The sequence below is a fragment of the Microtus oregoni genome, unplaced genomic scaffold (genome assembly GCF_018167655.1).
Source record: "Microtus oregoni isolate MIOR12 unplaced genomic scaffold, Mior012 000015F_ref0000493, whole genome shotgun sequence".
NCBI lineage: Eukaryota > Metazoa > Chordata > Mammalia > Rodentia > Cricetidae > Microtus > Microtus oregoni.
The window spans coordinates 44,084,518-44,156,606 of NW_024543074.1; the positions used below are offsets into that span (position 1 = coordinate 44,084,518).

General features: G+C 46.5%; 1 protein-coding gene across 6 annotated transcripts; it reads right to left on the bottom strand.

Annotated features, from left to right (window-relative positions):
• Nucleotides 1–11,857: 11,857 nt before the first annotated feature.
• Nucleotides 11,858–42,051, bottom strand: P4ha2 (prolyl 4-hydroxylase subunit alpha 2). 6 transcript variants are annotated; one of them, XM_041665559.1, is made up of 17 exons: nt 41,956–42,051; nt 41,388–41,500; nt 33,209–33,308; nt 32,469–32,565; nt 31,933–32,084; nt 29,279–29,416; nt 25,438–25,677; nt 23,661–23,854; nt 22,739–22,915; nt 18,274–18,344; nt 17,956–18,055; nt 17,170–17,223; nt 16,788–16,847; nt 16,674–16,739; nt 14,544–14,612; nt 14,141–14,237; nt 11,858–12,340 (listed from the first exon to the last, which is right to left on the bottom strand). In XM_041665559.1, exons 3-17 carry the CDS (start codon nt 33,288–33,290, stop codon nt 12,270–12,272), a joined length of 1,668 nt encoding a protein of 555 aa, XP_041521493.1. In that variant the 5' UTR covers nt 33,291–33,308; nt 41,388–41,500; nt 41,956–42,051; the 3' UTR covers nt 11,858–12,269. The 6 variants fall into 6 exon arrangements, with proteins under 6 accessions (XP_041521493.1, XP_041521491.1, XP_041521492.1 ...); XM_041665557.1 differs by lacking the exon at nt 16,788–16,847; XM_041665558.1 differs by lacking the exon at nt 16,674–16,739.
• Between the last annotated feature and the right edge of the window lie 30,038 nt (nt 42,052–72,089).

Consider the following 72,089-nt stretch of genomic DNA (forward strand, 5'->3'; position numbering starts at 1 on the left):
GCTCGGCTAACTTTGTCTACTCTTACAAGTCCATGGCCCTCTGACTAGGGAATAGCCACCCACCTACCACATCTTAACAATCACTGTCCCGCAGACATGTCCACAAGCCACACTGATCTAGGAAATCCATACTCTTCCCCTGGTGAGTCTAGGTGGTGTCAAATGGATGATTGAAACTAATCATCATACTACATTAGGCCTTATTTGTGAGCATTTATAGAATTACTCGTGAGACCCATGTTGGTCCTATAGGCGTGTCCATTAGAAAGCTGGGTAACAAGGTCTACAGAGCGTTCACGACAACTTAGTACATCACAAGCATATATGTGGTTGCTATAGCAATGGAACTGAAAAGGAAGCAGGAAGTGGACATCATGGCACATATGTGAGGTCAGAGGAACCCACAAGGGATGCTGGTAAAGAAAGGAAGAATAGTGAAGCTGAAGGCCGAAGGAAAAATTGCTGCCGAAAGTGTCTACCTGGCTCTGTCACGAGGAGGACACAGAGCATTTTATCAGTTTCAGGGAATGAGTTAAAGGGAGACACTGTGTGGCATTTGAAAAATGGGAAGTGAGAGGCCATCAACAGGCCACAAGGTTTCAAGTAGTTCACCAATGAAATAAAAATCAACATCTCTTTGCCTGGGCGTGATGACACAGACCTTTTAACCCCAGCACCAAAGGCAGACGGATCTCCATGCATTCCAGACAGTCTGGTCTACACAGCAAGATAGTGAGTTCCCGGCTAGCCAGGGATATACAGTAAGATAGTAAGTTCCAGATCAGTCTAGTCTACACAGCAAGGCAGTGAGTGTTAGACCAGTCTGGTACACTGCAAGATAGTGAGTTCCAGGCTAGCCAGGGATACATAGCAAGACTGTAAGTTCCAGACTAGCCAGAGCAACATAGAGAGACCCTGTATAAAAGAAGAAAGGACAAGAGCAGTTGTGAATTCTTTGAGACCAGGAGGGGTGGGTTGGGAGGTAGCTCCATGGATAAAGCACTTGCCATGATGGCATGGGTGGGGAAAGATGTCATGTGTCCTTGTGTTATGTGTTGCCCCCGACTCCCATCCATCAATGCCTGAGGTAGGTGGGAGAGTTAGTCCTGCGGTAATAATAGTCGGGGAGCTGTCCCTGACTCCCATGGGCTGCAATACTAGCACCTAACCTGGGCAGCACAAAAGAGTCAACCCTGTCTGCGCAGGGGTGAGGCAGTGTCACTGTGGGTGAGGTAGCCCCAGAGTAGTGAGGATGGGAGAGCTGTCACTATTCGTCATCTATTTTGTGGTGGCATAAATGGGGGGATGTCCCCCCATCCATTAATGCCTGAGGCAGGTGGGAGAACTGGCCCTGAGGTTACAAGAGCAGGAAAGCTGCCCCTGCCCCATCCCCCACCAGCAGCAACACTTGGGAAAGCAGGCCCTGCCCCTCACCTGGGCAACACAATAGAGCCAACTCTATTGGCTGAGGTGTAGGTGAGCCAGTCCCCAATTGGTGAGAACAGGAGTCCTAGTCCCATCCCTCATCTGCCATATAGTGGCAAAGGCTGGGGAGAGATGCTTCCCTGTTGGGGGCTGCAGACCCCTGGCCCCTTGACTTTCTTTGCCTGCCTCAGACCCTTTGCCTGCTGGAGTGAACTGAGCAAAACAACTTGTTTACCTGTGCCTGCAGCTGCTCTGAGCACGAGACCCTCATGAGTTCCTGATGGCAGGGGAGTGAATTCTGGTGGGTTTTACAGCTGGAAATCCCTAGAGCTGGGGCGTGGCTATTAGTTAAGGATCCCTATGTAAGCTTCCCTGGAGCACAATAAAGTTGGCATTCTTGTATCAAGGATGACCCGTGTCCCCGTCTGTGTGCATGTGTTTTTAAGTCTCCAGCCTAGTTCCTAGCTTGCGTACCATCCTGTAGTGCAGGCGCTCCCCTGCCCCCAACACACACACACATCCATCAATGCCCGAGGCAGGTGGAGAAGCTGGTCCTGGGGTCATGAGAGCAGGAGGGCTGTCCCTGCTCCCCACCAGTGGCAGGACTCAGGAGAGGGGCCCCTGCACCTTGCCTTGCCCTGATGGCATTGGTGGGAAAGAATCGACCCTGAGGGCATGAAAGCAGACCTGGTCCCACTCCTTGCTCATTGCTGCAAGGGTAAATTAGCTGGAACAATGCTGGAGAGCTCAACCTGGAGGTGAGGAAAGGGGAGAATTGGTGGGCTGATCAACTGTGCAGCTGCCCAAGGCCAGACCAGGCTATGACTTGACCTGCCCCAACATTCACCCCATCTGTGATCTGTTGGAGCACGTGAAGGGACTGGTCCTGCAGACCCAAAGCTGCAGGATTTCCACAAAACAGGACAACAACAGGAGATTCAAGAAGGGTCTCAGTGAGGGCCCAACATCGACGGTGTAGTAGAAACCAGAGGCCTCAAACCAGACCAAAGACTCTGCAACGAACACTTGCAAGTAAAGATTATACAGACAAACAGGTTTACTGCATGACTCACGGTGTCACGCTGCAGTTACATGATGAGAGTTTAATTTCTTTCCATTTTTTTCTTTTTTCTCTTTATTTTTGGAGGGGTTGCAGAGGCAGCGGGTGGGTGTGAAGGGATGGAGAAATGAATGGATCAAGATTCACGGCACATCAAATAAATAAAAAGAGCCACAGAGCCCGAGGACCCAAATTCGGTTTCCTATGGAATCCCCAGAGCATGCTGGGTAGTGAGAATGGTCGCATCAAGGAACTCTGGGACAGACTGAGAGACTATGAATAAGATGGAAAAACAATTGGGGGTGATTCCCGACATCACCCTCTTGCTCCTCCATGCACAAATAGGAGATATTTTAAAAGGTGTGTGTGTGGGGGGCGTGTAAGCTGGTACTTCTGTGCAGTTCTGGAGGCTGCACATAAGTGATGAGAAAGAGGCTGGCTAATTGGGGAAGAGGAAATGGGGAAGACAGACGTCCTGAGGGCACGGACCATCCACGCTGCAAGTGCACTTTTAGAAAGAGCATGGAAAATGCTTTAAAGCATCAGGCTGGGGATTTGTTAGACACCCTCTGCTCTCCCCTAGTACTGGCCTCTTAATCCCAGTGTTTTACAATAATAACTCCACCACAAATCAGGTCTCCCTAGAGTTCAGAGGAACAAAGAATCTTTTAAAAAGTTAAGAAAAACTCTTCAACACACATCAGCCTTGTGAAGGACATCCGAGACATCCTTGGGTCAACAGTCAGCGGGCTAAGGGTCTTTTGCTCTGCCTGTTTAGAAATCACAGGAAGGCAAGAAGCTCTGTAAACTGGGGCGGCAGGGATGGGGGGTGGGAGAATGGGGTCTCTGGCAGCTTCCATTCCCCTCAGCATTTTGCAGCAGAGAGTAGGAGCAGTACAGGCAGGCAGAGGCGGCAAGTGGTGCCCTCTAGTGTTACAATGATGGGCATGCCTCAAGTTATCTAGATCTTTGGCTTTTAGTTCTAACACTTGAGTTCTCCGCCCAGGACCTCAGACCCTTGTCCCTGAGACTTGACAGTTATCACTGCCTCTACCACTCTTTTTTGTGTATTATCAGTTCCGCTTGCACTAATAAAATAAGGTAATAAAAGACCACACCAGAGAAGCCAATTATTGGGTCTGATGTTGCCATTCAAGTAGCAGCAGAAGAGAGTGTAGGACTTAGCCTGAGTGGCCTGCTCAGATAGCCCAAGAGGGGTGTTTGGACTGATCACAGACATTTAGTAGGACTAATACAACTTCCTCTTAGCACCAATCACAGTCATTGAAGCTTGTGGTTTGGACCAATCACAACCTCATAGTATGGTCCCTCTGCCAGACCACAAAAGGAAGTATTTTCCCTCTGGCCAACATGGAAATGCCACAGGGTCATATAGAGTTCATCAAAGTTTTTGATAGAAAGTCTGGTATTTTGAACAGCTCTACGCTTTCAGAACAGAGACAACCAGCTGCGATTGTCACGGAGCTTCCTAAGGTGTCCTTGGAGTGTTTGAGGTCGCTGGCACAGGAACCAGTCATCTGGCAGAGGTTAGAGCGACAGTCCCTTTTGTATAATGCAGCCAAGTCAGAAACAGAGTTCCAAACCTGCTAATTTGAGTCAAACTGTCCCAGCCCTGTCTTTAGTTCCATAAAAATAAACATCAGAAGGAACACTTCCCGTCTACAGTTTAAAGATTCCCCGTTAAGTCTTTAACACTTTGCGGTGCCCCAGGGAGGGGCAGGTCACCCTCTCAGCTTTCTCCCTTGAATAATTCCAGGCTGAAGACTCCTCCTCTATCCAGCTGCCTCAGACTAAAGACTATGAAACAGTACCAGGGCAGCACCTCACCACACTCCAGCCATCCCAGTGCTCATCAGTCTTTTGGAGCTAACAAAACTTCCTGGAACATTCTTGTTCATTCTGCCAAACTCACACACGGAAGTCCTCACCAAATTTGTGACTATATATTTGGAACCAGAGCCCTCAGGAAAAGACAAGGTTAAATGAAGTCACATGAATATACCTTACTCCAGTAAAACTGGTGACCTCAGGAAGTAGATTAGAACACAGACAACAGACAAGGGGGTGTCCATATGTAGCCCAAGGTGGGAGGTCTCAGAAGAAATTCAACCTACAACATCTTGGACTTTGAGTCTTTAGAGCTGTCAAAAAGAGATTATCATTATCCTCAATTAGCCGGGAAGCAGCATTTTATTTTGGTGATCCTAGAATGCTAAAACACATTATAATTTTATTAGATAAGCACTGAGAAGATTCTGCTTTATAATTAACTTCAACATTGCAAAAACAGAGTTCAACTAGATGAATAAACATGGCACTTGATTTCATTTCCATTCCAGTTCTGTTGCTAGGATAGACTATCTTGACGAAAAGGAAGTTAGGGGCCTGGCATGGTGGGCACACTCGAGGAGGCAGAGGCAGGTGGGTTTCTGAGTTTGAGGCCAATCTGGTCTACAGAATAAGTTCCAGGACAGACAGGTCTATACAGAGAAACCCTATCTTGAAACAAAACAAAAACAAAAAGGAACTTAGGGGGGAAATTAAGAGTTTATTTTAGCTCACAACACAGACTATAGCCCATGACTGCAGGGATGTCATAGAGGCAAGAGTTTAAGACAGCTGGCCTACAATAAAGAATTAATTACAGATGCTTGCTTGATGGCTCCAAGTCTCCACTCTTCTATAGTTCATGGCCCCCTGCCTAGGGAATGGTGCCAACTACAGTGGGCTGTGCTTCTCCACAACTGTTAACTAAAATAATCCCCCCAAAACATGTCCACAACGCAACACAATGTAGAGTCTCTTTGCAGGTGATTCTAGGTGTGTCGACAGTTTTCAGCTCCACAGGGCAGTTCATCACGGACATTAAGACAAAGGAAAAACGGGGCGGGTGAAAGGGCAATTTCCAGTTAACTTATGTGTCAACCTGACTAAACCGTGATGAACAACTGTTTGATCGATGCCAACCCAGCTTGTCACCTCACATAATAGAATGCCAGAGATACCATCTTAGTTTTGTCAAACAAAAGCAAGATTTGTGTTGCCAGGCAATCAAGAGGGCTGAAATACCAGACTCCTAAAAAGTGACAGGGGAAAGAGAAATGCAGTGTAAGGTAGTGAAAAATATTTCTCAAGCTTAGAAAGCAGGACAAAAAAAAAAAAAAAAAAAAAAAAAAAAACAGCACACACTAGACATAAGATTTATAGTCCACGGAATGAAAAAGACTATAGCTTCTAGTAGGAAATGGGACAAAGTATAATGAGAAGTGGGAAGGCACAAATTAAAATCAATTAATTTTATTTTTATATGGGTATGTCTGTCTGTATGTGTTCATGTATGCACGCAGATGTCTGTGCAGGCCAAAAGACAGCATTAGAGCCCTTGAAACTGTAGTTACAGGCAGTTGTAAGCTACATGACAGATGTGGGCACTGAGAGCCAAACTCGGGCCTTCTATGAGAGCAGAAAAGCAGCAAGTGCTCTCAACTGCTAAGCCGTCTCTCCTCCCCAATACACCACCTTTGAGACGGGTTTACTATGCAGCCTTAGCTTGCCTAGAACTCATGCTATAGACTAAGCTGGTCTTGAACGTCCTGAGCCTCTTTCTAAGTGCTCAGATTACAGACATACACCACACACCTACCTGTCCTTTATTATTATTTTCTAAAGCCATTTGTATATGTTTGAAAGTTGTCTAACAGAGAAGGCAAAGGTATTTGTCCTCCAAGATTCAGCTCTAATGCTGTCCTGTCCACTCTAGAGCCGATGTTCTGGTAAAAGACACCCACCCCTCACTCTGACCCCTACTCTTCCTCTTCTCTCTCTCTCTCTCTCTCTCTCTTCTCTCTTCTCTCTCCTCTCTCTCTCTCTCTCTCTCTCTCTTCTCTCTCTTCTCTTCTCTCTCTCTTCTCTCTCCTCTCTCTCTCTTCTCTCTCCTCTCTCTCTTCTCTCTCCTCTCTCCTCTCTCTCTCTTCTCTCTCCTCTCTCTCTCTCTCTCTTGCTCTCTCTCTCGCTCTCGCTCTCTCTCTCTTCTCTCTCTCTCTCTCGCTCTCTCTCGCGCTCTTCTCTCTCCTCTCTCTCTCTTCTCTCTCCTCTCTCTCTCTTCTCTCTCCTCTCTCTCTTCTCTCTCTCTCTCTCTCTCTCTCTCGCTCTCGCTCTCTCTCTCTCTGACACTCCTGCACCATTAGTCTCAGTCTCATGCCTCCTACCGCCCACATCTATGTATGAGCTTCTCCCAGTACTCTCTATTATCTAAAGAAAAAGACAGTATTCTCTTCATCTTTGCTTTCCCAATAGACCTTTACCAACCATTAGAGGAAAATGTAGTGTTTTTTAGAGTAAGGCTGTGAGAAACTTCCAGTCCAGGGTTTGAATCACACGCCTTCTACTTACTAGTCAGGAGCCCTCACATGACCTCGGGGACCTTACCTAGTTGTTCTAGCTCAGGTTCGTTATCTGTTCTGAATAAAACGACAGACCGTGGCACCCAAGAACAGTGGCCAGCACACGCCGAAAGGCTCACCAGCTGGGCTGGTTAGCAAGGGCTGCTGAACAAGACGCCATCTTCATGGCAGCAGCGCCCCCCCCCCCCAGGATTATCCCAGACTGCGGTTGGTACTCTTGAGCAGACACCAGCACACGACAGATTCCTTAATATGAGACACTCGACACATTATAAGTAAGCAGGGTATCTGTATTTGAGTTATATTTCACATGGAAGGAAATTTTTAAAAAATGGTAGACTTCTAGCCAAGATGAGGAATATTATGGTAGACTAACTTTTAGGCTTCTATGCTCTGAAAAAAAAAAGAAAGAGAGAGAGAGGAAATGACTCAGAATGAATGGATGCTCTTCCAGAGGGCCCAGGTTTTGATAGGCAACACCCATGTAGCATCTGCAACGCTAGTCTTGGGATCCAGTGCCCTCTCTGGCTTCCAAAGGCACTTCACACACATGGTACAGACATGTTTGCAGGCAACACATCTGTACTCATAAAACAAAAATAATAAGAGGGGAAAAATTGAAAAAGACAAAAGACGGAAACCAAGAAAAATCATAAAATCTGAATAAAACTGTACAAAAACCTCCTGGGCAGCATGGAATTACTAAATCATAAAGGGCTTGGGTATCAAGGTCATGAAGGATGGATCTTAAGAAACCAGAAGTCTACATCTTAAAGTTGTTTTCAGATTGTTGATCTGTGGGAGAGTGAGGATCAGAGCAAAATGGAAGAGCATGCAAAGACAGGACAGGACGTTGAGGGGAGGGGAACCTTGCTCAAACGTTCACCCTGGTTACCTATTGAGACAGTTTCTGAACTCTCAAGCTGCACAGGCTGGAAGGTTAGGATGCTAAGCAGAAAAAAATCTCTGGCTCAGATTCAAATTTTCTTTGAATTTGAATCTTCATTTCTTTGAAAAGAGGAATGACATTTGGGGACTGTCTAGATACAAAATACGCGAGGATCGGATCTGAGGAACTGCTGACGGGGACAGAGCAGAGAAGGCTGCAAGCATCACAATGGGAACCCCTTTGATTTCTCCTCCTACTTAATCTCTCTGCCCACCAGCCCTGCCTATTCTCTCTCTGCCTAGCTATTGTCTGTTCAGCTCTTTATTAGATCAGTCAGGTGCCTTAGCCAGGCAAGGTGAAACAGATGCACAGACCTTTACATAATTAAGCACACATTGTTACATCATTAAATAAACAGCAGAAACAAATGTAACACACCTTTACACAGTTAAAGTAATATTCCACAGCATAAAGAAATGTAACACATCTTTGCCTAGTTAAAATAATATTCCACAACACTCCTCTGCTTAGTAAAGTGTGAGCCCCTGTGCAGGAAGCCATCACCATCCAGGGCTTTTATAATCTGTCAATGCAGTATTCAGAATTCAATAAAATGCCAAGAGTGGACCAAACAACCAGAAAAACAAAGGTGTTAAAAAAAAAAAAAACAACAACAAAGCCACAGAAAACGAAAACCATGGCATTATCCAACAAGAACTTTCAAGTAAATGTTTTCATTGATCCAAGAAAAACATGGAGGAAACAAAAGAAGAATTCCCCAGAGAACTAGACCCAGAACTAAAGAAAAGGGAAGGTAGAGCTGGAGACACAACACAGTGGTTAAGCGACCGAGTTGGGCTCCCAGCACCCCCATCAGGTGGTTCCCAACTGCCTGTAACTCCAGCTCCATATCTGACCCTCTCTTCTGGCCACAAAGACACATAAATAAAAATAAAAATAAATCTTTAAAAACCGAACTAAGTTGGGATAAACTCGGGGTAGAAGTGCTTGCCTGGCTCCTGTGCGGCTCTGGGTCCAATCCCAGCGCTGAGGAAGGAGGTCGGAGGAGAGCAAAGGAGGTAAACAGGAAACAAATGAACTACAAAGTAGACAAACGAAATAGCTAATCTTGAGCATCTGGGGTGGGAGGCCAGGAGACACAAAAGGGAGGCTAGGACAGATGTGTCAAAGCAGATGCTTTTACCAACCAGATTTACCGGAGTCTCAGGAAGACAGAGGGAACGGAAAAATCAGGACAGAAACATTACTCAAAAGATGCAAGGTCTGAGAAATTTCTAGAACCCATCAAAGACCTCAACTGGCAAATTCAGGAAGCTCTGCCAATGTCCAGAAGGAAAACAGGGAAAGGAATCCTGTACGTACATCACAGAAAAGCCACACAAAGTGAAAACGAAGATAAAAATGTCAGTTAAAAGACAGACAAAGGGGTGAGGGGTTACCTTCAGAGCAGCAACAACACAGGGTAGCCTTCCTTTTCATCAGAACTAAAAATGAAAAAGGCACACCACAAAATAAGCATTTGGAAAAGATAATGAGCAAAACTGAAATGTCTATGAATTAGTAAGAAAGGCTTGAAGCAGAAACCTGATGACTAATAAATATGAAAGGTGTGCAGCATCACCAGCAGGCAGCAATCGGCACCATCTTACTTAGGGAGGTCTGCTGGAATAAAAATGCTGTAGACTGAGCAAAATGATCTATTTTTTTTCTTTTAAGTGAAGTATCAAAACTGTGGTGTAAGTAGATTGTCTGGTGAGTGTGTGCTTCCTGGTTCGTGGTCAACCATCTTCTTGCTATCTTTTTATATGACAAGAAAACAGAGAGCTTCTGGGATATCGTTCATAAAAATGCATGTGCTGGCTAGTTTTATGTCAACTCAACACAAGCTATGGCCTCCTGAGAGGAGGGAATCTCCACTGAGAAAATGCCTCCATAGATTGAGCTGTAAGCAAACTCATTTTCTTAATTAGTGACTGCCATGAGGGGGCCCAGCCCATTGTGGGTGGTGCCAACCCTGGGATGATAGTCCTGGATTCCATAGAAAGCACACTGAGCAAGCCACGAGGAGCAAACCAGTAAGCTGCACCCCTCCATACCACTGCATCAGCTTCTACCTCCAGGATGCTGCTCTGCTTGAGTTCCAGCCTGACTTCCTTCGATGATAAGACACAGAAGTGTAAACTGTGCCAGGCTTTTTCTTTTGGGACATCAACCTGCTCCCAAATCATAGTAAATAGAAAGGACAGTGCAAGCCACTTCCAAGCCTATAGAAACAACAGACATCTGGCTGCCTGGACAGTTAACCCAAGGTTCCTCTGCAATATTGGGGCATCCAATCTTCAGCCTACAGGCTTAAAATATCCAGTTGACTCTTCTATGGAGCAGGAATTTTGAAGGACTGTCCCACCTTGTTTTGGTAAAGTTCAGCAGTTGCTTTCCAGACACTGGAGGGAGGGCAGGTAGAACTTTCACTCACTCCTCCTTATACCCTCAAGAAATGTGAGTCAGAAGTCATGTGTAAAATTACTTATTGCATCCTTTTATCATACTATACAAAGACTGAAACCATCTCAAATGCCCAAAGGGTAGAGTGTTGACCATATTATGATTTATCTTGTGTCAGTATCATAGACTCTGAAGTCAACTAAAAGACACTTCTGGGCAGCTTTGTGAGGGACTTACAGGAGGAATTAGTGGAGGGGGAGGACCCTCTTCTACAGTACACAACACCTTCCTGTGGCAGCCCAGATGCAAAGTCCAAAACAGCAGTGTTCTCACTCTTCCTTGCCTACCTTTCCGTCTTGCTGGTGAGTGTGTCTATCCAGTTGTGGCCACCGCTGCTGCTGTCCCCCACTCCTATCACAATGAAGCTTCTTCCGTCTTCCAATGTGGACTGAGGACAACCTCAGGCCTTCAGCACCAGACTGAGACAACTGAGGCACAAACCTCATAGACTGAACCACTTACTGCTGGTTCTCAGCTTCTCTGGAGTGTAGCTCACCACTGTTGAACTACCCAGCCTGCATGCTGTAAGTCAATCTAATAAATTCCCTTTGTAACATATATTTATCCTGTCTGTTCTGTTTCTCTAGAGGATCCATAAAAACAGACTCCATGTCAATATGGACAAATCTTTAACACAATACCAAATGAAAGATGCTGAACAGACAGAAATAGTTATAGTCTGCCTCAGCTGGTTAAAAAGTCAGTGAAAATGAAGTTACTGTAGTCAGTGACTTGGCCACAGGAGGGAAGCTTCAGTGGTGACCACCAATCACCATCCCATGGTTACCCACAGCTTCTTAGACAGGGAAGATGTCAGGCAGCAGGGTCTCCCATATGGCTCCTGAGTGCTAATCAGAAAAACTCCAGCCAGAAAGTAACATGTATGTAGGTACACACACACACACACCTTTATATTCTTTGCATCTGTAAGCCAGGGACAACTCAGTGCACACATCCCAAATCAAACCCTAACAACATCCCAATTGTGAACCACATGTTCTTCCTATGTCCTCAGGGAGGGCAGGTGGGATGATTTACCTCCAGTTACCAGAAAAGTACATAAGCCTGGAGGACACATGGGCATGAAAACCATTTTTAGAACCCAAGACTAGGGCTTTACTCTTGAGAATGTCTGCACGGTGGAGATGCATACAAAATGGTGAAACTTATAAGGGCTCCTGGATTGTGTGCATACACATTCATATGTGTGTATGCTCATGTGTGCACATGTGTGTAGAGACCAGCCATCCACTTCAGGCATTTTCCTCTGAAACAAGGTCTCTCTTTGAACCTGGACCTCACCCGTTTTGGCTAGGCTGGCTGTCCACCAGCCCCAGGGATCTTCCTATCTCCACCTTCCCAGTACTGGTATCATAGGCATGCACTGCCAAGCCCAGCTTTTTATATAAATGCTGGGAATCAGAATTCAGGTCCATGTCTGTGTGGCAGGCATTTTAAACAGAGTCAGCCCCAGTTCTTGGACTAAAAAACAAAACACAACAGCAATGAGCTCAAAACACTGCAAAATAGGCTATTTAAGGCTTCTGGCAGGGGACATTTTATTTTTTGGTTAAAGCCACAACAAATAGAAATGTCATAAAAACAAACTTGTAAACACAGTATCAGAACTTTGGTTTCACTAAAACCTCTCCCACCTGAAACATCTGAGGTACAAAGGCACCGAGCTAGGTGCCACACAGTTTGGTTCTGCAGCAGCCACACCGATGCTACTCTTGGAGTCAGAGCAGGCATAGGCTGGCCAGAGTCTGGGGCCCAGGTCACCCAGGACTCAGCCCAGGACACACTCTCTCAAATTCAGACAAACGCTGGCTCCTCCGCTGACCTGCCTGACAGGAGCTGGAACCCACAAAGGAATCTGTCACGCTGAACTTGAAGATGACTTGGGCTGTGGGACCAGAAAGGAGCAGAGCAGCAGACGAGGATGTCAATCAACTTCTGTTGTCCCACAAGGCCTCAGGAACTCTTGTCCTCGTTCATGGAACCACTTATTGGAGACTGTGAACAGAAAGCAGAGATGTGATGATTCAACCTAACAGTTCAGCGGTCCAATCATGCTTCCCATGACGACCACTGCCCTGTGGTGGGCTGGGGGAGACTCCAGAGCAACACAGCTCAGACCTCAAGCCAATCACGCACTGTTGAAAACACACGGGCACGCAGGTAATGGTACAAAAGTCTACCAGTGATTCGATGCATGTATGCAAGTTGCCATAGGAACAGAGCCAAAGGGCATCTCATGATGTTAGGAAAGCAGGACTGACTCAGAGCAAGAAGCTGAACTGAAGTTATCGGGCATATCATGTGACTGCCACTCACTCCAAGTGGGCTGGATGCAGAAGGCAGAATGAGAAAGTCCTCAAAGGCAGAGGCCACCCGGGGAAGTGTGAAGGACCTCAAGAGGCTGGGATAGTGACAAGCAGAAACTGAGGAGAGGGATGGCGAACCTATCAGCACTGGCAGGGCTTGGCCATGAGCCGCAGGCCCCGTGATCTATAGAGCAGAATCTTAGTGCAGTGGGTACCCTAGCTGGAGCACTGCTACTGGCACCACCAGGTCACAGGCATGTAACACGACTCTGCTCTCAAACATGGACTCTCTTATGAGGGATACAAAAGTAGTGCAGGGCAGATGACAGCTCATGTCATAAAGCTGACAACCAAAGCTTAATCCCCAGAACCCACAACGGGGAAAGAGAGAACCCATTCTTTCAAATTGTCCTCTGACCTTCACACGTGTGACATGGCACATGTGCACACACACACACACGCACACACACACGCACACACACACACGCACACACACACGCACACACGCACACGCACACACACACGCACACACACGCACACGCACACACACACGCACACACACACGCACACACACGCACACACACACACGCACACACACGCACACACTCACACACACGCACGCACACACACGCACACACACGCACACACACGCACACGCACGCACACACGCACACACACGCGCACACACACGCACACACACATGCACACACACGCACGCACACACACGAGTTTTTAAAGTAATGTGCTACTCAAGTCAGAGATTTTAAAATACAATTTAATACCCGAACTTACCTAAACAAACTGTCCAGAAGACTTGATTAACAGCATACACAGTAGAACGGGAAACTTTAATTAAGCATGTAGTGCTTACACGTGTCGTGTTTGTGCAACACGCTTGCCATCTAGTACACTGACTTTCCCTATACTCTTTCCTCCCAAACTGTGCGAGCCCGTCACAGTTTACCTCCCAAACTCCACGGGTTACAAACGCAAGAGATCCCTTCCTGTCACAGTCTAGTCCACGCTTTTCCCAGCTCTCCACAGCTGCTTCCAGGGTGAAGCTCAAGCTCATCCTCTGCGCTGTGCCCCAGGTCCAGTCCCATCTCAGGACTCCCCTTCATCAAGTGACAAGGACAGCTAGCCTCACCACCACCACCCTGTTACCTACAGTGCTGGCTGTAGCCGCATGTGTCTTTCTTGTCTCACACAGACACCCTCTCTCCTCTCTGTTCCCAGCTCTCTCGATGCGCCACTAAAACCCTTGCCACAGCCCACGTCTCTGAAAATCCATCCTGGACCTAGGGTGCTTATGCAGCCCCGGCCTCTGTGGCTCTCTGAGCATTGACAACCAGCTGTGGAAGCTCTGGCTGGGTGGTGTAAGCAGCCAAGACAACCCTTTGTGATGCGGAGCTGACAGCAGCTAGCAGTGGTTTCCACCTCTGCATCTAAGGCCGAGGGCCGCCTCAACACTGCCCCTCGCGTCACTCACCCCACTTGCAGCCCACAAGCACGGGACAGGCTGCGTGTCTCGTCCGGTAATCGCCTTCCCCACTCCGCAGAAGGTTGTACCAGAAGACAGCTGTGCCCTGGGAGAGAATAAGCTGTCAGAGTGCATCCTAAACATCAGGTACAAGGACCTGCGCTAGGAATTCAGCTAGAGCCATCCCCCCCTAGGCAGAAATGCCCCTCCTTTTCTGTGCTGGGGGGCAGGGCTCAAACGGAAGAAAGTTCGGTAATGCACCTGCCTTGCCTCCCTTCTCCATGGGTACAAGTGGGGACCACAGTCCAGAGCGTGGGTGGGAAGACAGTCAAGTAGACAGCCCGTGGTACTGGGGGACATTGACAAGGTCTGAGCCCTGCTTCAACACGTGACCCTGAAGAATCACACTCACCTTCTTGGGCCAAATTGCAGCTCCCAAGTCAGGAAAGACGGTGGCACCTCCAGCTTCTACATCACTCATCTGGGGACATAAGGCAAAGAGCTTGGTCCCTCTCCCCAAAGACAACAGAGCAGCAAAATCGTAAGGACACGACAAGATGCACAGGTCACCCTCACACCAAGAATGAGCAGCACTGGCTGGAAGTTCTGGCTATGACTGGCTAAGGCCAGGAAAGGCTTCCCACATGCGGCTTAATCTGTGCTGTTCATCAAGACAGACTCCACGCCTGGAGGTTCAAGAGCTAAAGCCCCCAGAAGAGCCACATTCAGGACACCCTTGAATAGACACAACCTGTGTCCATTTAGAAAATGACTTTCTTAGGCTGAAGAGATGGCAGTTAAGAGCGCGCTGTTACACACAACCCAGGCTCAGTTCCCGACACTCACATGACAGCTCAACCACCCGTGACTCTAGTTCCAGGGGATCCAACATCCTCTTCTGGCCTCGGTGGGCATCATGCATGCATGTAGCACATATAACATATATGCACACACACAGGCATGCAAACACTGATATAGATAAATACATATCAGAGAGAGCGAGAGAGAAGGGAAAAAGAAAATGCCTATCTTTACCCTGTCCCCATCTTGAATTCTGACCCACTGCCGGGGCCTTGCCTAAGCTAGTGTTCTCAGCAGTGTGTACAGAGCTCTGGACAGGAGTTCCCTATGGCTTCTAACCTCAGGAGTACCCCCTTCCCTGCATGGCCGTTCTTCTGGCTCTAGCTGCTCCAATCAGCCCTCCACCTTCCCAGAATGCTACTCTTCCCCGCTTTCTCCTGTAAACTGCATTTTTACTTGAAGCATTTTGTCTATGCTGTAATAAGAATTGGAGCTAAGATGTTTCCCAGTGTGACACACACAGCCTGCCTGGAGGGGTGGGCACTCGGCAGGCTCATGATAAGGAAGACAAAAAGCCCAATGGCTTCCCCAGCGCTGGGGTTGAAACCCAGCGACTCTCCAAGTCAGCCTTGCTCGCCTCTCTCTCCAGATACACCAGCCTGCCTGTTTCGTGACATCCCAAACCTATTCCTTTCCAGGCCCCCACACATCTTCTTCTTTGCCAAAATATGTTCCACAAATTTCCATTTAATTTTCAAGTCTCAACTGACATGCTATTTCCTAAATGAGGCCTTTACCGAGCCCCGTGCCTGGGCAAATTCTTCAGTGTTTGTCTCCATGGTAACTAAATAACCATCTTTCCCATGTTTCAAGTGAGTCTCCCATGTCAGACGTCAGATGTCACAATGGAGACCACATAGGACCTTCTCAAAAGTGTATGTGCATAGCAATCTCCAGGACAATTAAAACTTAAAGCCAAAAGGCAAGCTTTGTTTCTAAGTTCATTGACTATGCATCCTTAGAGTGGGCTATTATAATAGGGAAAGGTGAACTGAGAGCCCACAGGTGGGGGTGGGGCAGCAGGAGGGGAGTTGGCTACGCAGCCTCTGAGGAAACAGAGGCAGTTTCCATCTGAAAGCACCCCCTGGCCACCTCTGCTCTCTGCCACCGAGACAGAGCTCACCATGGCTCTCATTCCCACAGCTCAGAGTAGACCTGAAGCAGAACACACCACGGCAGACACATGTTAAAGACAGGGGCTAAGGGCATCAGCCAGCAAGAAGTCGACATTCCAGGGCTCCACTTGGATGAGGTTATGTGGTCTCAGAGAGCGGGGTGGTGGTGAGGAAGGGACTCTGGAATTAGTGTTTAATAGAAATAGAGTTTCCATTTTATGAGGTGAGAAGAGCTATGGTAACAGATGGGATATGGTTCACATTAGGGATGGACTTAATAAAATCACTAAAGCACACAGAAAATTGTTATGATGGAAAATTTTATATTATCTATATTTTACCACAGCTGAGAAAGATATGAGGGGCGGGTAGGAAAGAGACAGGGAGTAGAAGAAGGGCAAGCTCACAGATGGGAACAAAAGCCAACTCTCTATCCTCTAGCCAAGAAGGGCACTGAGGAAGCCTATGCTACAGCTGACCCTATGAGCCCAGATGGGGTGGGATGTGCAGGAGCTCTCTGGCCCCAGGGGCTCCACCGGGCCCATCAGCGCACGCATCATACTCACGTAGTTTAGAAACGTGGCCACACGATTCCCAGTCCCTAAACGCTTGAAAGCATCTTGCTCATCGCTCTATAAAATTAAGTGAGAGTGGACAAATGGGCCCAGCCCAGTACTTACATAGTTAAGAAACGTCGCTAACCTATTCCCCTCCGTTTTGAGGCCGCTGTCAAAAGGTCGCTGCAATAGACAACAACTTTTATCTAAGTTTGCAACTAACTTACTCGCCAACCCAAAGGACTGGGACCCGAAGGGGCAGGGGGATGGTAAGTGTGTCTTCCATAGAACAGCAGGGACATGGGACAAGGCTACCAAACATTCCCTACATCGACAGAAAACAGCCAGGCTTCACCCTGCAGGTGCTTCACCAACATAGTCTTCCCCTGGTGAGGTGGAAGGCAGAGGAGGGATGGCGTGAAAGCTGAAACGCTTCTAGAAGCTCTAACCTTGTCAAACCAGGCAGGGCAGAGCCCTTCAGAACTACTAGCGATTGAGGGCTTACCCTAGAGAAGTCAAAGTGTGGTTCGTACTGTCCTCCCATTCCGTAGTTTGCGACCTGATGAGAGATTACAGCACTGACTTTGTCAGCAGTAAGACCAGCCCCACAGCCGCCCAACTCTCTGTGGAAACCATCTCCCTAGGCCTGAAAACAACCCCTAACTTGTGTGTGTATGTACTATGCGTGTGTGGTATATGTATATGGTGGTGTGTGCACACGTGTGTGTGCACGCAGAGGTCAGAGGAGAAGGCTGTGTGTGTCCTGCTCCATCACGCTCTACCTTATTCCCTTGAGACAATGAACCTGGAGCTAGGCTGCCACCCTGCAAGCCTGTGGGTGACAGTAAAATGCTTAACCACGCTCAGCTTTTAGTATGGACGCTGGGAATGTGAACTCAAGGCACAGGTGAGTACATATTTGCTCCGGAGATGGTGGTCCTGTCTTTGGAGGGTGGAATCTTTGGGACCTAGCTGGCATAATTAGATCACGGGCTGTGGGCCATGAAGGTTTTATCTGCTGTTGGCTCTGGCCAGCCCAAGCCCTCTGGTTTCTGATTCAGCAAGATGTGAACAAGCTGTATTACAAGTTTCGGCTGTGGAGCCTCCCCACTGTGATGGACTACAATGTGAGCCACAGCAGACCTCTCCTTCATCAGTTTGCTTCTGTTGGGTCCTCTGATTAGAAGAGTAACTAACAGTGTAGGTGCCTGCTCAGACAGCCTGGGAACCTGGGGGACCACCCAGCCCAGCAGAACCCCTCCCAACTTCTCTGGCCCTAGGACCAGCCTACCTGCAATAGTTCCGCAGTCTTCACGGTCAACCCTGTGATATGCTGCATCCGACGGTTGACGCGGGCCACAACAGGGTCATCATCCTCCTCTAACCAGGAGCTGCACAAAGAAAACAGCAAAGACAGAAGGCATGGGTAGGCTTACGTGAGTCCTTCCCAGGCAAGGCCAGCTAGTGGGCAACACAAGGTGACTGCCCCGGAGAGAGAAGATGCAGCAAGCAGGACAAGCTGGCATCAGCCCTCTTCTACCTCCTTGTCGGGAAGCTCTGGAGTTGGGCTTGAGTGGCTGCCCTCCACCCCACGGCTACCTCTGCTCACCTTTTGGAAACTCTGTAGCTGGCAACAGTGAGGACACCTGTCTTGGGGTCACGAACAGTAGCTCGTGCGAGCTAAAAGAAAGAGGATGGAGTTATCCTTTTTGGTTTTGGGTGTTTTCCCATAGAAACTGAGACCAGATGGGCCAGCCACATCAGTGGGAAAACAGCTGCAGAAAATAGCTCTAGCTGAGGTCCCATGATACTCCAGTCCAGTCTCCACTTCCCTGGCCACACCCTCCTTGCTCATTACCCACCCCTCTGCTACCCAGGTCTATGCTGCCAGCTCTGTTATGCCTATGAATTCTGCTTGGTCTGTACATGATTTCTCCAAGCATGGCCTCTCTTGACAGGCCCACAGCACACTGCCTGAGCATGGCTTGAGCTTTGATTCCACCACACTCAGACCGGGCCATCTCTGAGTTGCAACCCAAGGCTTCTGTTGACATGGTCAAGTTTTCCCATCCTTCTGCCAAGAAGCTACCCAAATGTGTCTGCTGTGCCTCCTGCCCTGCTTGGCTCCTACTGTGCAGCAAGAAAAATAGTTTGCAGTCTGTCTTGGTCCTCCCAGAGTCAACAGAGAAAATGGTAGGAATCTGATGTACATGAACTGCTGTACACAAGCCACCTACCATGGGCAACCACGCACGAATACACACACACACACGAATACACACACACACGCACAAAGACATAACATACACACAAACACACACACATACAAACACACACATACACACACAAACACACACACACACAAACACACACACACACAAACACACAAACCCTTCCTCTACCTCATCTCCCCAGTCACCATATAAAGGCTCAATGGAACTTCCGGGTGGGGACAGGCATGTTCAGGCAGAAGTATAGATGAACCAAACAGAACAGTGCTGACTCTTACTTCCAATAACTATCTGATTGGTGTTGGCTGTGTGCCAGGTGCTATGCTGAGAGACCGAGCCATGACCCCTGCCTTCACAGAACTTGGTCAAGTGGAGACGGTAGAAAATGGGCCACGTAAGTAAGCATGGGTGAGCTTACTGTCCTGTGGGAACGCAGCCAAAGGTTGCAGCAGCTTGGGTACTTCTGAGAGCTGGGCTTTCTCTGAGACCCTCATGTGTGGAGAAGGAATGTAGCTCCTTGTCTGATCCTTAGCAGATACAGTAATGACCCGGGACAAAGGTCCAAAGGGAGCTGTAGCTTTGGGTCCTCAGAGCCAAACGCTGTGGGTATCAGTGCCAAGGCTGTGAACTCCTCTCTGATGCCCTTGCCCTTGAGATACCCTGTGTTCCCCTCATGTGACACTGCTTGGTTAGCTACCTAATGATGTCATCCCCTTGTATGATAGTTCTTCAGTGGCACTGTCTCATGTCTCCCCTGGAAACAGTATATAAGACACTGAACTTCTTAATAAGCTTGCTTGGTGTGAGACATAGCTTGTTCAAGACCTCCTGAGCCCACCTGTTCTACCTTCTTTACCTCTGATCCTTCTTCCTCGGGACCCTGCCCTTGAAGAACAACCTGCTGGCCCAGGCTAGGGTACCGCGTACATTATAGTGGCAGGGAAAGGGCACTGGTGCAGAGGCCCCGGATGAAAGGGCACTGGCTACAGGCTGAGGCTACTGATGCAGTGAGATGAGAAAAGGCCCGAGACAGAGACTGGGGTCTGCTGCCATCTTATGGTCAACCTGAAACAGGGACGGCCTTCTGCAAAGGAGGGGCGGTCACAATGGAATATAAGGACTATTGTGCCACCTGATGGACAGACCAGATGGGAAGACGACTAAAAGAAACCTGGAACAAGGATCAGGGCAAGAGATGGCAGAGGCCTGGGACAGGAGGTGAAAGGGATGGAGAAGAGGAACCACACCAGAAGTCTGGTCAGGAAGTAAACTGAACCCATCTGATCACTCTGGCTCAATATGGCCGCCAGCACACCCAAGAAAGATGGTTTCCCAGGTTCCTATCTATGGTCCTTTTATTAGCCTAGTGGATGGCCATTCCCGCCTGATGACAATCATTGCCACTAGACTGTGCAAACATCTGAGCCTTGGCATTGGCCTGGTGCCCAAAAAAGACTTTGGGCAGCTGTGCTCTGCCCTGGGGACAGACGGGGCTATTTTGAAAGCAGACTGGGGACTCACAGACAGCTGCCAGGCATTCCCCGCAAGCCAAGCTAAGCTCGCTGGCCCCACTTCAAAGCCGGAATAGCATCTGTCTGCCCTAGCCTCCGGAAAGAAGAGGTCAGCTCATGATGGCCAATGTGTATGGTTTATCACATGGCTCCTGTTAAAAGACGAGTTATCCCAACATCAGCCACCTTCCCCATCCCTGCCACTCACGTATGCATGTGCACACAGAAAAGCATTCCATGCCCCGCACTATGGCAGGTAAGGAATCTCTCAGGAGATTTTGGTTTGTCAGTGTCTCTCTCGACTAGAAAACAGGAGAATAAGCTTTCTTCTCTGGAGGACTTTGGAAGTGACCAAGGAAGTGAAATGAGGAGTCCTAGTTACAGTGCTCCATACACTAGACTGAACCTTGATTAGACCCATGATACCAGCAACAGACCCTGTCTCCTGATGTGTACACATAGCACACTATGTCTTCAAACCAAGGCTGTTCCAAAGTGAGCTTTGGGGCCACTATAGGCACCTATCTGAGGTCTGCCCATGAGCAGAAGCTCCCGGCCACCTCAGCCACTTCAGTTCTACTACAAACAAAGCAATAGAAGAGTCAGCTCATCCCTCCCTCCCAACTGCCTGTGACGGGAGAAAGCTGGGGCAACGACAGCTTCTCTTCGAAAAAGATTAAGTGGGACAATCATCTATGGGCTTGAAATCAAAGAATAATTGTAGCAACATGACATACAAAAGCCAACAGTTGATGGTTATGGAGCAGGAAATGCCAGTTGGATTTCCATGATCCTCAGACACAAGACAAGGCGGTCCACTGCAAAGATGTTCTACAAGCTCCAGGCATCTCAGCAATATGGTCAAGGCAAAGGAGCTCTAACTGTTAGGAAGGATAAAACATTTCCCTTGCTTGCAGATGACAATTCTGTCACGATAACCCAAGAACACCAGCCAACAAAGTCAAGAAGGAGGAACTTCTACCTCCACCTCTGACCTACACAGGTGAGTTTCCTCAAGGGAAAATGGAGGAGGAACCGGAGTCTGCAACAAACAACCATTAAATACACACAGAACACTGGAGACAGGTCCTGCCACACCAAGCTCGGTAAACATGAGTTACCACTGGGAGAGATACTGCAAAAATCAACAGTTTGACATATTAGGCCATAAACGTGGCTCAGCGAAGAGCGCTGGGCTGGAACATAGGAGACCCCGGGTTCGATGGCTGCACTATATAAACCAGGTGTGACATTATACAGCTGTAATCCTAGCCCTCAGGAGGTGGTAGCAGAAGGGTCAGAAGCTCAAGGTTATCCTTAGGTATATATAAAACAAGTCCGAAGCCAGCCTGAACTACATAAGACCCTACATAAAAAATGGTACTCGATAATTTAGCATATAACAGTTAACTAATATAACGATGCAACGAATTAAAATATTTCCAAGAAGAAAATTTACAAAAAACAAACCAATGAGGAATAAGTTTAGTAAGAAATGTATTTAAATTGAAAATTTAAACATAAGTAAGTAAAGATGAGGACTATCCAGATCGTATGTATGTACACCCTCCTCCAAGTCAAACAGTTCTCTGTGGTCTTTATCATCTCGTGGCAATCTTCACCCCTCACTGCCGCCCTCACCCCTCACTGCCGCCCTCACCCCTCACTGCAGCCCTCACTGCAGCCCTCACCCCTCACTGCCATCCTCACCCCTCACTGCCATCCTCACCCCTCACTGCAGCCCTCACTGCAGCCCTCACTGCAGCCCTCACTGCAGCCCTCACCCCTCACTGCCATCCTCACCCCTCACTGCCATCCTCACCCCTCACTGCTGTCCTCACCCCTCACTGCAGCCCTCACTGCAGCCCTCACCCCTCACTGCCATCCTCACCCCTCACTGCTGCCCTCACCCCTCACTGCCGCCCTCACCCCTCACTGCTGCCCTCACCCCTCACTGCAGGTCTCACCCCTCACTGCAGGTCTCATCCCTCACTGCAGTCCTGATCTGGAACTCCACAGATCCCATTTTTCTGGGACTATGCATTTCTTAAAAAGCAACCCATACAACAACCAGCCCTTCAACCAGGTGAAATGGCATCTGTCACTGAGCTGCTCTGCTCCCAACATGACCTGCTATCATGCTCACACCTGTCCATCTGGTTCCCTGCTTTTTCTTCTCTGCGGAGTTCATAAATCTACAATGTCAGTCGAAGTCCACACTAGCTATGGACGAGAGTGAACTGGCACACAGACAAGCTGCCCCACAGAAGCAGCAGGAGGGACTGTACCCCGCCTCACTCAGGGGCCCAGCAGGACCCACAGAGACACCTACTTTGGGCTTAGCGATTTCCTTGATCCTCTCGATTTCTTCATCCGACATCACATCATAGTACCTGACGATGTGCGGGCTATCCCACTCATCTTCCTCTTTGAAGGGGGCGATGAGGAGCTGAGGCACCCTGTTACCATGATGGTACCTACAGAAAAGCTTCTTCTGCCTCCGGGGCGTCTAGGAAGCACAGAATATAGGTCCTGAGCGGAGCGAGTCCTCATGCTCAGCATCAGTCCAGCTGTCTGCACAGGCTGGTTTCACCCTCCGTGGCCAAAGCTGTCCTCGGCTTCACCACAGAAGAAAACCAGAGTGGGAAGTGACCCCACACAAACCATGCAGCTCCCCTTCTCCCTGAAGATCACGCCATTTCCATAATTCCTGCAGCAAAGGGCACCTCCTGACCCTTTCATGGAGATTTAAATAGGCCTGAAGCACTGTGGCTGGGGAGAAGCCTTTCCAGATGGAAAACAATCGGAAGCCAATCAGGGGGCACAGAAAAGGGGAGTGCCTCCTTCAATACTGAGCTGTAAGGATCAGTAGAACCCTAGGGCTCTCGGAAGCCAAGGACACAGACACCAAGCCCCAGCAAGTGCTGCCATTTTCACCACTGGGTCTTTCTTCTCATTGACACCCTGGGGACCTGAGGCATATCTACACCCATCATTTCCCTCAAACCAATGAGTCAAACATTAGGTAGGCACACCGGGGTGAGTTGGGAGTACAACAATGTTCTGGAGGATGGGAATTCTCCCTGGAGCATCCATGGAGACAATCTCCTGTCCTATGCATCAGAGAACCCCCACCTCCCAGCCTCAGAAGATGCTGAGCAAAGTGCAAAGCGACAGTGGAACTTCCCATGCTGCCTGCCCAGAGCCAGCACCCAGATCCCCAGCCTGGCCACCCACCCTTTCCCAGGTCTCACCAGTTTGACGCCTTCCCCACGACACAGGCTCTCATACACATCCCTCTCGGGGAGGTAGTCCACGGGCCTCTCGTATAGGTTTTCCTGGGTCGCTAGCCCAGCTTCTGTCTGATTGAACAATGGTTTTTCTCTTTCTTCCTCTAGCAGCCGCTCAAAGTACCGAAGATTCCCGCCAGCTCGTTCATGGCTTGGGTCTAGAAAAAGCGAAAAGTGTAGACAAGAAAACCACAAACATCTGTTAGGGTCGTTTACAGAAACTGTTCTGTGAGTCACTCCTCTCCCAGCAGCCCGCTGGTAGGCTACACTCTGCTGGCTGCGGCACCTAACCGGGCTGCGTCAGCCAGCGCTTAAAAGCCAGCAGGGGCTTTCTCATCCTGTCCAGTGATGAGGGAGATGTGTCATTAAAGTGAGGCACATTCAGCTAGTAACTAGGGGATTAGGCAGAACTCAGAACTGTGGAACTTCCAGGAGATGCCTTGGAGTCCCACCTCCTTCTTGTGATTGGCTGTAGCTATTTAAAGCCATTCCCCAGAGTACAGCCAGCAAGTCTAGCGACCACATCACACACTGGCTACAGATGGGACACAAGCTGAGAGACTGGTAAAAAATAAAATATAAATAAATAAATAAAAATAGGAGGGCTACAAGGCAGGCCAGATGGCTCAGCAGGTAAAGGCGCTCACTGTGAAGCCTGACAACCTGAGTTCAAAGCCCAGGATCCACACAGTGTACAAGGAGAGAACTGACTCCCTGGAGTTGGCCCCGACCATACAGATATACACTGTAGCACTTCTGCGTTCACTCGCTTACACAATCAACAAACAAACATACAGATGTACACTGTAGCACATACACAAACAAAAACAATAAATAAATAAATTGTAATAAACTTTTATTTAAAAGTAGAAGAGCCGACGTTCTGGAGGACAACACAGTATCTGGAGCAACAGCCATGGCAGGAATTCGGCATCACTCCCAGATAACAAAACTGAGGCTCAGAGAGGTCCAGTGACTCAAGATGAAACCATACAGAAGAGTCGGGTGTCCTGACTCCCTGTCCAAGGCTCTTACTAACTCACATGACAGACTCTACAAAACCTTCTGGCCACGTTGGTCTTGCAGGATGCACAAATGCTAGCTGGCCTCACATGCAGGCTCCCTGGGAAGCAGTGGCAGAGTCAAGTCTCCACTGCTTTGTGAAAGTCCAGACGATAACATTCCCACGTATTAGCAAAAGGTGCGGTAAAGATACAGCGCTTTGAGCCTTGTTCTGTCGACCATCACAAGACATACAGAGTACAAATGGCACGCTAAGTCCTACTTTAGACTTCGGGACACTAAGAGCTAGAATTACTCTCACTGCGGCCATCCAGAAGTACAGCTTGCTTCTCAATCTGTACTTTACACGGTGAAGGGTCTACCCTGCATAATGGTACAAGCGCCACAACACTAGGTTCTTATTTTAAAAAGTGCCACAGTAGGCATGTATGTGCACATGCACTTACATACATATGTCCACGCACGTGCATGAGCAACACTCACATATACACACAAGGACGTCCAAGGCCTTTGAACACCCATCACCAGCTGAACATGACCTAACAGGAAGGCTGTGGGTAAGGAGCTAGTTGGCAGTTGACAAGGCAGTTGAAATCACTAAGACACACTCATCCCTTCGCAGGGGACAATCCAACTGATTTAGTTCTAAGAGATGATCAAGCAGTGTAGCCAGAAGAGTCAAAGTTCCCTTGCTAGGTCCAGTCCCTAACCTCCTTACCAAGAGAGAGCAGGCGGCGGGTGAGCTCCACAGCACGGTGCAGGTCCCCCAGCTGGAAGACAGCATAGCTCAGGTAGTCCAGCACCAGGGATTTTGTGATGGTGGCCTCCTCCCCAGCGTCAAGCTGCTTCAGCACCTGCTCCATCCACAGCACAGTATGGTAATAGTCTCCTTCATTGTAGGCTGAGCGGCCCATCCCGAAGCAGTCGTCCACACTCAGCACGGCCTGGTACTTTGTTCCTGTAGCAGGAATAGCAACCGTCAGGCCTGGAAATGCCCCTGGGCGAGGGAGGGAGATGCTCACTTTGGAGAAAGCCTGGGCCACTGAAAGGGGGACATTATTGAAGCAAAATCCCACCCCGACTTCATGCCACACACCATGAAATACCGTGAATATAGTGAGCATAAACAGGATGGTTTAGCTTAGGTTATAGGTCATAGTCAATCTCTAAGCCTCAGGGCTTTGTGACAGGGAGTCCCACCAAGACACGGCCCTGAGGTCAGTGGGTATAGGTCCTGTAGGTCAAAATGAGAGCTGTGTGGAGGGCAGCTGGCCATGGAAGTCTAAAGAGCAGAAAACTTGGATGAATTTAAGAAGGATTTCAGGTAATATGAAAGTCATGGATGAGGGCAGTCACAGGTAGGAAGTCTGAAAAAGGAAAGGACAGAGAAGGTTCAAGGTTAGACCTCAAGGGAACACAGATGGGAGTAACATGAGAAGGACAAGGGGAAGAAGAGACAGGTAATGGGAACAGGTGACGGATGCCAATGGCAACAAAGAACCGAGGCTGGGATCCAGCAGGGATGTTGGAGCATCAGCTCAGCGGGTCTCGTGCCTGATAGGACCTCTGCCATGGAACGTGGCCACAAAGATGGTTTCAACCTAAGGAACAGCAGCAGCTTTAGGGAGATGTGGAGCTTGAGATGGCAAAGACTATGTGTTCCTCAGGGGATAATGAAAAGACAGCTCCCACGAAAAGAGCTAGGCACTCCCTGCAGCCGCCCAAGGCTCCCTATTCACAGCTACCAGGCAAGGATGGCATGCGAGACTGTTCCCACATCCCTCCCTTCGCCCAAGATCTACAATGAGCCTCTTCCCAGGATGGTAGCTGCTGCAGAGACCAAGGTCTGTTCATTCTGGTGGCCCAGAATCTGACGACATGGGACAGAAAGTCAGGAGAGTAAACATAAGATGGAATCATAGGCAGACCAAGCGTTGGGGGTTCATGGGACCGCTCTTTCTCCACAAGTCTCCGTGGATCTCCACTGACTCTTTGGATGCAGGAATCTATTACAACAGGCTTAACATGGATAAGCAAGCTGTGCCCTGGACCTGGACAGAGCCAGAATGCTGCATCCCTACCAGTTGTACGACTCTGGACAATTCACCCAGCCTCAGCCTTAGTCCCCTAGCTAAAAGGATATACTACCTACCCAGTCTATCTAAATAAAGACACCAGAACCGTTTTTAAAGGACTGTGCCAAAAATCCACTGAGATGATATATGGGGATGTTACCTCAGGATGTTAGAGATCAGCAGCTACAATCAACATGTCTTATGAATGCCAAGAATGTGAGGAATGACATCCGTAACTCAGAATCCTCCTCAGAAGGGAAGTCTGCACCATGAACGGGGACAGCTAGGCTGAGCGCTGAAGGGCTAACAGACACAGAGGAGCCCACAACGGGTGAGGGTACCAGAGCCGAGAGATGGAAACGCTGGGAACAACAGGCAAGCTGGGAACAATGCCCCACCTATAGGGAGACTTTGGGGTCACTTCTGAAAGCTAAGTATTGAAGTCAAATGGATAAATGTGTACTTAGGAGCAGACAGAAAATTGTCCTGAGTGTGTTGGAGATATGCAAAGGGCCAAAGGGCATTAGAGAGACAGAATCCATAGACTTTATGATTGCAGCTTAGGCTGCCAATGGGCAGAGGTGCTTTCTGCTAAGAGAATAGGTAAGGACAGATGGGAATTTCAGTTTGGCACCAATGAAGTTTATGCAATCCATGGAATGTCCAAGTAGAGATGTCTAGAGGTGCTCGCCTATTCTGGTTGGAGGCCCAGGAGACATGCCTTGACAAGGAACACAGACCAGCATGTCATCCGTGTCGGGCAGCACATCAAGCGATGAAAACAGTGGGGCTCCCCTGAGGAAGGGGTTCAGAGTGAACAGTGGGTGAAGTTCTGGGGAGTAACTCGCTTTACCCTCCGGCCCTATCCAGGACACTTGGGGGCCTGTTAACTGCGAAGGACACTGTCAATATACAGTTCCCTTCTCCCATCTACCATGCCTCACAGCCACAAGGCAAAAAGCTCCCCAGAATTACCTTCTCACTCTGGCCTCATGGTTGGGTCTGGACGAACACTGACTTAAGCAGGAATAAAGAGAACCCTCCTCCCCTTGTTAGCTCAGCAGAGTCCTCCACACCAAGACCCTGGGCCTTGAGTAGCCAGCCACAGGACAACTAAGGAGGAAGACAGGTCCTATATCACCTGGGTCTCTCAGCTGTATTTCCCCTAGGCTCCCAAGAAGGGAGGTGTTATTTAAATTATAATGAGGTCCAAGTGAATTCTTGGGTTTATTGGTCTCAAATAACCCCCTAGACCCAGTAAATCTATAATCACTAGCACTGGGCAGGAAACAGGCAAAAGGCCAATTAAAAAAAATCAAAAACAGAGGAAGGAATGGCCAGACATGTGAAAAGAGAAAAGGCAGAGATCAGCACCCCAGAATCCAGGACATTAGACAGAAAGAAACAATCCATGCCAGATGCTACACAAAATTAAAGAGTGTTATGCTTGTAATCCGTGTGCTGGCTTTGCTGGCCCTGTGCTCCTGGTGACTTTGAAGAACAGGATCACAGATGAGAGGGACAAATGATGGAGGAGGGTCATCTTTCTATCTGTTGTTTCATTGGTTGAGTAATAAAGAAACTCTAGCAGTCGCCATGATTCTCTGACTGGACATAGACGCAGGTTAAGATCTTCCCTGATAAGCCACCTCGTGGGCTACACAGATTATTAGAAATGGGTTAGATCAATATGTAAGAGCTAGCCAATAAGAGGCTGGAACTAATGGGCCAGGCAGTGTTTAAAAGAATACAGTTTCCGTGTAATTATTTCGGGTAGAGCTAGCCGGGTGGCGGGAAGCAGCCCGCCGCTCTACTTCAACAGACAAAGGCACTGTGGGTTCAGGAGTATGTGAGAACCGGGGAAGGTAGCAGAGAAAATAAATCAAAACACTACCCAGAAGCCTCAGGAAAGAAGAAATGGACTCAAAAGAGCATTGGACTTTGAGAAGTATGAGCAATGAGCTACAGAGCCTTCTTGTGAGGTCAGGGGAGAGAGAGAGAGAGAGAGAGAGAGAGAGAGAGAGAGAGAGAGAGAGAGAGAGAGAGAGAGCGCACAGGGAAAGGGGGACAAAAGAAGTGCAGGACTAGTAGGCGGGACTATATATGAACTCAAACAGCCCAGAGAGGTAAGGACAGAATGGGAAGGGACAGAGACTGACTAGGGAGACATACGGGAGACGCAGTGGGTCTACAGACCAGCCGTGGACAGAAAGCAATGAGAGGCTCCGGGATGGGAAGCAGGTCTGCCAGCTGATGGGCGATTTTCTGGGAGCGGGATGCTGAGGGATACTCCTGAGCAACAGCCTCAACTCTCTACCGTGCTAGAGGAGAGATCTTGGCCAATACCTGAATCAAGACGCTGGGGAAGCGGTTGAAGCATGGGAGACTGGCATCCAAAGGGAACCAGAAACCACCACCACCACCACCACCGACAGTCTGACCTGTCCAGACACTGAAGAGACGGAAGTAAACAAGGTGCCTCACCTGGAAGTTCCCCCCTGGAAATTGTGTCTGGGTCCAGTTTGTATGTGTCCTGGAGTCTCATCAGGGCTCTGGCGGCTCCGGACTCGTCCTCGTCGGTGGGGAAGAACTGCCGCTGCACGGAGAGGTTGGCAACAAAACCTTCCAAGTGACAGCGAGAAGAGAAGTCACTCCCGATCCTGGGGACAGAATTCTACCAGGGACCAGAGGCTGTCGCTAGAAGGTGTCTGGCTGATGGGATTTCCCTGCCCCTTCCCTCAAAGGCTGTTGGTAGGCTGTAGGCTCAGTGATCGGGACACGTGCGTGGCAGGCATTCGGGAGCCAGCACCAAAATAAGAGTAGAAAAACAACAATAAAGTGTTCTCCTTCTTCAGAGAGTCCTCCCTGGGGGCTCCTCCACAGAACTTCTTTCTTAGCCCTCCCTATGCTATTCATTTGGAACTAAAAGGCTTAGCACTTGAGTCCAGAGTATGGGCTTGTGGTGCCTAGATAGATTTGACTGCTGAAGTAGCCCCAGGTGGCTTTCTAGGGCCTCAAGGCCTAGTCCCAAAGAGAAACACAATTCCTGATATTCTAGGACTCCGGGCCTTGCCATGCTAATGCTTCAGGCCTGAGAATCTGCCTAAGAACTAAGGACTGGGAGGGGAACGCCAACGAATTCCACTCCTGGCCCCTTTCCAAGAGCAACAGCACCTGGTGCCACCCCTTCTCCACATGGCAAGCCAGGGCACAGGGATGAAAAAGCTGCTACATTATCTTCTTCACAGCTATATGGTCAGGAACTCTGAAGATGTTAGCATCCACAAAAAATAAGGAAAGCCTCATAGGCAGCCACACTGTATTGTCAGGGTTCCCCCTTATTTCAGGGGCAAGCATCCAACATCAGAGACGAACATAAATCATTGCTCTCTAGGCCTGTCCCATCACCTTCCAGGTAATCCTCGCTCCCAGCTGTTGATGGGAGGTGGCAGGGATGACAGGATCAGACAGCAGATCATCTGCATCTGTAAGGGCTTCCTCGCCTACACCTCCTGCAAACAGGAGGAACAGCCTGTTCTGAGCTGTTCTGAGCAGCAGGCCCAGCCCAGGAAAGGGAGGGGAGGCGGGTCTGGGAAAGGCAGTGCTTTCTGGAGGCAGTGAGCTCACAGGCACTGCTCCAGCAGGGCTGAGCTCACCAAACCCTCCCCTGAGACTACCCAGCCCCCAGCCAAGCCCAACCCCAACAGGTCACGTGGCTGGGACCAGTCTCAGTCAGAGAGACAGCTAGTCTGAAGTTAATCAGCACTCCCAGCTCTGAGCAGAGGCCCAGCCTGAGGCTGGGAATCCCGTGGCCCACCTCCAGGCCACCCTTCCATTACCAAGATCCTCTCCTCTGGATCACAGGAGCGTGTTCACACACAGAAAGCACTAGCCCAGAAAGAGCCTTTAGCAAATCCGTGCTCCACCCTGGAAATACCATTTCTAGGAATTTAACTTAGAAAAATAACTGGAGGTCGACACCAAGATACATGTAAAAGAGCTGAAAATTTGGACACAACCCAGGTGACTTGACCAGGCTTAGAGAATATCACTGTGACAGATGACTATCCAGCCATAACAATCACGGCACAGGCACATTTAATGGCATCTGCAGAAGCTGGGAAACCCAGGACTGAGCACATATTTATGTTGAACCCACGCAGTCATGTTTTGTTGTAAAAACACACATAGGAAAGAATTCAGATGACGCCTCTATTCCCCAGCTTGCCTCAGCCCCAACACACAGCCCACCTGGCTCACATGTAAGCAGATTAATTCTTTTTGGTGTGTGTATGCATGGGTGGTGTTTGTAAATGCGTGTGTATGCGTGAGCGCATATGGGTGGGCGCACACGTATGCATGTGGATGTGGAGGCCATGGGCCTTCTTCAATCTCCCTCTACTAACTCACGGAGGCAAGACCTCTCAATTGAGCCCAGCACTCACTGATCAACTAAGCTAGCTAGCTTGCCCTGGGAAATCTCTGCCTCTCGAGTGCTCCGATGATGCCAGACACACTTGCCTGGCTTTCCATGGCTTCTGGGGATCCAAACTTCAGCTCCCCTACTTGTACGGTGAGGGCTTTACCCACTGAGCCATCTCACAAGCCCGAGATTACAGGGTTTCTTAAATATTTTTTTTAAAGTTTATGTGTATGAGTGAGTATTTTACCTGCATGTATGTTTGTGTATGCATGTCTGTATTTATGTACGCACATATGCTGTGTATACATGTATGCATGCCTGGTGCCTGCAGAGGTCAGAAGATGGTGTCAGATTAACTGGGACTGTAAAGACAGATGGCTGTGAGCCACCATGTAGATGCTGGGGACCAAACTTGGTTCTTCTGCAAGAGCAGCCAGTGCTCTTAACCACTATGTAATCTCTCCATCCACCAAGATCATAATTTTAATGGTGCTTATCATGGAGCAACTGGATTAAGCATCATGATTTTGTTCCTGAAGTTTGTTATAAAAATATGTATTTCTGGAGCATAATTAGAAAATGTCATTACCAGGAAACATTACAAAAGAACAGGAAGTGACTGTTAGACCATTTTTAAAACAAACCAACAAGGACAGCTCCAGGCAGAAGCAGACAGGCGCACAGACACAGCTGACAGCTGCTCACTGCCCCTCACCTGCGGCCGAGTCCTGCAGGACCAGGTCTCCCAATGCAGGCCACTCTGTGTTCAAGCGCTTTACCAGCTTATAGGCATTCACGGGATGAGCCAGGTAGCCCTCGGGGTCGGCGGCTGACTTGCTGGTCAGGGCTTCCATTTTACTGGCCCAGCTGTAAAACCAAAAAGAAGAAAAAAAAAAAGACTACCACACCTACCCACACAGGCTGGTAATTTCCTTGGTGAGGCCCAGAGCTCTTTCATCAAGAGATAATAAAACATGACTATAGTAACTCCCTAGATACTTCTAGCCCTTAATCTAGGTAAGAGCTGGGAACTCCAGTGTAAATTAAAATGTGTTAAACAGAAAAGAAAAAGATGGTTGCTTCTTAGCCCGTAGACTCAGCAACTCTGGAGGATCAGCACAAGTTAACTGCAGGTCTGCTTCTCTGGGTCACCCTCTCGATGAATTCCTCTTACAGACACTTGGACAGGCTGGGGACAGTGGAGCAGCAGGGAGACTTGGGGTGGGGGTGGGGTCTTAGGACACTGGACACCTCTTAATCTTGGAGAGCTTGGCTTCCTCCACAAGGATGTACTCCTTCAGAGACTGCACAAGGTCCTTCTCTGCATAAATCAGATCAGTCATGTGCCCTACAGGAGAGAAGCAAGGACCAGTGAGAAATGGATGAGGAGTGGCCTGCCCCATATACCAGAGCAGAAATGACTACCCCCAGGCAAGTACATGTCAGTAAATCGGGAATCATAGGGACTGGTGGTTAAAGGTACCTAGTCACTCACATGGCATGACCCCAACTCCAGGAAGACAGATGCTGAGGCGGCAAGAGCATGCCTGGGCAAAGTGCAGGTGCACTGGGGAGGGGACTAAAGGAGAAGTCCTAGCTTCATTTTCCCATCATCACCTGATTGGTCCTATCATAGGGGGATGGACAACCTAAGGGCTCATCAAATGCAAATCAGCTCTGAACTTCCAGTTGAGAAGGAGAGAATCTGGTCCTTGGGACAGAGAATGCCCACTGCTTAGACCACCCTCTTGCCAATGACCAAGAAAGACCTGAAAGCTACTTGCAGTCTGCACTTCCAGAAAGGAGGGCCCAATTCAGAAAGCTGCCTCCCAAGATATACGATCATCAGGATGGCGTGGAGGTGTGGGGGAGTAGAACCTTCGCCAGCCCCACCCTCTCTGAACTGAACCCTGAATGAGCCTCAGGCAGTGACATCCCCTAGTACTTAGCTGAGGGCTGCTTAGGTAAACTAGGGTTCGGTTGCCACGTACCAATAGAGGTGAAGAATTCTGCATGCACCCGGCTCAGGACACCAAACCAGGACATCAGCAACACCAGCACCTGGAACTCCATGATGGGAAAGGGCAGTATCTGCAAGGCATTCAGGGACAGTCATCAGAGGGACACGGTGGAAAGAGCACCTTCATTCAGCTGGACATGGCTGGGACAAGCCTGTAACCTCAGCACTCAAGAGACGGCGGGTGGAAGAACAAAGTTCAAGGCCGCCTGGGCTACATAGCAAGATCCTGCACTGGGGTGGGAACAATGTATATGAGAGAACACATTCATATATGCTGTGCACATACACACACATACCCTCAAGTATATCACTAAATAAGGTATTCAAGATCGCCCAAGGGAGGGGTCACAACATGGAACTAGGGCTATGTGCTCAATTCTGGCCCCTGCCTGGGTTTTGTTTTCCTTTTTAGAAACAAGGTCTCACTATGGATACCAAGATGGCCTAGAACTCAATAAGCCTCCTGCCTCAGCCTTCCAATCGCTAAGATTACAAGTGTGCACACCCGGCTTCCTTTCTAATACATATGCCACGAGAGTGTCAAGAGCCACACGTAAGACGGTCCAATGCAGACAGTTTGTTCCCAGGACATCAAGATCATGGGGATCTCCTAGGGGAAGAAGCAGCTCTGCAGGGCCACTCTCTCCAAACCACTGATGCAGGTCATACCATTCAGAATGTGACAACGTGCCTCCGACAGAGACCTCCCTTTGTACTTGAACTGAGGGCTGCCCAAAGAGGTAAGAATCCTGTTACCACATATCAATAGAGGTGACGAATTCAAAGACCTGGATCCTGTCCACAAGAAAGTGACAGAACAGAACAGACAATGACAAAGAGATCTGAGATAGCATGACGCAGGGGGCCAAGCCAAGTTGAAGTGTGCAGAAGGCCGTCAACAGAAGAAGAGGAAAACTGACTTCTGCCCATCTGCGCCTGCTGCAGAGAGCACTTCTGAACAGACATAGGTCTTCCTTTAGTGGAGATGGAGACAGACACCTTCCCTGGCCACTCCCTACCCATTCGCAAACATCTCCTTACACCCCAGAGATTCCTGGCACCAAGCCAGATGCTCAGGATACAAAGGTAGATCAGTCGCGCACAGTCACAACCCTGGGGTCGGGCTGCTGACATGGGTGAGAGGCCAGGCACTGCCTTCTCAGCCATCTAGAAACAGATAGAGTTCTGAGGGACCCAGCAGCAACCTGGAGCACGCTTCCCTGGCGGCTGGCCCAAGTACACAGTGGAGGCTTCAGACATGCTTCCCCCATCTCGGCCACACAGTCCGGAACATGCTGGAAAGCCAGCACCCTGCTGAACCCTTGTTCTGCCTATCCCTCCTCTTTGTGTTTCAACTCAGCCAAGTCTCTGAAACGGCTCAGATGGAAATTTACTCTAAAAGAAAGCAAAGGAAATAAATGAGACAAAATGCCCAAAACTATGTAGGAAAAATCTCCAGGTTAGGAGGATCTCTGATGTGGAGGCCAGCCAACTACCCCTCAAAGTGGGGGTGAAAAGAGAGCAGAGTTCAGGCAGGAGACCAGACCAGACCTGGATGAAGCTGGGGAGCTCCATGCACCTCCCAGCTGTGTGGCCAATTCCAGCGCATACCTAGTCAGAAATCGGGCAGCAGACTCGGGAAAGGGGGGAAGCCTTTTCATTCCTTCCAAATACCACCCACAGTTCATACCTTACAGCGACTGAGAGAAAGCAGCCAGGTCTCTTTATTACACAAGGGCCAGCTGTCGTTTCTCTGGAATGTGCTGCCTGGCTGAGATGAGCCCATCCACAGATCCCAGCCTGGAGACAGCCTCAGAGAGTCACACATGTGCTTTAGGAAGCGACTTACCAAGAGCCTTTCCAGTCCTGTTCTGGCTGGGGAAAGGAGTAGGAAAACTCTGCTAGCCAGAGAACTGGGTGCCCCAAGGCACCATTCTAATCAGGGCCATCTGCTCATTTCTTCTGACCCCAGGATCCCTGAGCTCAAAAGGCTTTGTGTAAAAGGTCACCTAACTGGGGTCAGGTGAAGAGGATGCTCTTATTCAAGAGCAACTGCGCTCTACACTGTGGGGAATGTCAACTCCGGCCTCATAGCTACACCCAGCACTCACCCAGGACAGAGAAAGTGGGAATACGTGAGTCTGCCTCGGGCCTAGGGCCGGCGCTGTCAAAGCGGTCCCAGGAGCCCTCAGAAATCCACAAAGAACAAACAATACAGGAGGTGGTCATGGTCAAATCTCTTTTTATGAAAACGCGCCACCAAATAAGAACACTGCTGAGTTTTATGATCCACACCTCAGGGCTTGGAATAATGTCTGCCCTGTAGCAAGCACCCAGGGAAAAGCATCATGAATTTGTTTAGATGAAGAAACCGCAACTAAAGAGTTTACACTCTGTATAGTACATTAACATAGACTATGTAACAATAAACGCTCTGTGGCCATCAGCATGGAATGATCAAAGCAGAGTGACAAGAGCCAGCCCTCAATAATCCGTACTGTATGTTCCATTTTTTTGAAAGGAAAAAAAATGATGTATGTATACATATAAAAAAGAATCATACCATAACTCTATCTTGGTGAAGTGATTTTATTTTTCTTTTTATGTTTGCTTTCCTGATCTTTCTACAAGAAATCCTACTAGAATTAAAAAGGTACATATTTTTGTGATATGTTAAATATGCATAGGAAACAAAGTGTGCCCTTCTCAACTGAACTCCAAAGAGGCCTTGGCAGTCCCGGTGTCTGGGCCCCTGTAGGGAGGTCTCGCAAAACCTGCCAATGTCCCAGCAACAGCAATTCACCCACCAGGCGGCTGGCACCATTTCTCGGCATGGTGATTCCAAGACATACAACCTGAGCTCCTGCAGCGAGCCTGCTCTTTGGAAAGTGCATTTATAACCTGGCCAAGTAGCCATGGAAAGATGTTTCCAGCTGCAAACCGGCAGCATCGTCAGCTTCTCCCCTTACCTCATCGGGGAGGACCCTCTGCCAAGCTCTCAGCTGCCGTCCAAATGCTGCTACATCTTGAGTTTTAACAAAGCACTTAACAGCCCAGAGACAGAACATGAGTTTGCAAAGAGGTCTTGCCTGGCACTAGGCAAAAATGCTCTTTGCCTTCAGTAAAGGGATAACCTCCCCCGAACAAGGCTCTTCAACCCCTTTTCCCACCATGGCCTAGCCTGCCATACAGTGGCTAACGCTATACTGGCAGAGCCGAGAGGACCCAGGTACTCAACCAAGGAGGAGCTAGGCACAGGCTCCAAGAGGTCACACCACTGAAGCACATGGCTGTCCACATGGGCTCAGAAGTGCACCCAAGTCTCATTGCCAGACACCGTGCCTCAGCCATCACCCTGACCATCCTCTAGCGTACTTCTTATCCATGCAGGTCCCACCTGCTCTGACCTCTTCACCTCTGGATGGGCTTCTCTCCAACTCTATTCTACCAAGTAGCCAGCAAGGCTTGCTGAAGCCCTCCCTTTGGTTCCTACTGCCAGATAAGATACAGTCCAAAACCTTAGCCCAATGGGCCCTTGTAGCTCCGTGACCTGGCCCTGTTACCCTCTCCTGCCCACCACACTACCTCAGACTCAAACCTTCAACGACTTCAGTATTTACCTCCACCAAGATACTTGTGAAAGCCAGATCTCTGCTCAGTGAAGCCAAGTGTTCTCCCGTCTCCCAAGAGTCCCCTCGAGCCCCATCTCTCAGTATTCATTTAAGAAAGCAAATAAAACCGTCAGTAACCGAACTCTGACCTTAGATCTTCAGCCCCACTGCTGTCGTCAGGGGTGGAAGCTCACCAGGCTTGACAGGAATGCCTGTGTCAGGTACAGTACATTTGTCCTTACATCATCTCTAGTCAGTACATGAATGCTGGGAGCCATCAAAACCATCACCTCCTGCTGCAGCAGAGAAGCTGCCAAGGTCCTCTTGCCAACACTTAGCTGGGTTCCCATCTGGGCCTCAACAGATGGTCTAATGGTCTAGTTGAACTTAACTCATGCATAAAAAAAAAAAAGCATCATCCATACTGCCCCATGCCCTAGGCTCTGAACCTTCTACTCTGCCTTAGCCAGGCAGAAGATACTGTTGACCCAAGTCAGATGCTCTGGTTCCTCCCACTGCCTCCCGACTAGGCTCTCAAGTGGCTACAGAAGGACCATGCTGAGGAGTGAGGAAGAGTTAACTTCTCTTGAGGCAACTCTGGCTGACGAAGGATAAAATACAAGAGGGAGCCAGCAGGTACTTCCTCCAAATACCTTCTGTAAGAAACCGTCCACAAGCATGGAGTCCCCACGGAGGTTCTACACAGAAGCAGGCCCGAAATGGCGGAGGAGCTAGCAGACCTCCATTGAGCAGGACCAGCTTGCTAAGGTACCTCCTCATTGTTTCCCCTTCGTCTCTCCTTTCCCCTCACCCTGGCTGCCCTGCAATAGACTTTTCAATAAGCACTAAGCACTTAAGCTCTGCCTCCGGCTCTGCTTTCTGGGAACCTAGTCTAAGATAAACCATGGTTTATGTTTCCAGAGATCTTTCATTTCTACCATCTAATTCTCACAAAAACCTTGTAAGCCAGATAATCATCTCCGTTTCAGCTACAATACTCCCGCCTGGTCCGCAGAGGATACATTCCAAGAAACCTGGTGCATGAAACCACAGATAGTATCGAACCCTGTGGATGCTGCTTTCTCTGTGAGTACATACCTATGATGAAATTGAATTTGCAAATTAGACACAATGAGAAATTATCAACAGAACGATTAGAAGTTACTGAAATGAAGCTGCCAGCGTGGCTACTTTGGCACACTGGGGCCCACTATTTAAAAGGTTACCTGAGCGCAATCAGTGTTAATACCATGCAGTCAACCTGATAAGCAGGTGGCCACAAAGGATGGCGAGTCTAACAATGGGCAGTGTACACAGCAGGGATACACTAAACGAAGCAATGATAGCCTGTGAAAACCAGAACGGAGGGACGCGGATTCCATCACAGAACTCGGGCAGGCTCACAGTTGTTTATTTCTATGATTTTCCAATGAACATGTTGAGTGTGGGTGATGAAAGCTAAAGAAAGTGAAATCAGGACTAAGGAGGGACTTAGTGTATAAGACGTGAGAAAGATCACTATGGAGGGAGGGCTCCCCATACACCTGACATATGTTCGCAAGCTAAGCCCCCCAACAAAGCCCCCTTCTGCTAGCCATGACCATCCAATCCCACATGTGTCACTTCAAGGGACATGTGACTTCCTGAAATTGGGAAGTCATATTCTACTCAGGTTGAAGACTTTCTCATGGAGGGCTCAAAGATTCACAAATAAAGTCCATGACATCCCTAGTTGGAGCCCATTAGGAAAAGGAGAGCCCATGGACAAAAAAAAAAAATAACAACAGTTCCCTGAATTCAAGTGGGCAGTCATTTCAACTGGGCACATTATGCATTATCAGTCAACCCAGTTTTGACACCCATGGAACAGGTAGGTACACCTGCCCTGGGGTAGAAAAGACCCAGAGTTAAATTCTCGCTGGCTTTGTGACCTTGGTCCAGCCCTAGACTTCCTGATCCTCCTGCACAGGAACTGAATTGGATGACAAGTGTCAGCAAGCTGCCAACCATTGGGCTGATTTCGACCAATCGTCGGCACCAAGAGAATCACAGGAACATGAGGGAAGCTGAAGTGGGCATTTGCTCAGCCCAAGTTAGTCGCCCTTGGAAGGAGGAAGGTCCATGAGGAGGCAGTGAAAATGCAAGAAACACCGGGCGGTGGTGGCGCACGCCTTTAATCCCAGCACTCGGGAGGCAGAGGCAGGCGGATCTCTGTGAGTTCGAGACCAGCCTGGTCTACAGAGCTAGTTCCAGGACAGGCTCCAAAGCCACAGAGAAACCCTGTCTCGAAAAAACAAAAAACAAAAAAAAAAAAGGAAAAAGAAAATGCAAGAAACAAGGAAATGGCGGAAGGTGAATGATGCCCACATCCCAGGAATGCCAGCAGAGACAACATATTCCATTCAGGACAGACTGGAATCAGGAGTCACAAAGTACTCAATACTCAGAGGTGACCCTGGAATTGTCTTGTCACAGACCCTAAAGCCCACCAAGGACAGTTCCCCGGCAAAAGGCCAGGAGCGCAACCAATACTTCAAAATCTCCTAGACCTCTGTGCTTCTGACCTGCGCATTCCAGGCTCCTACAAGCACAAGCCTTGGGGATTCCACCCCACCCTGGCTCCCAGGAGTGCCAGGTACAGAGCAGGCACTTCCCAAGAAGTCTGGAGCAGAGGCTGGCCTGAACCAAGCTCACACAGACCTACCAGAGCCAGGGAAACTCTATCAACTTAATCCTCTGCCCTGCACTGGTCTCAGCTGAACAAAACCCCTCTTCTCTAAGAGGTCCAGCCCAGACCTTCTCATCCTGCTCCGCTCTCACTGAGAAGAAAAACTGTCTGTCTATCCCTCATTTCATGTCCCCAGCACAAAACCCACAGACTACAGGACTCCATGGTCCCCTTCACTCTGGGAGAGGATGGTGGCCTGCTGTCAGGCACTTCACAGGTCTAAATGACTAGATTTGAATGGCGTTTTCAAAGCTGAGCTCTTCTTGCAGTATTCAGCTGGTCTTCACGTGCCGGCATTACTGCATCTGCTGCCAACCTCCATCTGCATAAAATTAAGTTCTTGACAGATCCCAGAAGCCAGGGACACACCTCCCAGGCCTCTGCACACTATCAGCCAGCGTGGCCATAAGTCAGCCAAGGCCTTTCGTCCAGCCTCAAACCCTCCCGAGGATGTGGGAGGGCGCACTCAAAAAGGGAAGCTTTCTCAGGAGATGAGGAAACCCTCAATTCCCTCTCTCCACTCATTCCTCAGACTTGTGTGTACTCAGTCTCCCTCTGATGAGCACCCATGTACAGGGCTCCTCCCTGGCCGAGGCTGGTTGCCAGTGCTAAACAGCAACCTCAGAGAGATTAGGAGCTGCCTATGGGACAAAAAAATAAATAAATAAATAAAAATGCCTCTTCCACCTCCTCTTCTCCCTTATTCTAGTAAGCCAGGCACGTTCTAGCCAGATACCAGGCACACACTATTCAAGGAATGGCCCACAATCCATTGTGGGCCATCCAATCTGTAGATAAGTAAGCCACTCTCTGCATCACCTCACAGCAGAGCCTGTGACAAAGAATACCAAAGGCCACATACAATGCTTCCTTCAGTTGGGTTGTCACCATATCTGCCTGATGAGCTCTCCAAGTACTAAGGAGGGTTAGTATGACAGAATCTTCGGGATAAAGCTTCCAGCCAACTCCATCCTTGCAACGTGGCTTCACTGGCTGGGCCACACAGTGGACGAGCTGGACTGTGGGAGAACAAGAAGGCCCCAGAAGGAAAGAATCCAGAGGTCAAACATCCTGTGCATGGAGAGGAGCTGAGAAGCCTGGCCTTGAGGCAAAAAAAAAAAAAAAAACCATAGGGGCAGACTGTACCTTGGACATTTCCAAGGCAGATGAGGTGCAAGGAAAAGGAAATCCCTGTCAATTTAACAGAGAACTCAACCATGGATTGTCGCAGGTGTGATATAAACTCAGAACAAGCAACAGATTGCAAAAGTGCCCTATATTCTGAGCTAGACAAAGCTTAGGACATTTGAGGGTGCCAAAAGCTACAAAGTGGTGCACCCAGACCCTGCCCTTAGGTCGTCCAGTCCATCAGGAGGACCAGGTGGTCTGCACAAGCCTTAAAGTGAGATTCTGCAGGATGAGGAGGCCGCCTCAGAGGAAACTCAATGACCTCCCCGACAGCATAGTAAATGTTACAGTAGAACACAGATGACAGAGGCACCCCCCTGTATTTCCCAGTGACAACGGGGGACAAACATGCTCTTGACCCATGCTCAACGAACTTCTCCACGCACAGGTTTCTCACTCCTTGGTGGTTGGGGCTCTTGAACAACTCTCCCCTAATAGGCCCTTTCCCGTTACCTTGCCTCCACTGGAATATCACAAAGATGATACTGGCCCAAGTTTGTGGCCACTTTGGGTGCTTCCCAAGTGACCACTCCAGTCCACAGGAGCTCCTGCCCCCTGTCCTGGGGCATTCAGACATCTGCCAAGTCCACATGGTCCAAACTCCCCAGCAACCCAGTACTTACCTTGCTGCTCCTCTAGACCTGAACTTTCTGAGTCTTTCCTCTGCCTGCCTTTGCAGTCTCCAGGCACACTGAAGCTGTTTGTTGAATCAGTCAGTCACCACGGGTCTCCGCAACTACCGAGGGAAAACATCAGAGGTTCGACAGGGATGCCTGACAGAGAGGAGGAGGCTTTCTGATATAACTGTCCATAAAACTAGCGGCACCAAACTAGTCCCTGTTAGGCTTGGGAGCCCTTAGCAGCGAAGGCGGGCGCCTCCGCTTTAGATGGGGGCGACTCCGGGGTCAGGCAGCTCCTTCCCGGGATCCTGACCCCACAGGCCAGCCAAAGTGTCCGGCCCGGCGAAGCCGCACCGACAGGAAGGGCGCCGCCGACCTCACCGCCCTGACCCTGGGAAGGGACACGGGCGGGACAGGAACCGAGGCGGGTGAAGAATCAGGGCGCTGAGCGCGGGGCGCGGGGCTGCGTGATCCCGGATTCAGCTCCCCGCTCCGCGCAGGACAGGTCGCACCGCCTGGCCACCCCAAACCTAGCCCAGCACCGCAGACGACCCCGCAGAACCGCGCTCACCTGGACACGCGCAGCAGCCGGCGTTTCTAGAACCTCCCGCGGCGTCGCCCCGGCGCGCTCGGCTCCTCCCTCGTCCGAGGCTCCACCCGCTTGAGCCTCCGCCACGTCCCCACCTCCCGCCCCCCCCCCCCACCCCCGGGCCCGCCTAGGCCTGGCTTGGAGCCACTGGAGCCTCGGGGAAGGCCCGAGCCGCTCGCCACGCGCTGCACGTATGCGGTGCCCGCCTCCCTGCACCTCGTGGGACCCCGCACGACGAGCGACATCCCCCATGCCAGCCATCTCCGGCCCCTGACGCCTCTGTGGTCCTACCTCCCCCACATCCAGCACAACCGGCAGATTGCAGGAGGCTGGCGTCATTGAGGAGGGGAACTGAGTGTCCCAGGAGACTTGAGGAAGAATGGTCTGGGGTGCGCTCAGGGCAGGTGACCCATACCCAAAGCCTAACTGCTTCTTTGAAGGGCTCAGGCTGGCCCTGTTAGGACTCTTCTGACGAGGTGAGGAGAAGTTGCCACAGCCTGGAGAATCCTGGGGCTGACTTATGGCTTATCACACAAGCCAGTGAGATTGGACACCTCAGCCAGCCAGCTGGGCCTGAAAGTCAGTCAAGAAGAAAGGGAAGCAGCCTACCTCAGTCTGAACTAAAGGATGCCCTGGCGGCTGAGCAGGTTCCCACGCCTGCCCTGTGAGCTTGCCTCTCCATGAATGAGAAGCAGTCTGAGAATCTCATCAGGGAGCAGAGCCCAGAACAGAGATGCCCAGCCTGTGGGACTGCATCTGGAGCCGGGTGTGGATTCCCTATAACGGCAAGGGCCAGGCGGACAGCCTAGACTGGGAAAGACAGACACACAAAAACACAACTCAGATAATATCACTCGGCCACTGTCGGTGTCTGTGTTAGCCACCAGCCAGAACTCGGATGAAACCAAACACAAACCTTCCTGCATCTGCTAAGCCACGGAAAGTAGTCTGCCCAGATCTTCCCATGCTTTTCCGATTCTCTCTTCGGACGTCACCCTCCTCCTTTCCGTGGGATCTTTCCCATTGGCCTATAAATACCTTCAAACCATGGCTGTGGAAACATAACCCTCAAATCACCCTACCACCTACTGTGCATCTCTCTGCAGCCAAGCCCTCTTTCAGACCTCTCAAGCCTTCCAGCTCTACAACAGCCCCAAGCTAGTGTTCTATACTATGTTTATTGTTTTCCATATATGTATGTTCTTTTCAACACATCATCTAAATCAGCTTGCAAATACTTTACTACTGCTTTAGTATTGCTGCTTTTTCTTGATCTGTTCGGGTTGTCTAGATACTCTCGGCTTACTGCTAGCCTGTATATTAGTGACTTTCTGCACTGCAGTAATGAAATACCCCAAAAAGCAACTGTAGGAAAGAAAGTTTTGTTTCGGTTCACAGTCTGAAGGGACAAGCTGCCATGACAGGGACGGAATAGAGGCATAAGGAGGCTAGTCACGTGGTGTTCACAGGCAGGAAGCGGGCAGAGATGGAAGTTGGTACTCAGCTCTCTTTCTTCTTTCTTTCCTTTTTCTTCATTCCAGAACCCCAACCCATAAGACAATCCTATTCACATTCAGAGAGGGTCCTCAGTTAAGCCTTTCTGGAATACTCTCAAAGACACACCAGAGATGCATCTTCTAAGTGAGGGTAAATCCCATCAAATTAGTAACGACGAAAACCAAGACATCAAGTCATATGGTCTATGAGTGTGCTGCTAGGAGTGGACTTTCCACTTCATTAGAATTCAAGCATCCAGAATGCTCCCCCGAGCTCCTGGCTTTCAGTGGTATTAGAAGCATATGTTAATACCCCCTTTTTCATCTATAATTGTATTAATTTGCATGCTTTCTTTGGTTAAGATAATAGAGAAAAGGCTCTGTTAACCTTGTCTGACCAACCCTTTGTGTTACTGCTCCTCTGTATTGTTCCCTAGCATCTGTGGTAGTTTGAGTGAAAAATGTCCCTCATGGTCTCAGGTATTTGAAAACTTGGTTCCCAGTTGGTAGCACTGTTTGGGGAGAGAGATGTGGTGCTGATTGCTGGAAGCAGCATGTCACTGGAGATAGGCTTTGAGATCATATAGCCTGATGCTGCTCCCTGTTTGCTCTTTCTGCTTGTGCTTGTGTTTGAGCATGTGAGCTCTCAGCTTCCTGCTCCTGCTGCCACGTCTGCACTTGGCATGATGCCTCCCTGCCATGATGGACTGTAGAACTTCTCCTGTCCTGCAGCTGCTCTCAAATAAACAAACTGAGGCTGATATTAATAATAAATGCTCGGTCAGTAGCTCAGGCTTATTACGAACTAGCTCTTACATTTTAAGTTAACCCATATTCCTTATTTATGCTTTGCCACATGACTTGGTACCTTTTCTCAGCACAGCACATTCATCTTGCTCCCTCTGCATCTTGCTGGCAACTGCAGACTCTGCCCTTCTTCCTCCCAGCATTCTCCAAGTCTGGCTCTCCTGCCTAACATTATTTTGCCTAGCTATTGGCCTGTTAGCTTCTTTATTAAACCAATCACAACAACATATATTCACACTATTCACACAGTGTAAAGGAATATTCCACAGCAATGAACTCTTATCCCTCTGGAACCCTAAGTCTAAATAAACTCTTCCTTCTATAAGTTGCCTTGGTCATGGTGTTTTATCACAGCAGCAGGAAATTAACAAATAGTCTGTATTTCATTAATTTCTGTCCTGATCTTTATTATTCCTTTCTATCTTCTAACTTGAGTTTGGCCATAGCCTTTTCTTTAGGGCCAATCATCCAATAATTCTCCTACTTTTTTCTCTTTCCCTAGAAGTACAAAGTGCCTAGGCTAATTTGTGATATAACCAGTCATGTGTTTTCCCCTGTGCTCTTGAACTTAAGCTGGGGTCTTAATATTTCTGGCACTAATAAAATATATGTAAGTTGTTGTATAAAACACTGAATGAAATTAAACACAAATCTGAGCTGGTTTCCTTTTATATAAACCCCATACCCTAATACCCTTGTGTTACAAGAAGAGGGAGCGGGTCCTTTGTTTGTCCCAGCTAGCTTACACCCAAAACAACCACACAGAAACTGTATTAATTAAAACACTGCTTGGCCCATTAGCTCTAACTTCTGATAGGCTAACTCTTACATATTAGTTTCGCCCATCTCCTTTAAACTGTGTATCACCATGTGCCAGTGGCTTACCAGAGATTCTAACCGGCATCCATCTCAGGCAGAAGATCCATGGCTTCTCTCACTCTGCTCTTCTTCCTCCCAGTATTCAGTTCTTTTTTCTCTGCCTACCTAAGCTTCACCCTAACAACTAGGCCAAGGCAGTTTCTTTATTCATTAACCAATGAAAGCAACACACAAATGGAAGACCCTCCTACACCATTTCCCCTTTTCTGTTTAAACAAAAAGGAAGGCTTTAACTTTAACATAGTAAAATTGCATTTAACAAAACAGGTATCAAGCAAGAATTACAGTTACAATATTTATATCTACTTTATCTTTCATCATAACTAGGGAAAACTACAATTATAACTATAAATTCTTCAACTCCATCAAAGACTCCAGAAGGATATAATATTACCTAAGTAAACAGGAAGTGCAGTGTAAGCAACTTCCAAAACTCTAGAAATGACAGAGACATCTCACTGCGTGAACATTCACCCAAAGTTCTTTTGTACCACTGGGACATCAATCTTAAGCCTACAGGCCCATAGTATCCAGCAGACTTTTCAACGAAGCAGGAAATTTCAAGGACAGTTTAGTCACTTTCTTCTGTATCCTGCAGAATGTCTCACAGAGTCTTTCATGAAGCAGTAACCCCAAAGGATCATTTCATCTTTAGGCAAGTTTAGCAGTCATCTCTCTGTGGGTTCTTCATGTCCAGTTTATGCAACAGTCCAGGCAAGAGCAGTTTCTTGCCCAAATGGCTAACCAACTCCATAAGGAGCCTCTTCGATGTCCATCTTCCTCAGGAAGTAGCTGGTGCTGCCAGGAGCAGACGTGTCTCATTGTCATGAAAAGCCCTAAGTTATTAAAACATTTAAAATGCCATATTCTGTAGTCTTTGAAAGATATGAAGAATGTCTATCTGAAATAGAGGCACATGTGATAGGGTGAATCCAAATCTTAGTTGTATTTCTAGTCATATTGCCTTCCACAATTTCTCCTACAAGACTTTTAATGCAGAGGGATGATATTATTTTAGAATGGATCTTTTTACTACATAAACCAAGTAAAAAATTTAAAACTTATGTAGAAAAAGTCTCTCCGCCTTTAATCCCAGCACTCGGGAGGCAGAGGCAGGCAGATCTCTGTGAGTTCGAGACCAGCCTGGTCTACGAGAGCTAGTTCCAGGACAGGCTCCAAAACCACAGAGAAACCCTGTCTCGAAAAACCAAAAAAAAAAAAGTCTCTCAATTAATTATAAAAAGTAAATTGAGACTTCATCAACTATCAGGTACAGACCCAGCAGAAATTATAGTGCCTTTCACTATTGATAAAATAAAAAAAGTTATAGGAAGACAATGAACCATGACAAAGAGCGTGTGCTAATTTTTTGGGAGAAATTAATAGCAACTATTCCAAAAGTGATAGACTTAATCTTATAAAGAGAACTTCTTGGATTCTTCCTCAAATTGTATGTGATGCTCCAATAACTGGAGCCCATACATTTTATACTGATGCTAATAAATCAGGGAAGTCAGGCTAAAAATCAGAAGAATTGAGTAAGATGAAACAAAGCCCTTATAATTCTGTCCAGAAGGCAGAATTATTTGCCATTCTTATGGTGCTAAGGGATTTTAAAGAACCTCTTAATATAGTTACTGATTCACAATATGCAGGAAGAGTTATCTTGCATATTGAAACCTCTAAATTTATACCAGATGATACAGAATTGACTTCATTGTTTATCCAGGTACAAGACATAATCAGGAATAGGCTTTGTCCTATGTACATAACACACATCCAATCCCATACAGGTCTAGTACAAGGTAATGCAGAAATTGATTGAATATTGATTAGAAGTGTGTTGCAGACCTCTGAATTTCATAAAAAACATCATGTCAGTAGAAAAGGTTTAAAGAAGGAGTTTTCTATTACTTGGCAACAAGCTAAGGAGATTATAAAGAGATGCCCTACTTACTCTTTCTATAATCAAACACCGCTACCTGTAGGGACTAACCCAAAGGGTACTCAAAGGAATGAAATCTGGCAGATGGATGTGTTCCACTTTGCGGAATTTGACAAATTGAATATGTACACCACACCATTGATACTTATTCAGGTTTTCAGTGGGCAACTGCTTTAAGCTCAGAAAAGGCTGATTCAGTAATCACACATCTATTAGAAGTTATGGTCATAATGGGTATACCTGCACAAATAAAGACAGATAATGGTCCAGCATATGTCTCTAGAAAAATGAAACAGTTTTTTGCTTATTATATAATATAAAGCATGTTACAGGAATACCACACAATCCTACAGGTCAAGCAGTCATAGAAAAATCAAATCAAACTATAAAGGATATATTAAACAAACAAAAGGGGTGGAAAATGCCCCCAGAAATAAATTACATAATGCTTTACTAACCTTTAATTTTCTTAATGCCAATGAGAAAGGGACAACAGCAGGAGAAAGACATTGGATAATGAAAAAGTCTGCTAAATTAAATCAACCAGTTTATTTCAAAGATGTGCTGACCTCGCAATGGAAGCCAGGAGATGTGCTGCGTTGGGGAAGGGGTTTTGCTCTTGTTTCCATAGGAGAAGAAAAATTGTGGACACCATTGAAATTAATAAAGGTTCAGTTTGAAGAAGAGAAACCTCTTGGAAAAGAGAAATGACAGCTCATCCACAATGATGATAATCATACAGGTGGTAAAAAAAAAGCATATAGGATGGGGACAGGGTTCTGTTCTTATCTTTGCAGGAAAACACTCATCTTCAAAGAATTCAGGGGACCCTGGATGTTTGAATACTGACAGTTGAAAAAATAACTACCCAATAAGGATCATCAAGAAAATCAAAAATGTTCCATAAGTATAGATGTCAAGAATACACACACACACACACACACACACACACACATATATTTCTAAATATATAAAGCTGGTTTTGGAGTTGGACACTGGCTCGGTCCCTCTCTAATTCTAAGCCTGTTGTTAAGAGAAAAGCCCAGAATTTCTGTCTCATGTCAAGAGCCATGATATGGAACAGAAAGAAAAAAGACTTTAGAAAAAATCTTTATTTTTTATGTCTATTTTTGTCTTTATCATACACTTCATTGAATATATATGTCTATATAAATAATGCTTAAATTTTCCACAATGAACAATAATTTTTTTCTGCAATAATCTTTGAAGTTTCCAGAGAAAAAGATGGAGCCCCTCAACAACAACTCCACCTGATTGATATGACATCAAGATACTGATAGCGCTACTATAAGACCTGTTTTGGGTACCAGTTACACAGGATGGTTCCAACTTGGTTAGCTAAAATGGTGCACATCTTTTACAATGTTCTGGCCAGACCTCCACAAAATACTTAGAGACTATTTGCAATCTTACCAGACATTAATCTTGAAACTTAACCATCATTTTACTTTCACAAGATCCAGTAGAAAGAACATCGCCCCCATGACAGCTGGAAGTAATTTTAGAAGACAATGTCCCCTCTCCCAGCAAAGTTTGTCCTCAGTGTTAGAGACATCATTTGGGGGCTGATTATAATTGGTATATGGTTGAGGGTTGGGGGAAATTTTATAAGCTCAGGGATCTTTTTGTAAAAAAAAAAAAAGAGAGAGGGAAAATTGGATGATGGGATAATAGATTGGTTTGTGAGTTATTATTTATAGACAATTACATTGGTATAGATTCTTGTATATTGATACAAAGTTAAATAATATTGAATATTATATGCATGCATGCTTCTACCTCTGTTTAAAACATTTATATATATATATATATATATATATATATATATATCTCATATTGCAGTGTACATTTCTACCTCTGATCAAGATACTTATACATTGTTTACTTTTGGAGATCATAGTCCTCATTTATTACACAGTTGTTTATTGTCTTAGTCTTTAAGTTAGATAGGTATTAAAGAATTATATATCAATAGTCATCTATGTTTGTCATACTTATAGTTAAACTAATCAGATTCTTTAGATACATAGAGATTCTATTATGTATAGATAGATAATCTTCAACCACTTCAAAGAGCTGTAGAAAATGGCATTTGAATAACTTAGAGATCTGTTGAAGTGAGACTCAATTGATCCTGGCAGCACCGATCCATTCCCGAGAGAATGTTGAGTACCAAAGACACTCCACTCGGAGCTTGTTTTCTTCTTGGCAGAACTGGCCTTTGGGCAAAGAAATGCCCATGCCTCAACCACTGACAAAGATACATAGTATCCATAAATGGATAAAACAGGACTGTCAAATCCTGCCAAGACAGGATAAGATAGTTTTGAAAAGTTTCTTGCCTTTGAAAACGGTCTGTCAGTCATTTTAGGCCTTAGCCAAAGTTGGTTGCTTCAACGTTGCAAATGAGACTTCCAGTGATTGCCCAGGTAGCCCAGTTGTTTCTGTCACTTTGTTGCACATTTTGGATGTTGCTTGATTGCACTTTTTGCTTACTCAAGTAATATTGTTTCTCTTCTCAGATCTTCAATCAGGTTGAAGGTTAAATAGTCGTAGTTACCTTCCTCACGATTTAGCCAAGCTTAATTCCAATGCAAGATTTAGGCTCCTTAAAATAGAATGTTTAGTAAAACTTTTATTATGCGTTCCTTGCTTAATATTGCTTATATTGTTTGTAATTTTATATTTGGTATCTGTTCCTATTATATATAGTTTTATTGGGTTTGGCTCAATCTTGTTTAGACAAAAGGGGGAGGTGATGGGGGAAGCTCTGTTAACCAATCACCTTTAAGAAGTGGAACCAAATTAAGACGTGGCTACCTGGAGCCCAGGAAGAAAAACTGGAAGGGACCAGGTGCTCACTCTCTCTGGGTGATTCCTGCAGGACACAGCAGAACTCAGACTTCCCATTCTTGTGGCATGAGTTTACCCTTATAACAACTAAAAATATAATTGTTTATCTTTAAGATGGCCTGGTTATTTCCCAAATCGAGTGAACAATTACATCCTTGCTACAGATGTACCTAGGTAGAACATTCTGTATTGTTGTCTGCCATGAGTATGCACTGCTGACCCCTCTTCATGTAAGCTCTGCTGATAGACACAAAGGTGTCTAACACATGGCCAATGGGTCACATGAGACCAAAGAGTCCTACGATTTCACCCCAACACAAAACTGGAAAGTTACTTATAACATGAATGTGTGTGTGTGTGTGTGTGTGTGTGTGTGTGTGTTTTAACTCAACTCTGTGGTTATTAAGAGAATAAACTTGCACATTTGCAGGTGACAATGTCGTGTTTTACACTGTGAATATGTGTCACTCTATTTGGTTTCATAAAAAGCTGAACCGCTGATAGCTAGACAGGATTTTCTGGGCAGAGAAGGCACTGGAAAGAAGTCAAACAGACATGGAATGAGTAAGACACACAAAATAGGATACAAGTAAAAGCCACATGGTAGAATAGAGATTAATAAACATAACGTGGGTTAATTTAAGTTATAAGAGCTACGAGCTAAGCTTTCATAATAATAAGTCTCCATTTTATTACTGAGGAGACAACAGTCCCAACCAAAAATGTCAGCCAACAAATGCCACCCAACATCTGGGAACATATTTCCACATAAGACCTGAGCCAGTTTTTAAAAAGGATCCAAACACACAAAAATGGAACCAAACATGGCTTCCTAGTCCCACAGTCTCTCATGTGGGCTCTTATGAGATGAATCTCTGGCTGTTACCTGCAGGATTAAGCTGCCAGCACACAATGAACTAAGTGTCTTGAGGTTTAACTCTTGCTCATGTAGACAGAGAAGGTTACAGATATGCAGTAAAGCAGATTTTGACAGAAAAGACCTCCAAACAGGTTGCAGTGTGTTTAACAATGTGAGTAGGCACAAGAAAAAAGGAAAAGGATATCAACAGTCATAACATATAAGTATATAGTTTAAAAACAGTTGAGTAAATAAGCCACGTAGAGATGGGAAATGCACAGTGAGTCTGGATCCTGTCTGCTATTGTGCTCTCTTTGAAAGATTTGATTGCTGCTGAATGAATGACAGCTGCTGAGAGACATTAGATTAGGGAAGCTGCTAAATTAAGTCAAGCTATATATTTTTAAAATGTCTTAACTTCAAAATGGAAGTCAAAAATATGTTGCATTAGAAAAGAGGTTTTGCTTTTCTACAGAAAACAAAAGGTTGTGGATTCATTCAAGGTTGATTTGATCTAGAAAAACCCCATAAAAATCCTGACTACAGATATAAAAAAATAAACCTAAAAAAACTACAAGACCGATTACATATATCTTACCTGCTTAAACAGAAAACAAAAAAAAATCATTTTTAACTGACTTGTGCACACTGCACATTCCATACTTGTGCTGATGCTATATATATACCTTGTGCTGGTATATACCTTTGAAAATGTGTGTGTTTTCAGGACAAGGGGACCAGATAACAAAGAAAACTGATGGCCCAGGTGATTCAGCCTCTCAGAATGCCTCTGTTGCTGTTTCCTTAGAGTTCTGTGTACAGAACAGCTTCAGGGCTGCTGGCTGAGATGGTCCAGCCTCACAGACTATTCTAGCCAGGACTTGACCATTATTCTAATTTTCGTGGGGCCCCCTAAAGATTGCGCACACACACACACACACACACACACACACACACACACCAGGAAGCAGTCTAGAGTATATAACACCCACATTTCTAAGAGGTGGGATGGATAGTTTTTGGTTATTTGGTGGATTATGGAGGTTAGTCATCATTTGGAGGTTGGTTACAAATTATTACTGGTCATGGCCAACAAAAAAGAAAAACAAAGGAGATTAGATTCAGGGATCTCTTTCTGAAGAGAAAAAGGAGAGATGTTGTAGGAAGAGGCTGCTAGTTTGTAGTAAGGAGTCTGCTTGTTCATCCTGGCCACCCAGAACCAAAATAATCACACAGAAATTGTATTAATTAAGACACTGCTTGGCCCATTAGCTCTAGCTTCTTATTGGCTAACTCTTATATTGATTTAACCCATTTCTATTAATCTGTGTATCGCCATGTGGGAGTGGCTTACTGGCAAAGATTCTAACTGATATCTGTCTCAGGTGGAGGAACCATGGTGTCTCTCTCTGACTCTGCCTTTTCCCTCCCAGAATTCAATTCTGTCTTCCCTGCCTACCTAAGTTTTGCCCTATCAACTAGGCCAAGGCAGTTTCTTTATTCATTAACCAATGAAAGCAACACATAGACGGGAGGACCTCCCACGCTATTTCCCCTTTTCTGTTTAAACAAAAAGGAAAGCTTTAACTTTAACATAGTAAAATTACATATAACAAAACACATATCAAGCAAGAATTACAGTTATAATATTTATATCTACTTTATTTTTTATCATAACTAAGGAAAACTATAACTATCACTATAAATTCTTCAACCCCATCAAAGACTCCAGAAGGATATAATATTACCTAAGTAAACAGGAAGTACATTGTAAGCAACTTCCAAAACTCTAGAATTGACAGAGACATCTCACTGCCTAGACAAAGTTCTTTTGTACTGTTGGGGCATACATCTTAAGCCTACAGGCCCATAGTATCTGGCAGACTTTTCCATTAAGGAGGAAATTTCAAAGACAGTTTAGTCAATTTCTTCTGTATCCTGCAGAATGTCTCACAGACTCTTTCATGAAGCAGGGACCCCAAAGGATCATCTCACCTTAGGCAAGTTCAGTAGTCATTTTTTGCAGGTACTGCATGTCCAGTAAAGCAGTTCAGGCAAGAGCAGTTTCCTGCCCAAATGGCTAAGGAGCCTCTTCGATGCTCATCTTCCTCTTAAAATAGCTTGGTGCTTCCAGGAGCAGATGTGTCTCACTGTCATGAAAAGTCTTAAGTTCTTAAACATTTTAAATGCCATATTCTGAAGGTCTCTGAAAGACTTGAAGAATACCTATCTAACTGAAATATATCTCTATACGTCTAGAAAATCTAACTAACACGACTACAAGCTTAACTATTATGAGTATCTATTAACTTATATTTCTTAATTATACATTACATTTTTAAATGAGCTACACAAGCACAATACCTTAATCAAGATCAGAAATACATATACATATAACAAAATTGACCTTAAATTTGTATCAATAAACCAAGATCCATACCAGTGCAAATTATTCATATCTACATCATATCCCCCTTTAAACGTAAACAAATAATTATAAACAATATTTGGGAATATGGGAATAGTTATTTCTCTATGCTGAGATAAAAGAGTGTATTGTTGAATCTGCTTTTGAACAACCACTAGTTTCAAATATTTTACATTGGTATAGATTTTTGTATATTGATACAAATTTTAAGTTATTTTCCTTAGAACATACTATATATACATTTCTACTCTGATTTAATGCATCTAATTTAACGATGTAATTCAAATTTCTAGTATCTGAAAATTATTATTTATAATAAAGTTATAATATGTTGTCATTATTATTACAAACTGTATCGGCGTAAATAAACGCAATGCAGATATAAAAGAATATTTACAACTTTAATGATAAACTTACAGAACCTAGGTTCCCGCGTAGCCCAGGAGGTAGAAAAGAAAAGGCAAAATTTATCTTTACGCATTCGCCTGAGGCAAACCCGCCTCCTAAAGGGGCTGGCTTAACCCTACAACAAACTACATAGGATAATAAAAATGCAGGTTAGTAGTTAATCACCTAAAACAATCAAACTTGTAGTCACATTAGGTATGTTTTCAAGGACAAACAGATATACTTTAGATAGATTCAAAGACCTACAGAATACGGCCTTTAAAGGTTTTGTTAACATAGGGCTTTTCATGACAGTCAGATATGATTGCTCCTGGCAGCACCAATTTACTTCAGAGAAGATGATGGGCATTGAAGAACCTTCCTATGGAGTTTGCTTTCTTTGTGGCAAAAACTAACTATTTGGGCAAGAAACTGCCCTTACCTTGACTGCTGATAGTATGCTGTATAAACTGGACAAGCAGGGCACATAGGAAAAAGACTGCTGAACTTTGTCAAGATAAAGTGGGACAGTCCTTCAAAATTCCTGCTTCATAGAAAATTCTTCTGGCCATTCTGTAGGACACACAGGAAAACAACTGCCAAAATTTGCCAAGACAGGGTAGGACAGTTCTTCAAAAATTTCTGCTTCACAAAAAAAGTCTGTCAGATATTCTAGGCTGATAGGCCAAAGATGGATGCCCCAACATCACAGAAGAACTGTGGGTGACTGTCAGGCAGCCAGATGTGTTTGTTGCTTCATAGTTTTGGAAGTTGCTTGCTCTGCACTTCCTGTTTACTCAGGTAATTATATCCTTTTGGGGTCTCTGATGGAGTTGAAGACTAAATAGTTATAATTACAGCTTTCCCTAGTTATGATACAAAGTAATTAGATACAAAACTTTGGACCCATCAAGAGAGAATAGATAATGGAATATTTTCTCTAAATTTGTCAAGTACTAATGGACTAAAAATTGAAATATATTTCTTGCTTAGTAATTGTTTTTAATGTATATAGTTTTACTGTGTTAGAGTTAAAACCTTTCCTTTTTATTTAGGCAAAACAGAGGAAATGTTGTGAAATAATCTTTTTGTAAACTGTGAATATGTATCACTCTGACTGGTTTAATAAAAAGCTGAACAGCCAATAGCTAGGCAGGATTTGGGGGAAAGAGAGAACACTGGGAAGAAGAAGGAGAAACCAGACAGATGCAGACTGAGTCAGACACATGAAATGGGATAGCGTTAAAAGTCATATGATAGAATACATGTTGACAGAGGTTTTTCTGTCCCGCCTGGTTCCCACAATTGTTAAGTCCCAAAGAAATCACACAGAGGTCTACATTAGTTATAAACTGATTGGCCCATTAGCTCAGGCTTCTTATTAACTCTTACAACTTGTATTAGTCCATTATTCTTAATCTATGTTAGCCACATGGCTTGGTACCTTTTTCAGCAAGGCAGTCACATCTTGCTTCTTCTGTGGCGGGGCCAGGACTGCAGAAAGAGCTTCCTTCTTCCCAGAATACTCCTGTTCTCATTGACCTGCCTCTACTTCCTGTCTGGTTGTCCTGCCTATACTTCCTGCCAGGCTACTGACCAATCAGCTTTATTTAAAATATAATTGACAGAATACAATTGTTCCACACCAAATAGAGATTAATAAAAGTATGGGTTAACTTAAATTGTAAGAACTAGCTAGGAAAAAGCCTAAGCTATTATCTAAGCTTTCATAATTAATAATAAGTCTCCATGTTGTTATTGGAGGGCCAATAGTCGCAACAAAAAAAGTTTGCCAACATTCAAAAATCCAATAATTCCCCTACTTTCTTCTCTCTCCCTAGAAATACAAAGTGCCTCGGCTACTTTGTGATGCAACCAGCTGTGTGCTTTACCTGAGCACTTGAACTTAAGATGGGGCCTTAGCATTCCTGGCACTATTAAAAGTATTTGTGTTGTTGCCAAAACACCGAAAGGAATTAAACACAGGTCTGAGCCAATTTCCTTTTAAATAAACCCCATACCCTGAAACCCTAGCTACAGACATACCTAGGTAGAACATTCTGTACTGCTGGCCCCTCTGTATGTAAGCTCTGCTGATAGACGCAAAGGTGTCCAACCCATGGCCCATGGGTCACATGAGACCAAAGAGTCCTATGATTTCAACCCAACATAAAATTGGAAACTTACTTAAAACATGAAAGTGTGTGTGTGTGTGTGTGTGTGTGTGTGTGTGCTTTAACTAAACTCGATGGTTCTTAAGAGAATAAACTTGTGGATTTGCAGATGACATCATGTTGTAATGTCAAAAGGAAGTGCTTACAAGAACTCCCCAGCCATAAGTATGGATAAAGTGAAACATCACACTGCATCCCACACTATCCTAACTGCTTCTGCTCCAACTTTTCTTCTGCCTCAGGAAAGGAAATGAGCACCTCCTGTGTTCTTCCCTGTCCCTAGGTGACATCCCTGATTCCTTGACTTGTCCTCTGCTTTCACCATGCTTAGGGAAAGACCTAACGTTACCCAAGGAGAAGCAAGAACCTCTGTACTGGGCAGATAGATGACTAGATGAGTGAGCGGTCGTTTGGGGGTACAGTCCTTTCCTCTAAACCGGGACTCCTCAACTTCTCCTGCCCCCATTTGCCTGTATTTCCCCAGGGGAAGGGGAACAGGCAAACTTGGCTCTCAGCACTGAAGCCTCCTTAGCTTTTGGTAGCTGAGGCCTTGGCAAACACTGAAGTAGCTAGAGATCTGGTCGGGGTTCACAAGCTCCTGGTCTTGGATGGCATTCCTTTCTGAGTCAAGCTATGCCACACAGGGAGCACTGTATCTATTGACACATTATTATATGTATGTATGTATGCATTAATGTATGCGTGTGTATGTGTGAATGTATGTAAGTATGTGTGTAGGTATGTGTATGTGTAAATGTATGTATATCTATATGTATGTATGTGTGCATGTATGTATTGTGTGTATGAGTGTGTGTATGTAGGTATGTAAACATCCATATCTATAGGATATATCTTTCCACTGAACCCTAGGACCAACCCTGCGTATATCCCAGGTTTCCCCCTTTCTAGGAACTGAAGGAAAATGGGTATGTCCCAATTCTGAAGACCAGAAGCAGAGGGCAGGCAACATGACCTGAGTTTCAAAATGGCACTTAACTGCCACCTGGCAGATCCTTAGCCTGCTAGGCCAACCCTGGCAAAGACCAAATAAGTCATCCCTTCCCCTATCCCTGCACTATGTCATGAGTGAAAATCTAAAGCAATTACCTGGGGTGGCTTTAAGCCACCTCTCAGCTACCTCCCACATGGACCACTGGCACCAGGAACAACAAAGCCAGCACAAATCACGCTATCATTAGCTATCGCGGGCCTTTGAGCAGCTGTAATTACCCAGCAACTCTCAGGAGGCCCCCAACGTGAAAACAGTGAGCTTAGACTTCAGCTCCTTCCCGCACTCTGCTTCATTCTGGTCTAAACACCACACAGTGCAAGCACGCAGAGTGCCAGGAGTCAGCTCTGTGTGGTGTCTACAAAGGCAGAAATCCAACATTTTTATTACATTTTACTTTCATGGGTGAGGGGTATGTGTATACCACAGCACACATGTGGGGGCCAGGGAGTAATTTTCAGGAGCTGATTCTCTCCTTCTACCGTTTGGATCTGGGTGATTGAACTCCAGTCACCAGACTCAAGAGCAAGCACTTTACCTGCTGAGCCGTCTGACTGGACCCAGACACAGATACTGTGAAGTGTGTAGTATGATCCATGCTTTTAAGATTATTATGGCGGCCCAGTAGCTGCTCTGTCCCTTTGCCTTCAACCCTGGGGTCACACTGGGGCTGTGTATTAGTAGTGAGTGAGGAAGAGATGGATGGGTAGGGCACTCGAGGATAGCCACTGGACATCTGACTAAAATATGACAGAAGAGATTTTTGGGTATTTTGTGACTTTCCAGCCTGAATCCAGAAGTCAGTAGACCCAGGAAAGTAAGACGAGATAAAGCCGCAGAGGTCAGGCTAGGTCACCGGGTATCTCCTAAACTGCAGAAGGGATTAGTGCTGAACCAGGCAGCTGTCACCCTGAAGTGAAGACAGAGCAGGGGAAAAGGATCGAGTTTGAGGTTAAGAAAGAAAATTCGGTCTTCTATGGGGGTGGGGAAGAAGAAAGAGAAGAGCTTGAAGTTGAGCAGAAAGAATACCAGGGTAGGCTAGGAGATAGCTGGGGATGATCTATGGTAATAGTGAGAAAGAAAATTGCCCAGATTTGAGAATTCACTAACAGCCTAGGAAAGGCTAGGTCCCTCACTCACTCACTGAATGTTCTCCCCCCAGGCAGGGTTCCATTCAAGCTCTACCACCTAGAGCAGGCCCTGCTAAAGGATGACTAACGACAACCCCCAGACTGAACAGGAGTTCTAGCCAAGCCAGCTAGCCCCAGAAAGCACACCAGTCGCTTGGGGCTGGCATGGAAACCTAATCACAGCCCTGCTTCCCCAATTGCAAGGCTCTTTCTTCTGCAAGGCAGTCACCCACTTAATGATAGCCCAGCGCTAATTCTCCCTGCCCCGCCCGATCTCTCCTGGGCCTCATTTTCTGCTGTTATTTTTAAATTTAAAAAAAAAAAACCTTACTTGACTATAATGAAACATGGCTTGTCACCCTGCATCCTTTTGGGGGTGAGACTGATGTCAGTGACTCCACTCATGAGTGACTCTGGCCTAGGGAATGAGTGAATGGTGTGTACTACAGTAGCCCCTCATAACTATCAAATTTAGACAGATTCTATTCAAGTGTAGTCCCAACACAGTCTGATATGAAAAACAGAAGGAGCAATCCAGCCTGAATTTGTTTGTGATATATTCACAGTATGACGAATTGTGCCCTCGAGTAAACGTCTAGGGGAATCCCCTGTTTACCATCTTAAGCCTATGCTTTTCCATAATTAGGCATGGCTTTTATTAAAAAATCAGATGCATTATGGGGAAGCACATGTACAGTAGGAAAAATTGTTGTGTGATCTAATCTATCAACCAAAACAGAAAATCACCCAAGCTATACCCCTCCGTAACCAGACTCTTCTCTTGAACCTCATAAAGGGAGCTGAGTTCTCCCACTCACAGGCCCTGCTGGCTCTCTTGAAGTATATCCGTCCATATCTGCGTTCGGGCTTTCTTTGCTCCGGACAAACTTCCTTTGCTTCTTTGGCAAATCTGTATGAGCCCTCATTTTCAATTCTCTGAATAAGTAGCCAAGACCCTGGAAACACCTAGCCCAAACTCCCACCGCCAGTAAAAACAAAGGGAGCCGGACTGTGGGTATCTGGATAATTTGTACAAAATCACCACATGGGTTAGCAGAGCTGACCCTAACCCCAAGCTGCCACACACAGCCCCAACCAGAGGAACATGGGAACCTTGAGTAGACAACCACATTTGAACATACAAGTCACTAGAACCCTAAGTCCCTGACTCACCTCAAGGAGGCCAGGGCGTTCATTCCTCTGGAGTCTCTGGCCACTGCATGCCGTATCAGACATATTCCAGAACACTCCGAGCCCATGAAAGCCCACAGTGTTTAACTGTGTAAAAACTTGGCCGTACTCCAGTGGACTCATTCCCATGTGAAGATGTTATATTTACTCACACATAGTATTTGTCTTCTCCATATACATTTACATAGAAAATGTAGTATTTTCTCTTTTGGCAACTTCTGCATTTTTTCCACAACTCAGATACTTGCATGAAACTCTGATAAGCTCAATAGTTTTTGTACTTCCGTGTCTGAAAAGGAGGAGCGGATGAGAGGCCTCTCTCATTAGCCCGAAATAACAACATAGACCACTCACGTGTGTGCAAGCACGCACGCGCATGCGCAGCAACACACACAGATGCACACAAGTATCGATACAAGATGGAGGAATTCACATATGCACACATTGGCTTTGTCCTCTCAAATGACAAGGACAGGTGTGTCCTGTCCTCTGTCTCTTCTCTTGACTCTGACCTAGCAATCTTTAAACTGGAACAGAGGAGGGGCGCGGTGGTACCAGAATGGCTCGGCAGCTGAACGCACTTGCTCATGCAGTTCCCTGCACCCACGCGGCAGCCCACAACCATCCCAACTCATCTTCCAGGGAATCTAATGCCTTCTTCCGAATTCTGTGGGCACCTGGGACTCACATAGTGCACATACATGTATGCAGGCAAAACACTCATGAACATAAAATAAAAATAAATATTAAAAAATTAAGCCAGACTCTAACTTGATTCTTACCCTGAGCCGGCCATCTGAGGGCCTGGGTCCCACAAACTGCCTTCCTCCCTCATCTACAGGATCCAGCATCCTGGTTGAGTAGGGACAGCTGGAAGCGTGTCCTTTCTTGACTGAAAAGTGCATGGTCCAAGTAGTAAGAGCAGAAGGGCAGCTTTCTCAAAGCCGCTACACCGCGGGACACTATGAATGACGACGGCTGTTTGGGACACCGGCACTCTCACTGCACAGCCACCAACAGCCGGGCTCGCCCCCTCCCTTCATCCAGACAGCGTTTTCTCAAGCTCCACCTCAAAGAACTAACAGCTATTTGTGCCCAAGGTGCCTGCCGGACCTTGGGAAGGAAGGGCCTTGAAGCCCGCCCCTGAAGCGTCCTCCTAGCTCAGAATCTGCAAAAATAAAGATGACCACCAGGGGGTGCAGGAAGCCCACCATGGGACACTCAGTTAACGTGTCATCGTGGGCCTCTCCGGCAGAGCCCTCCAAGTACTCAACCCTCTGCCATGTCCTCCCAACCCCCAACGCTAATTTAACCCTTCCTATTCTATTAGCCACCCCCCATATGTGTTCTAACTCTCTTGAAAGTCCCTGCCATGGCTCCATACAAATTTCCTGGCCTTTATCGGTATTTCAAATGAAACACAGATACCTGAAGATCCAACGCTAGCATCCACATATGAGAAAAAGCATGCGACATTTGTCTTTCTGGGCCGAGGTTATCTCACTCATAATGATTGTTTATACAACCTACACAGATATTTCATGTATAAAGCATATGCAGTATTTTCATTTACATGTGAGTTTCATAATTTCATTCTTCTTAACGGCCGAATTATAATTCCATTGTGCATATATGAAGCACATTTTCATTATCTGTTCATGGAGTGATGCATATCTAGATTCCTAGCTCTCATAAACAGAATGGCAACGAACGCGGACGTAGTTCTCTGAAGTAAGACCTAGAGTCCCTCGGGTGTATCACCACCACTGATACAGCTGTGTCATGGATTAATCTATTTCTAGCTTTTTGAGGAACTGCCACACTCGTTTCCACGGGGGCTGCGCCAGTTTTCACTTCCACCAACAGTGAATTAAGGGTTCCCCTTTCCCCACATCCATACCAGCATTTAGTGTCTTTTTTTTTTTTTTGTCGTAGTCATTTTGACTGGGTAAGATTAAATCTGAAAGTAGTTTTAATTTGCACTTCCCCAATGGCTAAGGATGCTAAAGAGGTTTTAAAATGTTTCAAGATCATTTGAATTTTTATCTTTTGTCAGCTCTCTGTTTAATTCCATGCCCCCATTTCTTTTCAGTTGGGTTGCTTGGTTTTTGATGTTTACTTTTCTCAAATAACTCATTTTTGTTTTGTTTTTTTTTTGTTGTTGTTGTTGTTTGTTTTTCGAGACAGGGTTTCTCTGTGGTTTTGGAGCCTGTCCTGAAACTAGCTCTTGTAGACCAGGCTGGTCTCGAACTCACAGAGATCCGCCTGCCTCTGCCTCCCGAGTGCTGGGATTAAAGGCGTGCGCCACCACCGCCCGGCTCAAATAACTCATTTTTAAAACCCTCCTGGGACTGACTGAGTGCCCGGGTCTCTGATCTGACAAGGTTCAGCTGGGTCCTTTCTTACTATATCAGTATGAACAAACTGGCTGATGTGAGCTTTCCCGACCCTAGAGAGTAACTCCAGCCTGGGACTTCCAGTACGGAAGATAGGGAGGATGGTAAGAAAGTCCCAAAACTTTTGCTGAGCCTGTGAAAACGAGGACCCTCTGTAGCCAGCTAAGGTTACTTGAGCCTTGGAGGCATCCTGGGATGGCGGAGCCTGTGACCAAAATCAAGAATGAATCATGCAGAAAAACCAGGAAAGGACAAGGCAAGGTCACTAGCAGAACTCTGAACAAACCCAGAATAGCCTGGCTCCTGCTGAGATGAGCAACCCAGGAGACACAGGACTGGATCCCTGATCTTATCTGGCTGGATTCCTAGGATGCCCTGGATTGCGTCTGTGATTGAGCTACTGTTGGGTAAAACAGCCAAAGAAAACCACCCTGCCAGTGAAAGAAACACACTTTGGCCCCGAAACCAGAGCCAAAGAAACACACTCTACCCCGACCAACTGAGAACAAAAACCAACCAATCCCTGAGTATGAAACCCAGTCAATCTCTGAGTTTGTCCAGGCTCAGGGATTGAAATCTGACAATTCCCTCCCTGGGAAAATTCCATCCTTATATAAGGTCTGTGCCTGTTCAGGTTACTGCTAGCAGAGGCAGCCACCCTCCTGAATTCATCCCTTCCAATAAATCTCTTGAAGGAGGTTTGGGTGAGACCTTCTTTCCCGGAAATTGAACAGAGCAGAGAAGTAACACCTTTTGCCAGAGACAGAGCAGAGCAGAAGGGGAAACCCTCCCCTGCCCGAGCAGAGTTGTTAGATTGGGGAAACCTTTCCCTGGAGCAGGGCTGTAAGATGCTATACTTGTAGTGACTTTATGGTACTGCTTGGCTCCTGACTGCCAGGATCCCTTTCCAGGGACTTTCAGTGCTTACAGTTATGAATTAATGGAACAGTCCATTGTGCTAAGTGTAAATAACACACACAGTTGCCATCTGGGTTGAATAGCGTGGTGGTTTGAATGAGAATGGTCCCCATAGGCTCATAGATTTGAATGTTTGGTCCTCAATTGGTGAAACCACTTGGGAAAGATTAGAAAGTGTATTTCGTGATATTTGATCACATTGAAACCCCGATACTGTGTTAATAAAATTAACTTTGACTCAGTGGATAGGAATTGGCCTTAGAGAGGATGAAGGACCCAGTAAGACCTGTAGAGAGACAGTCACAGAAGGAGTAGGAAAGGACTTAGAGATTTGTGGTCTTTTTCAGTTTTGGACCGTGTGGAGAGAAGCTCTCTTGCTGGGTCTCTAGCTAAAAAGGAAGGTCATCTGGGTACTTTCTCGGTGTCTCTGATCTAGCAGATTTTCACGCTAACATCTGACTCTGGAGTCTTTATTGGTAAATGGAACAACTCAGATAAAAATGACAGTATGGCTTTGTTGGAGCAGGTGTGTCACCGGGGGTGGGCTTTCAAAAACCACGCCCTCTCTCTCCCTCCCACCCACCCCCTCAAGGTCTCAGTTGCTGTTCAAGTGCCACGCCTGCCAGCTGCTATGCTCCTCCTCGCCACGATGGTCATGGGCTCACCCTCTGAAGCTGTAAGATCCAATACACTTCTCTTATCAGTTACCTCGGTTGCGGAGTCTATTCACAGCAATAGAAGAGTAGGTGCTCTCTCAGACAGTTTCCACTCGTCCCTCCAGACTCCCCTCACTATCCCACCCCCCGTTGTGTGCCAGCTACTGACCCATGTAGACAACATCAGCAGTCTCCTGCCACTATCACTTACGACTGAGCCCAACTGTGGTGGTTTGAAAAAAATTAAAAAAAAAAGACCCCCAAAGGGAGTGGCACTGTTGGGAGGTGTGACTTTGTTGGAGTAGGTATGGCCTTATTGGTTGGACAAAGTGTGTCACTGTGGGCTTTGAGGTCTCTTTTGTTTAAGCTTCACCAGTTGCCACAGTCAACTTCCCATTGCCTGCAAGATACAGGACACTCCGCTACTTCTCCAGCACCATTTCTGCCTGCACACCCATGGCCAAGCTCTGTATCGTGATGGTAATGGACTGAACCTCTGAAACTGTAAGCCAGCCCCCACCAACTGTTTAATGTTTTAATGTTTAATAAAACATTAAATGTTTTTCTTATAAGGGTTGCTATGGTCATGGTGTCTCTTCTCTTAGGTAGAAACCCTAACTAAGGCACCAACTAATGGGATTTCAAATAAAGATGGGCAGGAAGAAGAAACTGGATGTGGAGGGAGCTGCCTGCACCTACCTTTGAAGGCCTGGTTCAGGGACCGAAGAGAACTCTAGCTGCCCTGGCCGTGCTTATGAAATATCAAGGGCATCATCCACTCACTCAGCCTGGGGCTTCTAAAGCCCTCTATACCTCACATACATTTAACCCACCAGTTAATAGCCACTGATGTCCCCACTGGACACTGCCAGGCTAACGATGAGATGGGGCTGGAGAGATAGCTCAGTGGTGAAAAGCTCATACTGCTTACAGAGGAGTTCTGTTTCCAACCTGAAAGCCCGAAGGCTCATGACTGCCTGTAACTCCTGCTCCAGGGCATCTGATGCCTTCTTCTGGCTTCCATGAGCACCTGTATATACCTACACACACACACACACACACACACACACACACACACACGTAATTTTAAAGTATTTTTTTAAAAAGTGTACCTAATCCAGGCAGTGGTAGTGCACACCTGGAAAGCAGAGGCAGGTGGATCTCTATGAGTTCGAATGCCAGCCTGGTCTACAGAGTGAGTTCCAGGACAGCTATGATTGTTTCACAGAGAAAGTCTGTCTCAAGAAAATAAAAGTCTGCCCAGAATTCATGTGGTCATTTTGGCTTTTGTAGGAGAAGAGGTCACATGGGTGAAGAAACGTACAGTGAGTCCCTGGAGCAGAGGACACCTACAGAAGGAAGGACTCGGGTAGCAACATCAAGGAGAGGGGCGAAATGCGGTCCCCCAAGTAGCTGGTCACAGAGGACACAGGATGAGCAAAGTCTGAGATGAGAGGGTGGGACACAACAGCAGGTTGTATTTATAAATAATAATCAGAGTTTATTACCCAGATAGCACGCGTTACAAAATCCACAGTGTATTACTGTGACTTGGGAATAATAATCACTTGAAACAGTCAATATTCACCTTTACCCTCATATTTCCTGTCTCTAACACCATTTCTGTCCAATAGCAAACAACCCCACGTTTCCCCGACAGAGTTCTACTAGAATTCCACACAGTGAGGGTCTGCTGATGACATATTTGACCTTCATTTTTCAGAAGTGCCTTCTGCACCTGTCATTTGGAAGGCTATTTTTACTGGGTAAAGAAATCTGGGAGCTAGAGAAACAGCTCAGTGGTTAAGAGAGCTTGCTGCTTTTCCCGAGAACACATTCATTTCATCACCCCCAGAAGGCAGCTTACAAATACTGTTACTTCAGTTCCGGGGATCCGAAGCCCTCTGCTGGCCTTAGTGAGCAAGTGCACACACATTTGCATATGTGCAAACACGTAAATAAATAAATGTGCCTATGTTAATAGGGTTCTTTGTCTTTCTGTTTAAAGATGTCGTTCTACTGTCCACAAATTCCATCATTCCTGTTGGAAAGAGGATAGCCCTGGAATGGCTCCGTTGTTCCCCACATGGACTTTCAAGACTTTCTTTGCTCTATACTAGCTCGGCTATGACATGGCTCCATGTGTTTCCTTCATACTCTTCCTTTGCTGTCTCCCGCTGATGGCGGAAAACTCTTGGCCATTCTCTCTCTTGCTATCACCCTTGAATGACATCTCAAATGCCAGCCATGCGTATATCCTCTGTTTGACAACATCCCGTCCCATGTATCTTATTTATTGTATTTTCTCTGCTTTTGCATTCACCTGTGTATTTTGGTTTGGGCATTTACTAGTTCACTGATTATATCTTCTTCGACATCCATTCAATTTTTAAATCCATGAGTTCTCTTTTCTTTTTTATGTATATGTATGTATACATGCATGTGCATACGTTTGTGCATGCATGTATGGGTCCATGCATGTGTGTGTGTGCATGTGTGTGTGTGCATGTGTGCACACTTGTGTATGTAGGCAAGAGGCTGATGTGCAGTACCATCCTCCATCATACTCCACCTTATGTTGAATCAGAGTTGCTTGAACCAGATCCTGTTGAGCTGGCCAGCTTTCTCCAGGAGGACCTTGTCTCAGTCTCCCAAGTACTGGGTTTATAGGAGGGTCACTACACCCACTTGGCATTTGTGTGGGTTCAGGAGTCCTCACGCTTGTGTAGAAAGTGATTTACCGAGGGCTGGAGAGATGGCTTAGAGGTTAAGAGCATTTCCTGCTCTACCAAAGGTCTTGAGTTCAACTCTCAGCAACCACATGGTGGCTCACAACCATCTGTAATGAGGTCTAGTGCCCTCTTCTGGCCAGCAGGCATACACACAGACAGAATATTGTATACATAATAAATAATATAAATAAATATTTTTTTTTAAAAAAGTGATTTACCCACAAGGGCATCTCCCCAGCCCCAAATCCGTGAGTTCTGTCTGACAGATACTGCATTGCTTAGCTCTCTGGGTCCAGTTGATTCCTTTTTATATTGCAATTCTATCTTAAGTGCTCTGACTATTCATGTATTTTTTCTTTTCTTCTGTTTTCTTAAACATTTTAATCATAATTATTTAGAGTTCCTGGTTTTCTGTCTATTCTCATTGTCTTTTCTTTTGGTTTTTAGTCATTTGGTCCATACAGTTTGGATGACATTTGGCAGACAGGCTACCAATAGACCACCTGACTACTGCCAGGGCCTGACTTAGCACAATCTCTCTCTCTCTCTCTCTCTCTCTCTCTCTCTCTGGACTTGGATGAAAACCTTGGTGCTCGCCAAGATGATCCCTCCTGAACTAGAATTCCAATTGTCTTCCTAGCACTCTGCTTTTGAGATCGTCCCTGGTCTTTAACTAGGGACTGCTGTTTAAAAGCTTGGGTAACATCTCTACATCACCTCCCTTCTCGAATCATCCCACTTTAAGTCCCAGCCTTTGGGGCATCCTTCAATTCTGACCTCTGTATCCCAGATTTGGTAAGATTGCTGCTTTCTCTGGGCCCTTCTCCCCCTATGCCGCCCAGTGTAAAACGTACCTGGGGGAAGTGCCTGAGCACAGGTGGAGTCTAGTGTGTATCTTGTTTGCTCGAGGATTGTGACCCTCGGTCCTCACCTGCCTTCCCAGCTTTCTCTGTAGCTGAGGGTGTCCTTGAACTCCTGATCTTCCTGCCCCCTCCTTTAGTCCATACCCATTTTACGCTGTGCTGGGGATCAAACCCAGGGCCTCACACACGCTAGTCAAACATTCTGCTAACTGCGCTACATCTTCAGCCCTGTTTTATATATTTCGTCTGACTTTTGTCCTGGCTTTTGGCAAGAGGATTGGTCAGGCATGTTTTACCCATCATGGGAACAATAGAAAGTGTTGCTGCGTCTGCTTCTGTTGCCAAATCAGAAAGACCTGGCAAGGGTAGAACCAATGGCGTCTTCTCCTTTCTTTAAAGTTTTGAGCTTTTTCATAGGTTATGACCAAGACCGTGTGGTAAAAAGCTTACCACCCCCACACACGTAAGAAACTCCTCAACTAGATAAAACAATTCTAGCAACGACTTGCACCCATTGAATATGAGGTCACTTTCATTTTTGAGCAGGGAAACACATGAAGTAATCACAACACTCAACAATGGTTTTTGGTTTAGGTTTTTGCCTGGGACTCTTCCCAAATTCTGGCCGAGGGAAGCAACCAAAACAGAGCAAAGGTCTCAACGAGTAGAGAGAAGAGAGCAGAAACGGAGTGTGTATGTTGAGGTGGCTGAAATGTGTTGGCAGGGATTCGGAGCAGAAGGAGCTGCCCTAAGAGGGAAACCCACAGAGCTACATGGAGATCCATTCAAGACTCTTGTGTAAGGTGCGCGCGCGCGTGCGCACACACACACACACACACACACACAGTGCCCTGTGAGTGTGCACACTAAATGAAGTTTCAGAGGTCAATCTGTGCTGGCACCTGTCTTGATTCCTTCCTAAACTACTGAACACTCTGAGTGTTCCAGCAAAACCTTAGACAGGGCTGAGGAGATGGAGTTACTGAAGTGCCTGTCTGGCAGGCACAGGGACCTGGATTTGTCCCCAGAACCTACATTTAAAGGGCCAGACATAGTGTGTGCTTATATTTTCAGAACTGTGGAGTCAAATACAAGTGGATCCCAGGGACTTGCTGGTCTGCTAGCCTAGCCTACTTGGCAAGCTCCAGGCTAGTGAGAAAAAAATCAAGATGTAGACATGGCTCAGTGGTTAAGAGTACTGACTATTCTTTCAGAGGATCCAGATTTGATTCCCAGCACCCACATGATGGTTTATAACCCTTTCCAACTCCAGTTCCAGGGTTGTGACACCCTCTTCTGACCTCCAGTACATGCATGTGGTACACAAACATATACACAGGCCAAACACTCACACATAAAATAACAGTAAGCAATCTAATCAAAAATTACAAAGATTTATTTGTAAAAAATCAAGGTATATAGGGCACCTGAGGAATGAGAGCTGAATATGGCCTCTGGCTTCCATGTGCACACACAGACCTGTACACACATGAATATGTGCACACATGTATTCTCTCTCCCCCCAGAAAAACTTGAAAAGTCTACCTCCTCAGAGAAGGGACACTCTACCTCTATGGTACCTTAGGCCTAAAACCAAAACTCAGTGGAATTAAATGGTAAAGTTTCTGTTTAGCGAAACACTATTCCTTAGAGGAGAAAATAACACTTGACATATCTACAATTCTCATTACCTGATCAAATACTAACAACCATTGAAGAAGCAGAAAATAAAATACATAACTATGTAAGTGAGGACTCTCTCTCGCCTCTGCAGGCCCTAGGAACTCACACGGTACACAGATATACATGCAGACAAAACACCCACATACATAAAATTCAAAAAAACATCGAGATGGGGACAAGTTTAAGCCAGCAAATTAAAGGTGTGGGGTATGAAAAGGAGGCTCACGGGGGCTTGCTGACTGATAGCCTAGCCCAGGGTCCAGTAAGAGACCGTGTCTCAAGTGAATAAGGCAAAGAGAGAGTGAGAGGTCAGCACACTCATTGCCCTCCTCTGGCCTCAGCATTCCCACACAACTGCCTGAGTACTGCGTTTGTTCATACACATGTGCTTGTGTCCTCTCTCTCTGTGTGTCTCTCTGCTCTCTGTCTCTGTCTCTCTCTGTCTGTCTCTCTCTCTCTCTCTCTCTCTCACACACACACACACACACACACACACACGAAGAGGACGGAATGATATATTCAATAAAATCAACTCAGTGTTCTCTGTCTAAGGAAACGCTCTTCAAAACCTGGGATGAGAAATACAGCAGTAGATTTTTCGGTACTGGAAATGTTAGAGGAAGGGTTCTTAAGGCCAGAGGGAAACGGTGTGTGCTGGAAACTCAGCCCTGTAGAAAGGAACACAGTCTGCTAGTACATACGACAAGTAAGTAGAAGTGGGATCTGCTAGTTGGCCTTGTCAGCGCGACCAGATTCTGAGTCACCGCGGAAACGAACTTCTGTGAAGGATTTCCTAGTTTGGGGCGACTGAGGTAGAGGATCCATCTAAATGTGGGTGGTACCATGCCATGGGCTGGGGTTCCTAAATGAAGGAAAAAAAAACAAGCGAGGTGACGACCTGAACTCGTTTCTCTCTGCTTCCTGACTGCAGCGCAGTGGACAGCTGCATCCGGCTCCGGCGGCCACACCTTCCCTGCTTCGACAACTGCACCTTCCAGCTGTGAGTCAAAAATAAGCCCCCGCCCCCCGCGTAAGTTGCTTTTGCCACCTGTTTAAGTTACAAACACAATAAAAATAAATGCCCCCAAACATCGTCTCCAGAAATAACACTGGTGGAGGCGGGAGAGATGTCTCAGTGGTTAGGAGCACTTGTTGCTCTTCCAGAGGACCAGGACCAGGTTCAATTCCCAGCACCCAGACAATGTCTCAGCCATCGGTAGTTCCACAGCGCCAGGAAGGCCCATGGTAGACAGACATACATGCAAGCAAAACACTAATACACATAAAACAACAAAATAAATAAGTATTAAAAACAAATAATAACTGTCGGTAGTCAGTAGTATATGCCTCTGATTTCTTAACTCTTGTGTAACAAAAATATTATTGTGATGAAAAAAGGTTTTCCACCCCAAGACTATTAAAATCTTAATCCATGTTTAGTACAAGCTCCTATAGTTTTTTTTTTTTGGTTTTTCGAGACAGGGTTTCTCTGTGGCTTTGGAGCCTGTCCTGGAACTAGCTCTCTAGACCAGGCTGGTCTCGAACTCACAGAGATCCGCCTACCTCTGCCTCCCGAGTGCTGGGATTAAAGGCGTGCGCCACCATCGCCCGGCTCCAAGCTCCTATAGTTTGTTGATTGCTGGTGGTGGTGGGTTTTTGGTTTGTTTGTTTGTTATTGTTTTTGTTTGCTTTATCTTTTGAGACAGCGTCTTACTCTGTAACCCAGATTGGCCTTCAACTCACAGAAATCCTCCTGCTTCAGTCTCCTGAGTGCTGAGATTACAGGTGTGAGTCGCCATGCCTTGTTTATTAGTCTATTGTTAAGTGTAAGCTTACCTGAACTGCTTAGAAAAACATTCATACTGTTATCATTTAAATATACTGTTACGTTTAAAAGTGAAAAGTCCCACATTCAAATGTTTAAGAACTATTTTCCCAGCTGGCAATGTTGCTTTTGGGGGTGTGTGGAACCTTTTGACTGTGGCTTAGTTAACAAAAGTGGGTCACTGGGGGCAGGCCTTAAAGGTGATGCCCATTTCTGAATCTTACTGGAGCTCTCTGCTTCCTGATTTACTCAGAGGCAAACAGCACAGGCCTCCAGCTCCCACCACCAGTGGGCTGCCCCAGCCACAAGGCCTTCCTTTCACAAATGGTTCCTGTCAGGTATTTAGCCACAGCATCAAGAAAGGTGATCTAAAAAGGCGATATATATAAGCACACACACACACCACACACCACACACACACACACACACACACACACACACATATAAAATGAATCCATGTGAGGCTCATTTTATATAGTATATATAAAAACTATATACCATATAGAAAAACTACATAGTATATAAGATTCCAACCCTGGCTGTTCTGTTGCTATATAGAAAACAGCCTCCTCATGACATTCTGAAAATCTCACACACATATAGACGTACTTTGACCACCATCCCTGTGGATGCCTCCTGCCCCTGCACGAGCATGGGTAACGGGTTTTTTACCGGAGCATACACAACTCTTGCCAGTGGCTACACCACTGAAGAACACGTTTTCCCCTTTCCCAGCAACCATGAACTGCTCTGTCTGTGATAGAACGCTGTGATAGAATGCTGATAAGCACAATCTCGTCCTGGAGGCTTTCTGCAGGTAGCCACAGCTGCTGCGAGTTATGAGTGCAATAGCTGTGCTCTGTCTGGAAGACAGCTTTAGAGCAATCCTCCAAGCCTCCAGCACTTTCTTTCTGCCTTATCTTCTGTGGTGTTCCCTGAGCAGCAGATGGAGTGATATAGATGTTTCACTTATGTATGAGTATTCCATGGTCACTTATCCTCAATAACTTTGACCAGTTCTAAGTCTTTTTAAAAAAATATTTATTTATTTATTCATTATGTATATAATATTCTGTCTGTATGTCTGCAGGCCAGAAGAGGGCACCAGACCTTATTACAGATGGTTGTGAGCCACCATGTGGTTGCCGGGAATTGAACTCAGGACCTTTGGAAGAGCAGGTTTAACCACTGAGCCATCTCTCCAGCCCGAGTTCTAAGTCTTTACCGTAACCTCCACCCACTGTAAGAAGAGCCTTCTCTAACCAAGGCCGAGAGCAGCACTAATCTATGAACATAAACAAATATTTAGAGGACAATTTGACAGCTACATCGCGTCCAATTTATCAAAACAACAGCTGTAGCTTCCCTGGTAAGACCTATGACCTCCCTAGCCGTAGGCTTTTGACCAGCTGACAATACCCAGTACACATTTCCTTCTGTGAAGTGAGCTTCAAATCCCCCCAGAATGTAGTTGGTTGGTTACTCCCTTAACACTGGTACCCCATTGCTACAGTGGCTCATTTTGCCTGGCAGTTCAGTCATGTAGCATACTAGGCCCACATCTCGGCAAGACTGTTAAGGCTTTTTTTCTCCCAGCTGCCTGAATAACACCTTCCTGAATAGTACCTTCCTGAACTATGGAAGTTAGCCTGCGGGGAGGAAGATTTTATCTTGAGTTCAAGTTTGATTTCTCAATGTTTTGAGTGAGCTATTTTCAGCAATAGCATCTTATCATCTAGCTCTAGTGGGTAACCAAGTGCAGTAGCAATAGCCTGTATTATTGGGGGGGGGGCATAAGGACCTCCCTGACCAGCAACTCCTAGAGAGGTATCCCATGCCTGGCACTGGGATTTTCATTTAATAA

Excerpts from the sequence above, each read along its gene's own strand:
- P4ha2 (XM_041665559.1), bottom strand. The coding sequence starts at position 33,290 with ATGGAGTTCCAGGTGCTGGTGTTGCTGATGTCCTGGTTTGGTGTCCTG. Across the intron at positions 16,740-16,787 it reads TAGCGACGTTTCTTAACTAT|AGCGATGAGCAAGATGCTTT; the intron begins GTAAGTACTGGG and ends TTAATTTTATAG. Across the intron at positions 12,341-14,140 it reads GCTTGTGGGCTGCAAGTGGG|TCTCCAATAAGTGGTTCCAT; the intron begins GTGAGTGACGCG and ends TTCTGTTCACAG.